This window comes from Pectinophora gossypiella, unplaced genomic scaffold (genome assembly GCF_024362695.1).
Source record: "Pectinophora gossypiella unplaced genomic scaffold, ilPecGoss1.1 Pgos_33, whole genome shotgun sequence".
Classification (NCBI taxonomy): Eukaryota; Metazoa; Arthropoda; class Insecta; order Lepidoptera; family Gelechiidae; genus Pectinophora; species Pectinophora gossypiella.
The window spans coordinates 923668-995756 of NW_026063243.1; the positions used below are offsets into that span (position 1 = coordinate 923668).

A 72089-nucleotide genomic window follows, 5' to 3' on the forward strand; every position below is an offset into this window, starting at 1 on the left:
AACCAAAATAAAATCTACCAAACCATAAATTCGCCGAATCAACGACAACAATCGATCGACTTGTTTGATCCCAAAATTTAAACAATATAATTATAATATATCAAAAATAAATGTTGCAGATAATTTAATATACCAAATTTTGAAGAAAATAAAATAATCAAAATATTCGGGCCCATCGATAACCCTGCAGCGCCATCTGTGATGTCCTGCGGGTAAAATATAAAAACAACGTTATATCGCAAGAAACCACAAGATGTCGCTACAAGGCTCGTTGGTCCGAAATGCTTCGTTACACTATGTCACGCTAAATGGTGTTCTTTGCATTTCTTCTTACAATACTTTTCAATAGAACATTGTTTCGCATGAGACGGTTCCTCAAAAAACATAATATCGTGTATGAGCTAAACAAAAACTTAGGTTTTATATGGTTTTATGTTTTCCAGTGGATCTGGTTAGAGCTATGTCACGCTAAATGGTGTTCTTTGCATTTCTTCTTACAAGACTTTTCAATAGAACACTGTTTCGCATGAGACGGTTCCTCAAAAAACATAATATCGTGTATGAGCTAAACAAAAACTTAGGTTTTATATGGTTTTATGTATTCCAGTGGATCTGGTTAGAGCTATGTCACGCTAAATGGTGTTCTTTGCATTTCTTCTTACAATACTTTTCAATAGAACACTGTTTCGCATGAGACGGTTCCTCAAAAAACATAATATCGTGTATGAGCTAAACAAAAACTTAGGTTTTATATGGTTTTATGTTTTCCAGTGGATCTGGTTAGAGCTATGTCACGCTAAATGGTGTTCTTTGCATTTCTTCTTACAATACTTTTCAATACAACACTGTTTCGCATGAAACGGTTCCTCAAAAAACATAATATCGTGTATGAGCTAAACTAAAACTTAGGGTTTTACATGGTTTTATGTTTTCCAGTGGATCTGGTTAGAGCTATGTCACGCTAAATGGTGTTCTTTGCATTTCTTCTTACAATACTTTTCAATAGAACACTGTTTCGCATGAGACGGTTCCTCAAAAAACATAATATCGTGTATGAGCTAAACTAAAACTTAGGGTTTTACATGGTTTTATGTTTTCCAGTGGATCTGGTTAGAGCTATGTCACGCTAAATGGTGTTCTTTGCATTTCTTCTTACAATACTTTTCAATAGAACATTGTTTCGCATGAGATGGTTCCTCAAAAAACATAATATCTTGTATGAGCTAAACAAAAACTTAGGTTTTATATGGTTTTATGTTTTCCAGTGGATCTGGTTAGAGCTATGTCACGCTAAATGGTGTTCTTTGCATTTCTTCTTACAATACTTTTCAATAGAACACTGTTTCGCATGAGACGGTTCCTCAAAAAACATAATATCGTGTATGAGCTAAACAAAAACTTAGGTTTTATATGGTTTTATGTTTTCCAGTGGATCTGGTTAGAGCTATGTCACGCTAAATAGTGTTCTTTGCATTTCTTCTTACAATACTTTTCAATAGAACACTGTTTCGCATGAGACGGTTCCTCAAAAAACATAATATCGTGTATGAGCTAAACAAAAACTTAGGTTTTATATGGTTTTATGTTTTCGAGTGGATCTGGTTAGAGCTATGTCACGCTAAATGGTGTTCTTTGCATTTCTTCTTACAATACTTTTCAATAGAACACTGTTTCGCATGAGACGGTTCCTCAAAAAACATATCGTGTATGAGCTAAACTAAAACTTAGGGTTTTACATGGTTTTATGTTTTCCAGTGGATCTGGTTAGAGCTATGTCACGCTAAATGGTGTTCTTTGCATTTCTTCTTACAATACTTTTCAATAGAACACTGTTTCGCATGAGACGGTTCCTCAAAAAACATAATATCGTGGATGAGCTAAACAAAAACTTAGGTTTTATATGGTTTTATGTTTTCCAGTGGATCTGGTTAGAGCTATGTCACGCTAAATGGTGTTCTTTGCATTTCTTCTTACAATACTTTTCAATAGAACACTGTTTCGCATGAGACGGTTCCTCAAAAAACATAATATCGTGTATGAGCTAAACAAAAACTTAGGTTTTATATGGTTTTATGTTTTCCAGTGGATCTGGTTAGAGCTATGTCACGCTAAATGGTGTTTTTTGCATTTCTTCTTACAATACTTTTCAATACAACACTGTTTCGCATGAAACGGTTCCTCAAAAAACATAATATCGTGTATGAGCTAAACTAAAACTTAGGGTTTTACATGGTTTTATGTTTTCCAGTGGATCTGGTTAGAGCTATGTCACGCTAAATGGTGTTCTTTGTATTTCTTCTTACAATACTTTTCAATAGAACACTGTTTCGCATGAGACGGTTCCTCAAAAAACATAATATCGTGTATGAGCTAAACTAAAACTTAGGGTTTTACATGGTTTTATGTTTTCCAGTGGATCTGGTTAGAGCTATGTCACGCTAAATGGTGTTCTTTGCATTTCTTCTTACAATACTTTTCAATAGAACATTGTTTCGCATGAGATGGTTCCTCAAAAAACATAATATCGTGTATGAGCTAAACAAAAACTTAGGTTTTATATGGTTTTATGTTTTCCAGTGGATCTGGTTAGAGCTATGTCACGCTAAATGGTGTTCTTTGCATTTCTTCTTACAATACTTTTCAATAGAACACTGTTTCGCATGAGACGGTTCCTCAAAAAACATAATATCGTGTATGAGCTAAACAAAAACTTAGGTTTTATATGGTTTTATGTTTTCCAGTGGATCTGGTTAGAGCTATGTCACGCTAAATGGTGTTCTTTGCATTTCTTCTTACAATACTTTTCAATAGAACACTGTTTCGCATGAGACGGTTCCTCAAAAAACATAATATCGTGTATGAGCTAAACAAAAACTTAGGTTTTATATGGTTTTATGTTTTCCAGTGGATCTGGTTAGAGCTATGTCACGCTAAATGGTGTTCTTTGCATTTCTTCTTACAATACTTTTCAATAGAACACTGTTTCGCATGAGACGGTTCCTCAAAAAACATAATATCGTGTATGAGCTAAACTAAAACTTAGGGTTTTACATGGTTTTATGTTTTCCAGTGGATCTGGTTAGAGCTATGTCACGCTAAATGGTGTTCTTTGCATTTCTTCTTACAATACTTTTCAATAGAACACTGTTTCGCATGAGACGGTTCCTCAAAAAACATAATATCGTGTATGAGCTAAACAAAAACTTAGGTTTTATATGGTTTTATGTTTTCCAGTGGATCTGGTTAGAGCTATGTCACGCTAAATGGTGTTCTTTGCATTTCTTCTTACAATACTTTTCAATAGAACACTGTTTCGCATGAGACGGTTCCTCAAAAAACATAATATCGTGTATGAGCTAAACAAAAACTTAGGTTTTATATGGTTTTATGTTTTCCAGTGGATCTGGTTAGAGCTATGTCACGCTAAATGGTGTTCTTTGCATTTCTTCTTACAATACTTTTCAATAGAACACTGTTTCGCATGATACGGTTCCTCAAAAAACATAATATCGTGTATGAGCTAAACAAAAACTTAGGTTTTATATGGTTTTATGTTTTCCAGTGGATCTGGTTAGAGCTATGTCACGCTAAATGGTGTTCTTTGCATTTCTTCTTACAATACTTTTCAATAGAACACTGTTTCGCATGAGACGGTTCCTCAAAAAACATAATATCGTGTATGAGCTAAACAAAAACTTAGGTTTTATATGGTTTTATGTTTTCCAGTGGATCTGGTTAGAGCTATGTCACGCTAAATGGTGTTCTTTGCATTTCTTCTTACAATATTTTTCAATAGAACACTGTTTCGCATGACACGGTTCCTCAAAAAACATAATATCGTGTATGAGCTAAACTAAAACTTAGGTTTTATATTGTTTTATGTTTTCCAGTGGATCTGGTTAGAGCCATGTCACGCTAAATAGCATTCTTGTCATTTCTTCTTTCCATCCTTTATATTATTTTAAATAATATTTCATATGGTATTATTTCGTTCTTTAATTTGATGTGTTTTTAATGCTTCTGAATGTGATTTTGTTTTAAATACTTAGCTTATTAGCATTCATCAGTATCCAAAAATTCATCATACCACTGCTAATCAATAAACAAACAACGGTCTTAGCGTTTAAACACCGAAAAAACACCTGCCTGTTCATTTATTACTTGTTTTATTAAACAGGAATTTGCATATCGATCGTTTTCAATTAACTTCGAACAGTTACAACTACACGTAAACTGAGCATGTAGTCTATCTACAGCAAGATCGTGACCGCTGACTGCAGCTCTCCTTCTCCCTCCATTTCACTCCCAATCGACATTTTCACCTTTGCTGATATGATTACTCCACAGGATACCTCCATCCCCTGCATACCTGGTCGCTAGATTCGGCTGGCACGTCATATCGGTTTGACAGCCAACTCACGTAACTATTGTTGATCGATCCACAGTCCACTGAAGTGCCTACGATGAAGGGAACAACATGGACAGTTCTACTCCGAATTACTCCAACCCATGCGATGTTCATCCATGCGACAACCCACCTGATCTGAGTGGAACTTAACTGAAGCAAGAGAGTGATGCCTAATTCCATCTGCCAACTAGCTCCACTTCTCTCCCGTGCACCAGTCGCACCCACACCGACGTGTTCATCTTGCCAGTTTTCCTCACACCCGTCCACTTGTCTCTTGAAGATTGGCGTCCACAACACCAACGGTTGGTTAGGTCATGCAAGCATTGTTACAATTGATAAAAACACATATTTTCATTTAGTGAATGTGATAACCTGTACTAATAATTTGGTCAACTTAGCGATGATAACTCAATGTAAGTATTAACAAACTCGGTACGTGTTTGTTATTGTCAATAATATCTTTAAATTATACAACTCGCTTATGTTTGACAATTACTGAGTAATTGCTTTGCTTATTGCATGCTAATTGCTGAAAATTGCTTTTTATTTTAAATTCCTTAGCTAAAAATTGCTTTTTCTTTCACATTTCTCTGCTTATTGAATGACTATTGCTAACTCATTAGATAGAACTTACTTCTCATATAAGTAGGTGGATGCGGCCTCGATTAGCGGGGGAACCACATGAAAAAAAGCGAGCTACTGGGTGTACCTCCTGGGTAGTTTGGAAATCACCTAATATATATATGTATATATTTATAAATAAAAGTTAATATAATTATATAAATTAACATTATTATTTTTTTTAACAGGAAATGCACAATGCTAAAAACTGCGTAGGAGATTTTAATACAATAGTACTACCAAGCCTGATGTTGGCCGCTATTTCAATGAATGCAGCAGTGTGACAGCTAGCAATCAAAAGTAACAAGATATCGAGGTACGTTAAATGACGATCACGACCACTTTGGCAAAAACGTATCGCTATAGACTAAGGAAAAAAAATTAATATATATTTTATTTACAGGAAATGCAGATGGCAATAAACTGTGTAGGAGTTCATGATGGCAATAGAATAAAATCGACCATGCCTGAAGTCAGCAGCCCCTTCAATGAATGCAGCAGTGTGACAGCCAGCAATCAAAAGTTACAACATATCGAGGTACGTTTCAGGGCGACCACGACTATTTTGGCAAAAACGTATCGCTATAGACTAAGGAAAAAAAAATATATATATTTTATTTACAGGAAATGCAGATGGCAATAAACTGTGTAGGAGTTCATGATTGCAATAGAATAAAATCGACCAAGCCTGAAGTCAGCAGCCCCTTCAATGAATGCAGCAGTGTGACAGCCAACAACCAAAAGTTACAAGAAGATATCGAGGTACGTTTCATGACGACCACGACTATTTTAGCAAAAACGTATCGCTATCGACTAAGGAAAATAAATTATGTATTTTATTTATAGGAAATGCAGAAGGCAAAAAACTGCGTAGGAGATCATTAATACAAAAGTATTATATAAACCAAACCTGATGTTGCCAGCTCCTTCAATGAATGCAGCAGTGTGACAGCCAGCAATCAAAAGTAACAAGATATCGAGGTACGTTACATGACGACCACAACTATTTTGGCAAAAACGTATCGCTATAGACTAAGGAAAAAAAATGTAATATATATTTTATTCACAGGAAATGCAGAGTGTAATAAACTGTGTAGGAGATTATGATTGCAATAGAATAAAATCGACCAAGCCTGAAGTCCTTCAATGCACGCAGCAGTGTGACAGCCAGCAATCAAAAGTTACAAGATATCGAGGTACGTTACATGACGACCACGACCACTTTGGCAAAAACGTATCGCTATCGACTAAGAAAAGGATATTATATCTATACGTTATTATAAATAAATTAATATTATTTTATTTTTAACAGGAAATACAGAAGGCAAAGAAGCAGATGTCATCAAAGAAGATCTTTGTTCCTGCAATGTTTCCGCAGACGATACATCCAACAGAGCGAAGTGGAAGGAAAAGACTCGGAAAAAAGACCCCACCACCATATGGGAACAATGCAAGGGAGAGAGAGAGAATATAATGTTATATTTTTATTTTTTGATAAATAACATAAAATAAACCAACAATATCCTACACATTTTTTTTATTTCTTTTTGTGTCTGTCTTAATAGTTATTACAAATCTGTGATGCGAAACAAACTATACGAAAACGTCAATCCACATACAACGCCCGCGAAGCTGCTTTAGCAGCGAGCGCACTTAGCACCATCTAGTTATTATCCATACTAATATTATAAATGCGAAAGTAACTCTGTCTGTCTGTCTGTCTGTCTGTCTGTCTGTCTGTCTGTCTGTCTGTTACTCTTTCACGCCTAAACGGCTCAACGGATTTTGATGAAATTTGGTATGGTGATAGATGATAACCTAGAAATGGTCATAGGCTATAAATAATCACGCCATCGTTCTTACGGGGTAGGCAGTTGGCAGATAACTAAATTGATTTAGTGATTTGTAGTCGTTTTTGTTGGGACTTTTGCTCTTTCACGTCTAAACGGCTGAACGGATTTTAATGAAATTTAGTAAGGTAATAGTTGGTTATCTAAAAACGGTTGTACGATCAAATTGATCACGTCATCGTACTTAGGGGGTAGGAAGTAGGCAGAAAACTGAATTGAGTTAGTGATTTTTTTATGGTTTTTGCTGGGAGTTTTGTCTATCATGCCTAAACGGCTCAACGGATTTTGATGAAATTTAGTTAGCTGATAGATAGTAATCTAGAAAAGGATATGGCCTATTAATATTTATGCTATCGTACTTAAGGCGTAGGCAGTAGACAGAAAACTAATTAGATTAGTGATTTTTAATTGTTTGTTTTAAAAGTTTGCCTCATTCACGCCTTAACGTCTGAACGGAATTTTATAAGACTTGGTTAATTTAAAGATAGGATCTTAGGCACGGACACAGGCTACTTTTTATGGCGGGAAAATACCTCATTCCCGCGGAAATCTAGATTTCGTGATCGTGTCAAGAAGCGCATGACGCCATAGCTACTGGAATGATTTCGATGTTTTTTTTTAAACTGAGTGACTTCAAGTTAGTATTTGATCACTTTTCTAACTTAGAGGGTAGGTAGGCGCCATAATTTAGGGAATTTATGATAAAATTTTGATGCAACTGTCTTTATTAAACAGTTATATCTCATTCCTACAGGAACCTACACATAGCTATAGCTAGCTATCTATTAACATTAAAACTCTTTCTAGAATCACATTACGCCAATTAATTGATCTGATTTGTATAAGTTTTTTTATTCAACTGACTGTTACATTACATACAGATAAAATCTAATTACTTACACCACATAATTAATATAGTACTACATGACTAGCTACGCTTTAAACTTGAGGAGGTAATTCGATAGACATTTATACGAACTTTAAGCCCAGTAATCAATCATAGTAATAAGGTAATACTCATTTTAGACAAAGAAACGGATAGGTAATCAGTTCGTCAACGAAATTATAACACCTACACTTAGTTTGTTTACTATTTAACGAGGGAAAATAATCCTTACTAATATTATAAATGCGAAAGTAACTCTGTCCTGTCTGTCTGTTTCGCTTTCCCGCTTAAACCTCTCAACCGATTTTGATTAAATTTAGCACAGACAATCTTTAGACCCTGAGAAAGAAAATAGGATACCTTTTATTGCGAAAAGAAGGGACGAAGAGATTGAAATAGGGGTTGAAAGTTTGTATGGGATATTTTAATCTATACTTATAATAAATCTGTAGAGAGGTCAATTCTGTACATTAAATATTTTTTCAAAATAACTATCAGGGGGTGATAAGTGGTCGATACTGATGCCAAAAATGCAATCAGTAAAATTTTTGTCTGTCTGTCTGTCTGTCTGTCTGTCTGTCTGTATGTTCCTTATAGAAACAAAACCTACTGGACGGATTTTAATGAAACTTGGTACAATTATTCTTCACACTCCTGGACAGGTTATAGTTTACTTTTCATCACGCTACAATCAATAGGAGCAGAGTAGTGAAGGGAAATTCTTTTGTATGAAAAATCTAAACCACTCAAGTTAGACGTTTGAAATTTGGCATGCAGGTACCTTAGATACCGTAGAGGTGTACTAAGAAAGGAATTCCCGAAATTCCCACGGGAACGGGAATTAGCGGGAAAATCCTTTTGTATGAAAAATCTAAACCACTCAAGTTAGACAATTGAAATTTGGCATGCAGGTACCTTAGATACCGTAGAGGTGTACTAAGAAAGGAATTCCCGAAATTCCCACGGGAACGGGAATTAGCGGGAAAATCCTTTTGTATGAAAAATCTAAACCACTCAAGTTAGACGTTTGAAATTTGGCATGCAGATACCTTGAGTACCGTAGAGGTGCACTAAGAAAGGAATTCCCGAAATTCCCACGAGAACGGGAATTAGCGGGAAAATCCTTCTGTATGAAAAATCTAAACCACTCAAGTTAGACCTTTGAAATTTGTCATGCAGGTACCTTAGGTACCGTGGAGGTGCACTAAGAAAGGAATTCCCGAAATTCCCACGGGAACGCGAATTAACGGGAAAATCCTTTTGTATGAAAAATCTAAACCACTCAAGTTAGACGTTTGAAATTTGGCATGCAGGTACTTTAGTAAACTTAAAGCTTAGTTGCAACAGGATATTACAAAATTCCCACGGGAACGGTAGTTAGCGGGAAAATCCTTTTGTATGAAAAATCTAAACCACTCCAGTTAGACAATTGAAATTTGGCATGCAAGTACCTTAAGTACCGTAGAGGTGCACTAAGAAAGGAATTCCCAAAATTCTCACGGGAACGGGAATTAGCGGGAAAATCCTTTTGTATGAAAAATCTAAACCACTCAAGTTAGACGTTTGAAATTTGGCATGCAGATACCTTAAGTACCGTAGTGGTGCACTAAGAAAGGAATTCCCGAAATTCCCACGAGAACGGGAATTAGCGGGAAAATCCTTTTGTATGAAAAATCTAAACCACTCAAGTTAGACGTTTGAAATTTGGCATGCAGGTACTGTAGTAAACTTAAAGCTTAGTTGCAACTGGATATTACAAAATTCCCACGGGAACGGTAGTTAGCGGGAAAAAACATTTGTATGAAAAAATCAAATCTAAATAAAAGGAGAAACTGACTGACTCAGTGACTGACATATATCAACGCATAGCCTGAACGGCTAAACGTAGGCATTTGAAATTTGGAAGGGACATAGCTTAGGTACCGTAGAGGTGCACTAAGAAAGGAATTCTCAAAATTCTCACGGGAACGGGAATTAGCGGGAAAATCCTTTTGTATGAAAAATCTAAACTACTCAAGTTAGACGTTTGAAATTTGGCATGCAGATACCTTAAGTACCGTAGTGGTGCACTAAGAAAGGAATTCCCGAAATTCCTACGAGAACGGGAATTAGCGGGAAAATCCTTTTGTATGAAAAATCTAAACCACTCAAGTTAGACCTTTGAAATTTGTCATGCAGGTACCTTAGGTACCGTGGAGGTGCACTAAGAAAGGAATTCACAAATTCCCACGGGAACGCGAATTAACGGGAAAATCCTTTTGTATGAAAAATCTAAACCACTCAAGTTAGACGTTTGAAATTTGGCATGCAGGTACTTTAGTAAACTTAAAGCTTAGTTGCAACAGGATATTACAAAATTCCCACGGGAACGGTAGTTAGCGGGAAAAAACATTTGTATGAAAAAATCAAATCTAAATAAAAAAGAGAAACTGACTGACTCAGTGACTGACATATATCAACGCATAGCCTGAACGGCTAAACGTAGGCATTTGAAATTTGGAAGGGACATAGCTTAGGTACCGTAGAGGTGCACTAAGAAAGGAATTCCCGGAATTCCCACGGCAACGGAAATTAGCGGGAAAATCTTTTTGTATGAAAAATCTAAACCGCTTAAGTTAGACGCTTGAAATTTGGCATGCAGGTACCTTAGTTAACTTAAAGCTTAGTTGCAACAGGATATTGCAAAATTCCCACGGAAACGGGAGTTAGTGGGAAAAAAACATTTGTATGAAAAAATCGAAACCGCGTAAGATAGATATTTTCAATTCAATTAAATTATTTATTGCATTCCATGTAGTACAATAGGGTGTTACATAGGCATAGGAACTAAAACATGGACCCTATAGGGCACAGCAACGTTGAAGGGAAGAGAGGAAGTGTGTATTAAAATTAAAACTCAATGAACAATCAATTAAAAAAAAAACAATTCAATCAATTGATTCAATCTAGCACGCATGCATACCTTAGTAAATATAAAGTTTATTTTTGGCTGTATTTTGAAAAATGGGAGTTATTGGGAAAAAAAAATGTACTTATGAAAAAATCTAAACTGCATAAGTATGCACTCCCACACACACAAAGATCTCTCTCTTATATAACACGCCACGCGGACGAAGTCGCGGGCAAAAGCTAGTACTATATATAGCTACAAACCCATGTATTGACTGACTGACTCACTCACTGACAGAGTTGTTCTCCCAGAAGGAGTGTCGGGGGGTAAAAATAATGTATGGGGGGTGTGATCAAGATCTTCCGATGAGTATGGGAAAACTTCCAGATCTTGGAAAACTGCTCCGCATCAGGGAGACACCCTACGGCCTGGCGCAACTATTATATCTGGATCATTTTTTTTTTCGCAAAACCTATTTAAATCTTGGTCAAATTCAATTTCTGGTGGAAAAAAAATCAAAATGGCGGAAAAACAAGATGGCCGCCATACAAAATTTTGTTTTTTCAAAAAATGTCTCGAGGGTAAAAACTGTGAATGGGTGTGTAATCGGAAGGTATTGTTGAGTATGGAAATATTGCTCGATCTTGAAAATCTGCTCCGCATCAGGGAGACACCCTACGGCCTGGCAAAACTATCGCACCTGGAACTTTTCTGTTTTCACGAAACCTATTTAAATCTTGGTCAAATCCAATCCCCGCTGAAAAAAAAACAAAATGGCGAAAAAACAAGATGGCCGCCATACAAAATTTTCGTTTTTCCAGAAAATGCCTCGGGGGTAAAAATGATGTATGGGAGTGTAATCGGAGTGTCTTGTCGAGTACGGAAAATGTTCTCAATCTTTGAAAACTGCTCCGCATCAGGGCGGCACCCTACGGCCTGGCAAAACTATCGCACGTGGAACTTTTTTGTTTTCACGAAACCTATTTAAATCTTGGTCAAATTCTATCGTGAGTGAAAAAAAATCAAAATGGCGGAAAAACAAGATGGCCGCCATACAAAATTTTGTTTTTCCAGAAAATGTCTCGGAGGTAAAAATGATGTATGGGGGTGTAATCGGAAGGTCATGTGAAGTACGCAAATGCTTCTTGATCTTCAAAACTGCTCCGCATTAGGGAGACACCCTACGGCCTGGTGAAACTATCGCACGTGGAACTTTTTAGTTTTCACGATACCTATTTAAATCTTGATCAAATTTAATCGCCGGTGAAAAAAAAACAAAATGGCGGAAAAACAAGATGGCTGCCATACAAAATTTTGTTTTTCTAGAAAATGTCTCAGGGGAAATAACTGTGTATAGGGTTGTAATCGGAACGTCTTGTGGAGTATGGAAATACTTCTCGATCTTTGAAAGCTGCTCCGCATCAGGGCGACACCCTACGGCCTGGCGAAACTATCGCATCTGGACCTTTTTTGTTTTCACAAAACCTATTTGAATCTTGGTCGAATTCAATCACAGGCAGAAAAAAAACAAAATGGCGGAAAAACAAGATGGCCGCCATACAAAATTTTCGTTTTTCCCGAAAATGCCTCGGGGGTAAAAATGATGTATAGGAATGTGATCGGAACGTCATGTCAAGTATGAAAATACATCTGGGTTTTCGATAGCTGCTCCGCATCAGGGAGACACCCTACGACCTGGCAAAACTATCGCACGTGGAACTTTTTTGTTTTCACGAAACCTATTTAAATCTTGGTCAAATTCTATCGTGAGTGAAAAAAAATCAAAATGGCGGAAAAACAAGATGGCCGCCATACAAAATTTTGTTTTTCCAGAAAATGTCTCGGAGGTAAAAATGATGTATGGGGGTGTAATCGGAAGGTCATGTGAAGTACGCAAATGCTTCTTGATCTTCAAAACTGCTCCGCATTAGGGAGACACCCTACGGCCTGGTGAAACTATCGCACGTGGAACTTTTTAGTTTTCACGATACCTATTTAAATCTTGATCAAATTTAATCGCCGGTGAAAAAAAAACAAAATGGCGGAAAAACAAGATGGCTGCCATACAAAATTTTGTTTTTCTAGAAAATGTCTCAGGGGAAATAACTGTGTATAGGGTTGTAATCGGAACGTCTTGTGGAGTATGGAAATACTTCTCGATCTTTGAAAGCTGCTCCGCATCAGGGCGACACCCTACGGCCTGGCGAAACTATCGCATCTGGACCTTTTTTGTTTTCACAAAACCTATTTGAATCTTGGTCGAATTCAATCACAGGCAGAAAAAAAACAAAATGGCGGAAAAACAAGATGGCCGCCATACAAAATTTTCGTTTTTCCCGAAAATGCCTCGGGGGTAAAAATGATGTATGAGGAATGTGATCGAAACATCATGTTGAGTATGGGTTTGTATTTTGACGAAGCTTGTGCGGATTTTATTATGTATGAATTGAATTTGCTTTCCCTTATTTAATTTTTTTAATATGAATGTTGGTACTGACGAAGCCTGTGGTGGATTTACGTTCTGTTTTTTTTTATTATTAATGAATAAATTTAATTAATCTTAAATAAGTATGGAAATACTTTTCGATCTTCAAAAGCTGCTCCGCATCAGGGAGACACCCTACAGCCTGGCGAAACTATCGCACCTGGAACTTTTTTGTTTTCGCGAAGCCTATTAAAGTCTTGGTCAAATTTTATAGCCAGTGAAAAAAAAAAAAAACAAAATGGCCGAAAAACAAGATGGCCGCCATACAAAATTTTCGTTTTTCCTGAAAATGTCTCGGGGGTAAAAATTGTGTATGGGGTTGTAATCGGAACGTATTGTTGAGTATGAGAAAACTTCTCGATCTTTAAAATCTGCTCCGCATCAGGGAGACACCCTATGGCCTGGCTAAACTATCAAATATAGAACATTTTTTTTCCACTAAACCTATTTAATTCTTGGTCAAATTCAATCACTGGTGATAAAAAATCAAAATGGCGGAAAAACAAGATGGCCGCCGTACAAAAAAATGTTTTTCCAGAAAATGCTTCGGGGGTAAAATCTGTGTATAGGAGTGTAATCAGAGTGTTTTGTCGAATACGGAAAATGTTCTCAATCTTCGAAAGCTGCTCCGCATCAGGGAGACACCCTACGGCCTGGCAAAACTATAAAACCTGGAGCAATTTTTCTTTCGCGAAACATATTTAAATCTTGGTCAAATCCAATCCCCGCTGAAAAAAAACCAAAATGGCGGAAAAACAAAATGGCCGCCATACAAAATTTTCGTTTTTCCCGAAAATGCCTCGGGGGTAAAAATTGTGTGTGAGGGATTTGATCGGATCGTCATGTTGAGTATTGAAATACTGCTCGATCTTCGAAAACTGCTCCGCATCAGGGAGACACCCTACGGCCTGGCGAAACTATCGCACCTGGAACTTTTTTGTTTTCACGAAGCCTATTAAAGTCTTGGTCAAATTTTATCGCCAGTGAAAAAAAAACAAAATGGCCGAAAAACAAGATGGCCGCCTTACAATTTTTTGTTTTTCCAGAAAATGTCTCAGAGGTAAAAATGATGTATTGGGGTGTGATCGGAACGTCATCTTGGAAAACTGCTCCGCATCAGGGGTCACCCTACGGCCACGCAAAACTATAGCACCTAGAACTTTTTTGATTTCACGAGATCTATTTTAGTCTTGGTCAAATTCTATCGCGGTAAAAAAATGGCGGGAAAACAAGACACGCGAGCAGCTTGCTGCGAGCGAACCACGCGACATCTAGTTATATTATATATAGCTACAAACCCACTGACTGACTGACTGACTCACACACTGACATAATTGTTCTCCCAGAAGGAGGGTCGGGGGGTGAAAATGATGTATGGGGGGTGTGATCGGGACCTCCCGGTGAGTATGGGAAAACTTCCAGATCTTGGAAAACTGCTCCGCATCAGGGAGACACCCTACCGTCTGGCAAAACTATCGCACCTGGAACGATTCTTTTTTCACAAAACCTATTTAATTCTTGGTCAAATTCTATTGTGGGTGAAAAAAAATCAAAATGGCGGAAAAACAAGATGGCCGCCATACAAAATTTTCGTTTTTCCAGAAAATGCCTCGGAGGAAAAAATTATGTATAGAAATGTGATTGAAACGTCATGTCGAGTATGAAAATACGTCTAGGTTTTCGATAGCTGCTCCGCATCAGGGAGACATCATACGGCCTGGCGAAACTATCGCCCCTGGAACTTTTTTGTTTTCACGTAACCTATTTTAATCTTGGTCAAATTTTATCGCCGGTGAAAAAAAAACAAAATGGCCGAAAAACAAGATGGCCGCCATATAAATTTTTGTTTTTCCAGAAAATGTCTCAGAGGTAAAATTGATGTATATGGGTGTGATCGGAACGTCATCTTGGAAAACTGCTCCGCATCAGGGAGACACCCTACGGCCTGGCGAAACTATCACATCTAGACCATTTTTGTTTTCACGAAACCTATTTAATTCTTGGTCAAATTTGATCCCTGGTGAAAAAAAAACAAAATGGCCGATAAACAAGATGGCCGCCATACAAATTTTTGTTTTTCCAGAAAATGTCTCAGAGGTAAAATTGATGATCAGAACGTCATCTTGGAAAACTGCTCCGCATCAGGGAGACACCCTACGGGCTGGCAAAACTATAGCACCTAGAACTTTTTTGATTTCACGAGACCTATTTTAGTCTTGATCAAATTCTATCGTGGTAAAAAATGGCGGGAAAAAGCTTCGAACTAATACAGGACACGCGAGCAGCTTGCTGCGAGCGAACCACGCGACATCTAGTTATTATATTATATATAGCTGCAAACCCACTGACTGACTGACTGACTCACTGACTCACTGACAGGGTTGTTCTCCCAGAAGGAGTGTCGGGGGGTGAAAATGATGTATGGGGGGTGTGATCGGGACCTTCCGGTGAGTATGGGAAAACTTCCAGATCCTGGAAAACTGCTCCGCATCAGGGAGACACCCTACGGCCTGGCAAAACTATCTTACCTGGAACGATTATTTTTTTACAGAACCTATTTAAATCTTGGTCAAATTCTATCGTGAGTGAAAAAAAATCAAAATGGCGGAAAAGCAAGATGGCCGCCATACAAAATTTTGTTTTTCCGGAAAATGTCTCAGGGGTAAAAATTGTGTATGGGAGTGTAATCGGAGTGTCTTGTTGAGTATGGAGACACTTCTCTATCTTCAAATCTGCTCCGCATCAGGGAGACACCCTACGGCCTGGCCAAACTATCGCACCTAGAACATCATTTTTTCCACCAAGCCTTTTAAAATCTTGGTCAAATTTAATTGCCGTTGAAAAAAAATCAAAATGGCGGAAATTCAAGATGGCCGCCATATAAATTTTTCGTTTTTCCTGAAAATGCCTCAAGGGTAAAAATGATGTATAGGGATGTAATCGGATCGTCATGTTGAGTATTTCAATACTGCTCGATCTTGAAAAACTGCTCCGCATCAGGGAGACACCCTACGGCCTGGCAAAACTATAAAACCTGGAGCAATATTTTTTTCACAAAACCTATTTAAATCTTGGTCAAATTTTATCGCCGGTAAAAAAAAAACAAAATGGTGGAAAATTAAGATGGCCGCCATACAAAATTTTCGTTTTTCTCGAAAATGCCTCGGGGGTGAATATGATGTATGAGGGATGTGATCAAAATGTCATGTTAAGTATGGAAATACTTCCCGACCTTCAAAAACTGCTCCGCATCAGGGAGACAACCTACGGCCTGGCAAAACTATCGCTCTCGGAACATTTTTTTTCAACTTTACCTACGTAAATCTTGATCAAATTTAATCGCCGGTGAAAAAAAACAAAATGGCGGAAAATCAAGATGGCCGCCATACAAATTTTTCGTTTTTCCTGAAAATGCCTCGGGGGTAAAAATGATGTATAGGGATGTGATCGGATCGTCATGTTGAGTATTTCAATACTGCTCGATCTTGAAAAATTGCTCCGCATAAGGGAGACACCCTACGGCCTGGCAAAACTATAAAACCTGGAACAATTTTTATTTCGCATAACATATTTAAATCTTGGTCAAATTCAATCGCTGGTGACAAAAATCAAATTGGCGGAAAAACAAGATGGCCGCCATACAAAATTTCCCTTATATAGAAAATGCCTCGGGGCTAAATATGATGTATGGGAGGTGTGATCGGAACGTCTGTAGAGTATGGAAATACTTCCCGGTCTTCGAAAACTGCTCCTCATCACGAAGACACACTACGCTCCGGCAAAACTATCGCATCTGAAACTATTCTTTTTTCACGGGACCTATTTAAATCTTGGTCTAATTCTATCGCCGGTGACATGTGTGCTGTCAACTTTTGCTGGGGTTTTTTAATTTCTGCCTAAAATTCTTGTGAACCTATTCCATAAATTTTAAGCCTGTCGTTTACCCGTCAGCTGATAATATAATGACAGGTACTTCAAATAAACTTAGTGTGTACTGGAATCATCACCAATAACACACATTACTCTTATTTTATGAAAAAGCTAATGGAGGACTTTCCAGGCTAGGTTCTCAAAAAAAATACAGATGGCGCTGTCCAGATTAAACATGATTAATACCTATTTTCTCATTGCTCGCGTAAATAAATATTATTCAAATGTAATGGCAAGGGTATATAGGCATATTTAAACGATCGCACATCTGCGCCATCTATTTTTTTTGGGGACGTAGCCTGGAAAATCCCTCATTGGTACATTTAGATCTTGTAATTATATTTGTCTTGCATTTAGACCAATAAAGACCACCAAATGATGTTTGATGTGAAAATCTGGTCCCAAGAGGTCATAAATTAAATGCCAGTAGGTAAATACAACTAACAATTTTGATACCACAAAAAACATTGATTGTGAGATCCTATCAGTTGAAATGGTGCTAAACGACGTGATTACTATTTTTATTTTTCAAAATAATTTTAAAAAGAAACAATTTTATTAAAAACAATGAAAGATATATTTTTAGAAATAATTTGTTTTATTATATAATTCATACTCATACAAAATATTCCTACATTTAATTAAATAGTTGAAATAAAACAGCAACTTAACCATGTACTCTTGGCCTATGTGGTCCAGTGGCTGACATTCCAGAGGTCCCAGGTTCAAGTCCCGGTGGGAACAAAACACAAAAATTTCTTTGTGATCCCTGGTTCAGTTAGGACATGGCTGGCTGATCAAACGACATTGGCGGCTCAGCAATAATCCTGGTTGATGAGGTTGGTCATCCACTTCACAACCCACATGATAGAAGAAGAACAAATACCTATTTATGATTTTTGAACAGACTTAATATGGTAACATAAGGTAAGTAGGTAGAGAATAAACTTAACAATAACATTAAAATATACACAGTTAGGTTTTTATCTATTTAATGATTTAATTATAATTATAAAGTGATATAAACTCATTGTTAGTACTCAATTATTATGAAAAAAGGTGAAAAAATTAAAAACCCTATAAAAAGTAAAAAATAACTTATCCCACATACCTATACTTGCAAGCAAACTGAGTGTGTAACATTCCTATCACACTTAACAAACATCATGATGACCTTGAAGACCTGAACCGATTTCTACTAAACATAGCTAAGAACACTCTCGACTAATATAACTTACAAACAAAAAAAAACCGTATTAAAATTGCATCATCCGTTTGGGAGCTACGATGCCACAGACAGACACATACACATTTACACACATACAGACACGTCAAACTTATAACACCCCGTTGTTTTTGCGTCGGGGGTTAATAAATAGAACTATATACATTGCAACAACACACCTAACACAGCTTTTATGTTCACTAGATATTAATGCTTTTGAGGTGAGCTCATCGTGCAAACAACACATACATGGGCAACCATCAGGCATCTGAAAGCAAACATGAATGTTTTTAATAGTATATTGCACAATATGCCCGATTGTATCAATATTATTTAATGTGTAGGAATGGAATTGAAACATTGCCAACAATAAATTAAAATTAGAACAATGTTTTAATAATTATTAAGGATTGCCTTATAACAATTATGATTGAAACACATATTTTTTTTATGTACAACATAAATTAAAATACTTAATACTTTAATACCTATCTCGGAGATTGTTTTTCTATATAATAGCACTCTTCACTTCTTTCCATAAGCCCGTGGCCTGTGATTTTATCTTCGTGAGTGCCTTTCCAAAGATATTCCACAACTTATACAGACATAATTGTTTCCAACTGTACGACTGGAACATTCTTCAGGAAACTTGTTATTGTTGCTTGCATCTCTTAGTATGATTATGAGTTAGTATGACAAAGTCGATCAGCATTAACACCTATAAATAAATAAGTATTATAATAACAGTGTCATATATAATAACAGTGCACATTTGTTTGTATGTTACTTACATTGCAATTTATCAACGAACATTATCCACAAACTTTTTATCATATCGGCTCTATCCAAAACACACAATGGCTCTGGAAGTTTTTACAGTAGAATGTCGACGCTCTCGCACTACTCGATGAACTTGTAAGCTACAAATTCTAACAAAGTAGGTAGCAGAAATTATCAAGAGAACTTCTCGGCAACGAGACCATAAGACCATGTTTAGTTTTTTTTGTTATTTTGTCCATAGGACAGGCAAAGGAAACATAACCCATACAGCCAAATACTATATTAGGTACATTAAATTCGTTAAAAATTGGTTAAAAACAATAAACGTATTTTCATATTTTCAAATCGGTAGGCAATGGAATCCACAGGTTACACACAAATGTATTGGTGCTAATTCCGGTATACACCATCTAATTTTATTTTAAGTTATATCTGTCATTTTCTTATCCGTCGAAAAGGAAAGGGACGGGTAATCGACAAGCATAAAATTTATGGAACACACATCAATTTTAAGCACAAATCAAAAACAACCCTATAAAAATTTTGCATTGACTAATAACCCGACAGAATTAAGTTGACAGCACACGTCAAACGGTTTGCATACCAGGAAGATACCTTTTTGATTCGCCCGCGTCATTCATTCATTTACTCATTCTTCCTTAAATTAAGAGCTGAAAATTATCCGTCCCTTTCCTTTTTGGCGGATAAGAAAATGACAGGTATAACTTAAAGTAAAATTAGGAGGTGTCTGCAGGAATCGGGGCCATTATGTCATAATTATAGCCTCATCTTTTTTTCTTTTTGGAAATTTTTGGCCTGGTTACATAGACCTTTAGGTTTGTGATACGAATTAACTCTTTACTCTAGCCATAGAGGCAGCCAATCAGCTCGCGACACCAAACACTTCAGGACCCCGATACCGACCCCGCCATCATGGTCGACGATTTCCCTCATTCAGCGCTTATCGCTATCGACCCACTAGGGTCGATTAATTCTTTCAAATATTTTTCCTCTCAGACGACGCCCTGAGCCGAGGTTCGCGCCCAACTGTGCACCCTCAGGCCTGTTGTCTTAAACGTTGTATCGGGTGAGAGCCTTCAGCGCTCCCCATTTGTCCGGCCAAGTAGTTAATGCCATCTGCGGCAAATCTACAATAAGTAACGTCAAAAAAAAAAGATACGAATTAACTCAAAAAAGTCCGCATAAATTTTCAAGTTATGAAGCGGCTTCTTGGGACGTGAAGTGAAAATAGATAGTACCACTTTGTTTCATAGAGATAGGAAATTCTATGTCTATGCTTTGTTTATTGAATGTTTATTTATATTTTATATTTATATATTTTTTCCGATATGATAACACTTAAATGAATATTTTTCGATTACTTCTTCATTTTGTATTAAATGTATTAAGCAACTTTCCCGCCAAAAACCCACGGAAAAATGAATGAAAATACTCAATCTTTGTTGCTTATTTAAAAAAGTAAAATGGTACTGAAGTGACAAAAAGCAATTAGATTTTATATTGCTTATTTATTAATTCTATTGACATGTATGCGACCAAGTGAAGTAAATAAGTACCTCAATATTTTTCGATATTGGCTGTTTGATTCTGCTTTGCCAAAATTTCTTTGTTAGCAGTGCTGCCAGATTAGGCGATTTTTCGCCATTTAGGCTACTTCGAAGGGTGTCGGGGGACTAAAAATTTTAAATGGCGACCGGTCGCCAATTAGGCTACTTTGGAAAAAAAATGGCTATGTTAGGCTATTTTCACCTACGCTGAAATAATCGCATCGCACACGAAGACATTTGACATATCAAAAATGTTTTTAGCGGGAAATTTACCTTACATCAATGTATTGTATGATTAGAGAAAGGCTTTTGTAATTATTATTTTCTGTAACTCTGGTTCATAAATATATTGTCAATGGATACCGTATCGGGTATTAATTCTTCTCTCTCTGTTATTCCTGTTTATTTTTCTCTAAGGCTTGACCTTTAGCATTGCAGGATTGGCTACTTGACAACTAAGTAGTCAAATGAGATACCTTTTCCGAACTTTCAAACCGAACGTTTTCTTTGGAGTTTCTTTGGAAATGGAAATACAAACTGTAACGTCATTAATAAAAGCGGTCAAACTTAGTAGGTACTCATGAATAAAAATCGATAATAAGTCAAAAATTAAATGAGATTGATCGTCTTAGACTGGCGTTTATTTGTAGATTAGAATTTACAATTTATCTTTAACCAAGTAAAGTACCCAATTTCTATTAAAAAAAAAGAAACATCAGGCTATATTTGATATCTGAATCAGATACGTGTAAAAATGATATTGCTTCTCTTTATTTTGATCAGAATAATAATGGATAGAAGATGTGGTGTGCCTGGGTGTAATAATAACAACAAGGGTCATTATTTATACATAAAAACAAAGATAAAAGAAACATTATGTCTGTTATTCATGAAATTAGAAGGTAACCGAAGGGAAATCTGTACAGCGCCATCCGTATTCATATTGGGGAAGGGGGTTGCGTGGAAAGTCCCTCATAATTACGTTGGAGTTTGACAACGCCATCTATATTTTTTTGGGAACGTGACCTGAAAGGTCCTTCATTGAAAAATAAATTGAAAATAATCACAGTTTTAGACCACCTTTATTTTCTTTAGGCGATTTTGGGCTACATCACAAAAAAAACTTAGGCGAATTTAGGCTACTTTACGACAAATTTTCGGCGATTTGGAAGGGCCTGGACATGGCAACACTGTTTGTTAGTCTCATGAAAAAAAAAGTAAATTCGTACCCAAACCGTTGGCGCGAAAAAGTGACAAGCGTTGCGTTTTTTCACTTGTATTTCAAGATTTCCAAAGGTAAGTCGATTTTGTTATTAATAATTTAACAATTATTTATAAATATTTAGGTATATGATAAGGTTAGTACCTTATCGTAAAAAAGTTAGCCATATAAACATAATTATTACAATTGTAATATCTTTAACTTTCTGTACCGATTTTCTCTTTTTCACATAATGAAAGTGAAAAAAATTAAAGGTAAGTAACCAACCTACCTATTTAAAAGCTATAATTCTTATTTTATTATCTATTAGATAAACACAAATAGTACAGAAGTGGTTTGTTTACAGATGAAGCGTTCAAGCGTCGAAATTCCATCGTGCTCTACAATGCGTCGCCGTCGCGTCGACGACGAGCCTGCTGCAACCTGCATCGGTGCCGGTAAGTATTTAGATTTTAACGAGCTCAATTCCAGTTTACCAAACGATCGAGTGATTTTATGATGATAAAATAGCCGCTTGACATCAGTCATGGAAAAAACTTTACTTAATAACAGGCATTAGGTACCTACCTACTTAAATCAATTGCATTGTCCCTACTTATGCTGTGTGACTAGAATAGGCGATAATTAATTACTATTAATATTTTTTTAGATTATGTAAGTATGTTGGTAGGTATATGAAATAAGTTAGTTAACCTATGATAAATTTAGATGAGATCATAACACTATAGATAATAATAATACGATTGAATCCTTTTTGAATTATAACAATCTGAGTGTGATTCTGGTTTGACAGCAACCCATGTTGTAGCATAACAGTAACATCACTCATTAAATGACCCGTAATAAGTAGGTCTGTAACAAATTACCTATAATACACACAAAAGTTAACCTATGACCATAGTATTATTACTTATTCTATGCTATACTAATACCACTTAATATTCTGTGTGAAAAGTTAAACCTTTCTCTAAAATCGTGAAAAAGCCAACTAAATAAGTAGGTATGTCTGTTTTATGTGTAGAAGAAGTAGCATATTTTATCAAAAATGTCAAGTTACTACAGATAGTTAAATAAAACTATAACCAATCTTATAATAATATTATAAGATATTAACTATCTAACTAAGAATTATAGAAATAAGTAACTAGGTAACAAAATTATTATAAAGTTACCTACTTAATTATATACTAATACAGCTATTTATAATAACAAAATTATATCAAACAAGTTATTAAGTAAGTATATAGATATAGAGATATCGAAGCTTTGAAGTATTTAGTTTATCTGAAAAAAAAAAAGTTTGAATGCTATAATAACATTTGTCTACAATAAACTTATTTAAATTACTATCAAAGGGTGTATGTAGGTTTGTTTATATTTTGAATATGGTTAGGAATATGGTTATATATCTTGATGACCATGTGGTGGGGACTGAAGGAAACTAATCTAATTCAACCGACTTCAAAAAAAAGATTATCAATTTGACCCATATGTTGTAATGTGTGTTAATCCATATATATGCCTGTATGTTTGTCTATGCATTTCGTAGAAACTACAAATCAAATTGCAATGTTTGTTTATTAAGTATCGTCCAACATAGGAAAGAATGCAAGTTTCATCAAAATTAGGCTTAGTAATTTCCAACTTATTGTTGAAAAACAGTTAAAAATTAGGAACCTTGTGTTTCGACTATACTAATAGAGGCTTAGAGCATAAGTAAGTATGGATACCTACTAATGGTTTGAGAGTAAATTAAAGAAAATTGGAAAACGGTCAAGGGTGTGTCGGACACTACATACATTAAACAAATTATAAAACATTTTATAATATTTCAGTGTTTTGGTAATGATGGTCACTGGGGTATTATTAGGGACACTCGAGTTTATACAAATAAAAAGTAATTTCAAAATTTAGATTCTAATGTATTCAACTAAATATTATTTCTTACTTTTTATTTGACAGATTTTGAAGTCCGTTTTATTTTTGAAATTACTTTTTGTGACAGCTATAAAGTAATAAGCAAAATAAAGTAACAACTTTATAATTATTTTGTTTATTACTTTACAGCTATCTAAAGATATGGAAAACGCCGAATACAATGAGTGTCTAAAAAATACCATACCTCCACAACCCTGATACAGTAAAAATATAATGTAGGTAGGTATATATACTATGTTATACGATATTTTATGTGTATATGTACCTAAAGTTCCGTCCACAGAAAAGGTTAGTAAAGGAAAAATCTGTGTATGTAAGTATGTATACGTATCATACGTAGATACACGTCTAACGCATAAGTACGAGCGAGACAGACCATTCTAACGTAGTATTATTCTTTATTTGATGCCTATAGCTTAAGTGAAGTTCAACTCGATCGTCTTATATCTAGATACTTGAATTTCGCCATCAGAATTTTCTTTTACTAACCTTTTCTGCGGACGGAACCTTCGGTGCGCGAGTCCAAATCGCACTTGCCTGGTTTTTTTTAAATTTTTGACAAATATACATACCTACTTCACGTGTATTAGTCTGAAATAATCTCACACTATGATGCAACAAGATCAAAAGAAGAACAAAAACTGGTATTACGTTTTCCTGTTATTTTATATTAAATTTTCGAAATATTCCGTCTATAGAGTGCTGCATTGCGTACATACATAATATCTCGCCTATTTTCCATTGGGGTAGGCAGAGAACAGACTGTATAATCCTTTATTTAAGTAAAGTGCAGTGTAATAAATCGACATGTCTTCTAAATATTTTATAACGAGGGTTTGCGTTGCGTTACATCAATTGAGTTGAATGTTTGTATACCCGTACGTCACCCTCTCGATGTCATTGGTCTTAGTCATTTTATTAGGTAGGTACCTGAATTAAATATTTATGTTATAATGATGTAATTAATTGCTTAATATTTTATTAAAACTGTCAAAAGGTTACTAATGAGAACGTTGAGGAGTATATGTGGGATAACTTTGAATCATAACATAGTGTGTTAAGGGACTGTTGTAAAAGAAAATGTAGTGAAGAGAATTGCCAAAAGGACCCTTAGATAGGTTGGACAAGGCCAAGATTTATTATACGGATGTAAGTGGTAAAATCCGAAGTGGATGGCCTAGGTGGTACATACCTCGATTAATTTCAGGATGTTTAAAGAAAAGCCACGGTCAAGAGTACTGGGAACCGGCGAGCATGCATAAATGAGTGTACTTTGATAAGAGTGGTAGAAGCGAAAGTGATGTGTCAGGATCGTGGTAAGTGGAATTGCGTGGCCGATCCCAACGGAAAATAGGCGTAATCTTAAGTATGTGTTTTTTCGAGAAAGTTGCTTAGCCATTTTCTATATTGTAAAGTCGGCGCCTCGTATTTTTTTCACTTCAGCCACAGCTACGATGGCAATGTTGTCGACTTAATTCATCGACCTTTGATGTTCAACCACAATGTGTGCTCTACATGACCGTAGCGACTGAAATGATTATCGGCGGCGTCTTTGTGCGGCACGAGCTGGCGGCACTGTGTGAAAGTGCTTAAACGAATGCCATTTTAACTACTTATTAAAAAAAATACCTACCTAGGTTTATTGATCCGATTGAAATTTTATATGTATGCGTAGTTTTTTTTTATATTAGGTAGGTAACTTAATTCTCATATAATAATTATTGCATTCCCTATAATAATATAGGTGAATAATTGTTTCATTAAAAAATAGATTGTTGGAGAATGATAATATTAATAATTGATATTTTAATTTAAGTACTTATGTAGGGTAAACTGCCTAATTATTAGAACCTTAAATGATTGGTACGGTCTAATCATTTTTCGGCACCGAATATATCAAAATGCAAGGAATATATCAAAATGTTCTTATTTTTTTTTCTTAATAGTCAGTAGGTGTGTCAATAATAGGGTGTATTACCTTATCTATTAAATAAATTAATATCTAAAATTTACTGAATCCTTAGGTCTAACACACCAAGGCTCCGATATGTATGAAGGTAATAATTCGCAATGTACGGTTATCTCAGCATGCGCTTCAATTTATTCTGTGTTCCATAATCGCGCATCTTTCACTACTGCCGAAATTGATAAAATTTTAAAAATGGGGGATACACTTTACATGCAGTTAAAATATCTACTTCAGAGGGGTGTCAGTTATTTTATGCCAGATGAATTACCCAATGAGCTTCGCGTCGGGGATAACGTCGCACGTATAGTTAGTATGGAGGACAACTGGATCATTTCTAATACGTATCCTACAACTCCCGCGAATAAAGACATAGGTTTATTAACGTTAAAGAATATACTGGACAATAGAGTGTTTTTTAATACTAATGACTATACTGTCGATTCGCAATTCGCGTATAATGTGAACAATTCAAATCACAACGACAGTACCGATAGCATATTGTTTACGGGTCAGGGTTATACTTTTAGTTTTTGGCGGTTTAATGGTGAATATTATTTCTTTAACAGCCATGCAGTTAACAGCAACAACATTAATATAGGAACGGGTAAGCCAGAGGATGGTCCTTACGTAGCACGTTTTTTTAAATGTAATTCAACCGAAGCGCTAGCCAAACTTTTGCTCGCGAATGAAGTTTACGACGGATCCGAATACTCATTAACTCGATTAAGAGTATTAAATGACGACCTTATATGGCAAAACGAAACGCAGGTTAGTTCCGAAACGTCACAATCCATTTTAGTAGATTTAATATCATCACCATTACTGAATGAGAATCAAACTTTAGATTCGATTTTGATGAACTATCAATCAACCCTGGCCCCGCTTAAAACCTCTGTGCAAAATTTTGATATTAGTAAATTGGAAGTTGATTCATATCCGGTAGATGTATATGACACTACAAGTGATATAAAACTGACAATTTTAAAACCAGTTGTCCTATTAGAAAGAATCAGTAATCAAGACGAAAGCCAATGCGTTAAAAATAAAGGTGGCCGACCCAAAAAACAGAAACGCGGACCGAAACCAAGTAAAGAAAACGCGCATCGCGAAGCTGTCAGGAAATACACAACGAAAAACCCCGCTGTTAATCGCAAGGCAGTTCAACAGTATAGCGAACGCAATCCAGATATTCACCGCGAGGCCGTTCAACGGTACAACGAACGTAATCCAGACATTAACCGCGAGGCCGTTCAACGTTATAACGAGAACAACCCAGACGTTCATCGCGCGGCCGTTCAACGTTATAACGAGAACAACCCAGACGTTCATCGCGCGGCCGTTCAACGTTATAACGAGAACAACCCAGACGTTCATCGCGCGGCTGTTCAACGTTATAACGAGAACAACCCAGACATTCATCGCGCGGCCGTTCAACGTTATTACGAGCTCCACCCCGAAATTAACAAAAAAGCAGCACAAAGATATACAGAAAATAGTCGTAACATAGAAACACCGCTGAGATATTCAAAAAATTTAATAGGTGAAAAACAGGGGCATGAACTCGGTACTATTCGATTATATAATTTAAAAAATACGTCGCTTCTGTCTGAGCTAACATATAGATGTCCAAGATGTAATGCTCCATTGTTCGAAGAAGAGAAATCTCGTCGGCAATGGTGTTGTCATTCAGGAGAATATAACGTTCAGAATTTTCTCCCATTAAACGAAGAATTTTATACAAATCCTGCTTTTATAAATAGACCACGCGCTTACAATAATATTTTTGCATTTTCGGCATTAGGTGTTTCCCACGGTTACCATCATCCAGAAGGTATATCTTTTCTAAAAATTCAAGGACGTATTTACCACCGTATCTTTGATTTGTCTTACAATGAAAGTCCTAATAATATTAATTTTTACATAAATGACAGTAGCGAGAGAGAGAGTTTAGCTGGCGAATTAAATTTAGATAAGACGGTAGTTCGAATGATTACAGGGTTCATGCACACAGTTAATCCATACATAAAATGTTTTAAAAGGTTAAGTTTAGAGGTATCATCAGAAGCTTTCTTGAAGTTTGAAAAAACTACTCGTGCGACTCACGGTAACATCCTCGGAGATCAACCTATTGGTCAAGAAATTGCCGCAATTATTAGTACAGACCGCGAAGAATTTACTCGACGCTGTATTGTAGTTAAAAAGATAGCAGACGGTAGGCCTCGAACAATAGATATAATGGATTCCTTATATGAGACTTTCCAGTATCCTCTCTTATATCCTCATGGAAATACGGGTTGGCATCCTGATATGAGAGGTAATAACGGCAATAAGCTTAATCAGGTTAAATATGTCCGTTGTTTACTTTTATCAGAATCGCGATTTAGCATATTTGGTCGTTTATCTGAAGAGTGGTTAGTCGATATGTTTTGTAGAGTTTTAGAAGAACGCTTGCGGTTTTTGAAAAATAGCCAAACAAAACAACAAAACAGGCTAAGAGTAGCTCCACTCCAAGAATTAATTAATGACGAGTTTATTTTAGAGAAGGTGGAGTAGAACCTGGTAAAATTTATTTACCTAGCTCATTCACAGGGGGTCCACGATACATGAAAAAGAAATACCTGGATGCTATAGCAATGGTAAACAGGTTAGGTCCACCATCATATTTTTTAACTTTAACTTGTAACCCCAACTGGCCTGAAATAAAAAATTCAACATTATCAGGTCGATCAAAAGACCCCCTTACATGTGCTCGAGTTTTCAACTTAAAACTCGGAGAGTTATTAAAAGATTTAAAATCGGGTAAATGGTTCGGAAAAATTGTTTATATAATGCATGTTATAGAGTTCCAAAAAAGAGGACTACCACACGCGCATATTGCTTTTAGAGTGGAAGGTGGTGGACCAGTAGAAAGTCTGGATATTGATAAGTTTGTTCGAGCTACCATACCCGATCCAGCACAAACTTTATTATACAAAGTTGTCATGGATCACATGATACACGGTCCATGCGGCCCTCCTTACCGAACTAATTTGCCGTGTTGGAATAGTGAGAAAAAAAACTGTTTAAAATATTTTCCAAAAAAAGAAACACCAGTCACCTTCAGTGACGATAGAGGTTTTATACATTTACGTCGCAATAGTAAAAATCAGGCGATTATTAAATATCGCGGCAGAGACGTAATAGTTAATGATTTGTGGGTCGTTCCTTATAATCCTGCTCTTCTCCTAAAATATGATGCTCACATAAATTTAGAAGTGTCCACACAGCGTGCTATAATTAAGTATTTATTTAAATATATGACAAAAGGACCTGATGAAGCCCGTATTGCCGTTGTTGATGAAGAACATCGTGAGGATGAAATCGAACAATATGTCACTAAGCGATATATTAGTTCTAGCGAAGCAGCGTGGCGTGTTCTCGAATTTGATATTGTAGCTAGGAACCCTACGGTAAAAATGTTAACAGTACATTTGCCCGATCAAAATTCGGTATTTTTTAAGCCTGGCCACGCGAACGAGGCAGTTAATAATGCAGGTTCAGATCTTTTAGACTATTTCAGTAGGCCTTTAACTGAGGAGTTTGATCGGGTATCCTACTTAGACTTTTTTGAAAATTATAACATTCATGCGAAAGATCCATGTTTAAAGACAGTTCAGGCGGTGCAAATGCAAAACGGCAAATTTATAACGCGGAGAATGCGGGGTGAGCTCGTCGCGCGTCTATTTTGGGTCGCGCCGAACAGAGGTGAACAGTTCTTTTTAAGACTTCTTTTAAGTGTTTACCCTTGTCGTAGTTTCGCGGATTTACTTCAAATTGGAGGTCCAAATTGCACAACTTTTCAAGAAGCTGCCAAATTCGTAGGACTTGCGGACGACTCAGTCGAATATGAACGGGCTATGGAAGAAGCTTCCACTTTTTTAACCGGACCACGACTTCGTAGCTTTTTTGTAACGTTGGCTGTTACTGGTGCCTCAGTGGCGTCACTGTGGAACACGTATAAACGTCAATTGGCCGAAGATTTCCTTTACAGGGTGCCAGATGACGAAGAAAACGCGTTTAACATGTGCCTCATTCAAATAGATAGAATGCTACGTAGACACGGAACTTCTTTAGTAGAACAAGGTTTGCCAGAAGTAATTTACAGGTCAACGGAATTGGATAGGGAACGCACTGAATATGATTTAGATAGTTTGAAATCATACGTAGAAGAGTGGTTGCCACAGTTATCCCCCGATCAACGTGCCGTATTCGATTACGTGGAAAAGCTTTGCGTAGATAGTGTTTACCGAGAATCCAACAACTGTGCGATTTTTATCGATGGCCCCGCCGGCACCGGAAAAACGCTTTTATTGAAGGTCATAACTGCATATATCCGCGGTAACCTTAAAGGTATAGTTTTAACCTGTGCATCGTCTGCAATTGCTGCTCAGAATTACACAAACGGAATGACGGCTCATTCCTTGTTTAGATTTCCTTTACATCTATTAGATGATAGCGGATACTGGAACATCTCAAATGGTACTCAAAGAGCTGAATTGATTTACAATTCTAATCTCATTGTGTATGATGAAGCGCCGATGGCTCATAAATACCTTATAAATTTATTAAATAGATCATTGCAGGATTTGATGAGGTCAGACAAAATTTTTGGTTCTAAAATAATTATTTTTGCAGGAGATTTTCGTCAAATTCCTCCTGTAGTCCCAGAAGCACGAACGAATTTTGATATTTTAAACGCGTCACTAAAAACTTCTCCTATTTGGAAACAATTGAAAAAATTTAGTTTGGTAACTTCACAGAGATGTAAGGATGACGCACAGTATGCAGAATTTCTTTTAAAACTGGGTTCAAATTTATTACCTACTCTAAGGTTAGAAACAAATAATAATGATTTGCAATTAGTTCAACTTGAATCTATTGATTATGTTACTGAATTAGAAGATTTAATTGATTTTGTATTCCCAGAAGTTACTCTTACTGAGCCAGGCGTATGCTCCTTCAGAGCAATTCTATGCACTCGTAACGATGCAGTTAGAGAAATTAATGCCGTTATTTTAGATAAACTACCAGGTGAAGTATTACATTTTTATGCCATAGACAAAATTTTAAGCGACAACGCTGATCAAGTATATTTTAGTCCCGAATTTTTACATACACTTCGACCACAAGGTGTTCCAGATTTCGACTTACAGTTAAAATTAGAATGTGTTTGTGTAATCACGCGTAATCTTAGTTTCGCGGACGGCTTAGTAAATGGCACCAAAGTAATAGTTGTTGAGACATCTCCATATATTATTAAAGTTCGGAAACAAGGTGAACTAGGAGATTATTTGATCCCTCGAATTCTTTTTAAAGCGCCTATAGAACATAACAGCCCTTACGAGATGTGTCGCCGTCAATTCCCATTGCAGGTGTGTTATGCAATGACAATTCACAAGAGCCAGGGTCAAACGATTAGTCGCGTTGGGGTCGATCTTAGATCTGACATGTTTAGTCACGGTCAACTGTATGTAGCTTTAGGTCGCGTTCGCGAAAGACGTGACATAAAAGTACTACTACCCAGGCACCGAATCGAAAATGACCAACCTTTCTCGAATAACGTTATCATATCAGAACTTTTAAGTTTAACATAACTTTATTTAGGGTGGCACTTCTTGAAAAGACTGAACAGTTCATCTCTGTTATTAAGCTTATTGGGTTTTTTTAGATCGGTTAAATCATGTGCTGAAATTATCGTATATTGCGAATTATTTATTATTATTTATATTCATTCTATCTTGTTTTTTCTTCTTTTCGTATAATTTAACGATAGAACTGACTTTAACAAGCTTGCACTCGATTTGATGATGGTTACATTGAATTTCAAAGCTAGGTTTACTATTTTATTAGTCACAATCACTGAATTAAAATGTGTGTTAATCAATTGGCAATGTGTACATGCCCTTCCCAGCCGTTAACGCTGTGGAGGCTCATCTTTAGGGGACGAGAGAACGGGCGTGAAGGGAACTGGCAGGATGAACACTTGGCTGCGGGTGCGACCGGTGCATGGGAGTGAAGTGGAGCTGGCTGGAAGATGGAGGCAGGTATCACTCGATTGCTTTAGCTGAGTTCCACTCAGATCAAGTAAGCTGTCATATGGATGAATGTCGCAGGTTGGAATGATCCGGAGTAGAACTGTCGGTGTCGTTCCCATCGTCGTAGGCATTTTCGGTGGATTTTGTAGGTCGATCAACAATGGTTGCGTGAGTTTTAGCTGTCAAGCTGCTATGCCGTACTAGCCGATTCTTGCGATCTGGGATACAAGGGATGGACGTATCCTGTGGAATGATCGTGTCAGTGAAGGTTTGAATGTCGCTTAGGACTGGAAAGGAGGGAGTACGGAAACTGTAATCAGTATTCAGGATCTCGCTGTACATGGACAATGTTTAGTTTAGGTGTATTAAAGTGGTAATTGTTCGAAGTTATTTGAAAAGAATTCTGTTTCAGTGTTTAAGCGCTAAAACTGTTTGTTTTTTGTAAGCAAACGTATGATTTATTGATGTTCATTTTTTACTTTATAACGCTAACGCTTTACAAATAATATTGTTACCAAATTTAAGTGCGTATATAAACAATACATTAATACTAAAATATTTCGATGAAGACACCAATGTTGTTTATTGATACATTTTTCTCTTAAGTGCTACTTTCTCAACTTAAAGCAATAAGTTATGCAGTAATTATACTTCTACGAGTATATTTAAACAAATCATCATTAAAAAGCATTTTACTCAATACCTAACTTACATTAAGTAAAATTTATCTTTGTCATTTTAGTCACTTATTTTTTTATCATTCACTAAGCAGTAAGCAAAATATATTTACTAAAATAATAAAAAAAATACGATATTCATGGTAAGTTGGATTAGCTATTTTATAACACAAACGACTTGATATTTTCATGCATTAATTCAGGAAAATAAATGTATAATGAATAATAAGTTTTTATAACCGATTAAATTTGTATAATGTGTAGTGTATACATTTTAATGTCTTTAACATTTGCAAATTATATTGATTTGTAAAATAAATATAAGTTCCATTAAAATTGTACTAAAGAATTTTTTATACTAGCGTATATTAGTAACTTAAGTTACAATTAAGTAAACAAACAAAAAAATATACGCCTTAAATAATAAATATAAGGAAGAAAGCCTGTTTACCCGGATGCCTGTTTACTCATCATCAAGGAAACTTTAAGAAATAACATTACTACAAATGACTGCTCGAAGAAAGATTCAAAAACTTAAACAAATGCTAAGCTGGAAATCGATTAATGAGTACACATAAACGCTACATAATACAACTCGCGTGTCCTGTAATGGAACGGACAGAATAAAGAATATGTGTTATGGTACGTCGAATCAGTACAGTATAATATTATACATTAGCATTCAATGGTGTATGAATCGTCATCGTCATTGTGTCAGCAAAGACGCGTCATCAATTGCACAGATTTGTGTGTACAAATATATAAATGAAAAGTGTTATTTAGAACATTATTTATTGTGTTGTGGAATAAAATAGGTCAATAATTACCTGTATCCGGCAGTGACGAACAATTTTTTCATTCATAAACATGGGTAAATACGACGACTGTCAGATGGGCTAAACATGAAAAAAGTCCTTAAACCAAATCCCATTGTTTCGCTATTGTGTTTGAAAACCTAAGCCGCAGGAGGATATTAAGTACGACCATGCTTTACCTTTAATGGTGTATGTAAAAATAATTAAGCCTAAAATCAACAATGAATGTTCTATACCATTCTAAGCAAATTCAAAAACAAATTTGATCATGTCAATTTCTGGCCTCCCACAAGCGGGTCTCACCAGTATTGACAGAAGAATGATCACTCATCGATACAAAAACATACATAAAGTAATTAATACATGTATACAGGCTAAATAAAGTGAAATTGCTAGAAAATACCTACTACTTGGAAAAACAATAATTGGAGAAGAAAGCACTACCTAACAACGTGAAACTTTGATATTCAAATTTTCAAATCAAATATGGCTAAAACAAAAAAAATTACTTAAAAATTGAAAGGTAAAAGAAAACACCTTTAGTTAAAAAAATAGAAATCGAGTCATATTTTATATATTCTGGTAAAATTGTTTAGTTTTAAATGTTACCAAATACACCAAATGTTATTAGAAATGAAAGTAACTGCATATAGTTTAATTCATATGTGTTCAGTCAACACATATGAATTAAACTACCTACGTTTTATTTTTTAAGTCTACATTCGTTATTTATTTACTTATAATGACGCAAATAACAAACAACTATGCTTGTTATTAATTTGCATACACCTACAGTAAATCCAACTTACCATGAATATAACAATGATAATATAATATAAATAGTAAGTGCAGAATAAAAACTTAGGGATTACATGGTTTTATGTTTTCCAGTGGATCTGGTTAGAGCTATGTCACGCTAAATTGTGTTCTTTGCATTTCTTCTTACAATACTTTTCAATAGAACACTGTTTCGCATGAGACGGTTCCTCAAAAAACATAATATCGTGTATGAGCTAAACTAAAACTTAGGTTTTATATGGTTTTATGTTTTCCAGTGGATCTGGTTAGAGCTATGTCACGCTAAATGGTGTTCTTTGCATTTCTTCTTACAATACTTTTCAATAGAACACTGTTTCGCATGAAACGGTTCCTCAAAAAACATAATATCGTGTATGAGCTAAACTAAAACTTAGGGTTTTACATGGTTTTATGTTTTCCAGTGGATCTGGTTAGAGCTATGTCACGCTAAATGGTGTTCTTTGCATTTCTTCTTACAATACTTTTCAATAGAACACTGTTTCGCATGAGACGGTTCCTCAAAAAACATAATATCGTGTATGAGCTAAACTAAAACTTAGGGTTTTACATGGTTTTATGTTTTCCAGTGGATCTGGTTAGAGCTATGTCACGCTAAATGGTGTTCTTTGCATTTCTTCTTACAATACTTTTCAATAGAACACTGTTTCGCATGAGACGGTTCCTCAAAAAACATAATATCGTGTATGAGCTAAACAAAAACTTAGGTTTTATATGGTTTTATGTTTTCCAGTGGATCTGGTTAGAGCTATGTCACGCTAAATGGTGTTCTTTGCATTTCTTCTTACAATACTTTTCAATGGAACATTGTTTCGCATGAGACGGTTCCTCAAAAAACATAATATCGTGTATGAGCTAAACAAATACTTAGGTTTTATATGGTTTTATGTTTTCCAGTGGATCTGGTTAGAGCTATGTCACGCTAAATGGTGTTCTTTGCATTTCTTCTTACAATACTTTTCAATAGAACATTGTTTCGCATGAGACGGTTCCTCAAAAAATATAATATCGTGTATGAGCTAAACAAATACTTAGGTTTTATATGGTTTTATGTTTTCCAGTGGATCTGGTTAGAGCTATGTCACGCTAAATGGTGTTCTTTGCATTTCTTCTTACAATACTTTTCAATAGAACATTGTTTCGCATGAGACGGTTCCTCAAAAAACATAATATCGTGTATGAGCTAAACAAAAACTTAGGTTTTATATGGTTTTATGTTTTCCAGTGGATCTGGTTAGAGCTATGTCACGCTAAATGGTGTTCTTTGCATTTCTTCTTACAATACTTTTCAATAGAACACTGTTTCGCATGAAACGGTTCCTCAAAAAACATAATATCGTGTATGAGCTAAACTAAAACTTAGGGTTTTACATGGTTTTATGTTTTCCAGTGGATCTGGTTAGAGCTATGTCACGCTAAATGGTGTTCTTTGCATTTCTTCTTACAATACTTTTCAATAGAACACTGTTTCGCATGAGACGGTTCCTCAAAAAACATAATATCGTGTATGAGCTAAACTAAAACTTAGGGTTTTACATGGTTTTATGTTTTCCAGTGGATCTGGTTAGAGCTATGTCACGCTAAATGGTGTTCTTTGCATTTCTTCTTACAATACTTTTCAATGGAACATTGTTTCGCATGAGACGGTTCCTCAAAAAACATAATATCGTGTATGAGCTAAACAAATACTTAGGTTTTATATGGTTTTATGTTTTCCAGTGGATCTGGTTAGAGCTATGTCACGCTAAATGGTGTTCTTTGCATTTCTTCTTACAATACTTTTCAATAGAACATTGTTTCGCATGAGACGGTTCCTCAAAAAACATAATATCGTGTATGAGCTAAACAAATACTTAGGTTTTATATGGTTTTATGTTTTCCAGTGGATCTGGTTAGAGCTATGTCACGCTAAATGGTGTTCTTTGCATTTCTTCTTACAATACTTTTCAATAGAACATTGTTTCGCATGAGACGGTTCCTCAAAAAACATAATATCGTGTATGAGCTAAACAAAAACTTAGGTTTTATATGGTTTTATGTTTTCCAGTGGATCTGGTTAGAGCTATGTCACGCTAAATGGTGTTCTTTGCATTTCTTCTTACAATACTTTTCAATAGAACACTGTTTCGCATGAGACGGTTCCTCAAAAAACATAATATCGTGTATGAGCTAAACTAAAACATAGGGTTTTACATGGTTTTATGTTTTCCAGTGGATCTGGTTAGAGCTATGTCACGCTAAATGGTGTTCTTTGCATTTCTTCTTACAATACTTTTCAATAGAACATTGTTTCGCATGAGACGGTTCCTCAAAAAACATAATATCGTGTATGAGCTAAACAAAAACTTAGGTTTTATATGGTTTTATGTTTTCCAGTGGATCTGGTTAGAGCTATGTCACGCTAAATGGTGTTCTTTGCATTTCTTCTTACAATACTTTTCAATAGAACACTGTTTCGCATGAGACGGTTCCTCAAAAAACATAATATCGTGTATGAGCTAAACTAAAACTTAGGTTTTATATGGTGTTATGTTTTCCAGTGGATCTGGTTAGAGCTATGTCACGCTAAATGGTGTTCTTTGCATTTCTTCTTACAATACTTTTCAATAGAACACTGTTTCGCATGAAACGGTTCCTCAAAAAACATAATATCGTGTATGAGCTAAACTAAAACTTAGGGTTTTACATGGTTTTATGTTTTCCAGTGGATCTGGTTAGAGCTATGTCACGCTAAATGGTGTTCTTTGCATTTCTTCTTACAATACTTTTCAATAGAACACTGTTTCGCATGAGACGGTTCCTCAAAAAACATAATATCGTGTATGAGCTAAACTAAAACTTAGGGTTTTACATGGTTTTATGTTTTCCAGTGGATCTGGTTAGAGCTATGTCACGCTAAATGGTGTTCTTTGCATTTCTTCTTACAATACTTTTCAATAGAACACTGTTTCGCATGAGACGGTTCCTCAAAAAACATAATATTGTGTATGAGCTAAACTAAAACTTAGGTTTTATATTGTTTTATGTTTTCCAGTGGATGTGGTTAGAGCCATGTCACGCTAAATAGCATTCTTGTCATTTCTTCTTTCCATCCTTTATATTATATTAAATAATATTTCATATGGTATTATTTCGTTCTTTAATTTAATGTGTTTTTAATGCTTCTGAATGTGATTTTGTTTTAAATACTTAACTTATTAGCATTCATCAGTATCCAAGAATTCATCATACCACTGCTAATCAATAAATACCGAAAAAACACCTGCCTGTTCATTTATTACTTGTTTCATTAAACAGGAATTTGCATATCGATCGTTTTCAATTAACTTCGAACAGTTACAACTACACGTAAACTGAGCATGTAGTCTATCTACAGCAAGATCGTGACCGCTGACTGCAGCTCTCCTTCTCCCTCCATTTCACTCCCAATCGACATTTTCACCTTTGCTGATATGATTACTCCACAGGATACCTCCATCCCCTGCATACCTGGTCGCTAGATTCGGCTGGCACGTCATATCGGTTTGACAGCCAACTCACGTAACTATTGTTGATCGATCCACAGTCCACTGAAGTGCCTACGATGAAGGGAACAACATGGACAGTTCTACTCCGAATTACTCCAACCCATGCGATGTTCATCCATGCGACAACCCACCTGATCTGAGTGGAACTTAACTGAAGCAAGAGAGTGATGCCTAATTCCATCTGCCAACTAGCTCCACTTCTCTCTCGTGCACCAGTCGCACCCACACCGACGTGTTCATCTTGCCAGTTTTCCTCACACCCGTCCACTTGTCTCTTGAAGATTGGCGTCCACAACACCAACGGTTGGTTAGGTCATGCAAGCATTGTTACAATTGATAAAAACACATATTTTCATTTAGTGAATGTGATAACCTGTACTAATAATTTGGTCAACTTAGCGATGATAACTCAATGTAAGTATTAACAAACTCGGTACGTGTTTGTTATTGTCAATAATATCTTTAAATTATACAACTCGCTTATGTTTGACAATTACTGAGTAATTGCTTTGCTTATTGCATGCTAATTGCTGAAAATTGCTTTTTATTTTAAATTCCTTAGTTAAAAATTGCTTTTTCTTTCACATTTCTCTGCTTATTGAATGACTATTGCTAACTCATTAGATAGAACCTACTTCTCATATAAGTAGGTGGATGCGGCCTCGATTAGCGGGGGAACCACATGAAAAAAAGCGAGCTACTGGGTGTACCTCCTGGGTAGTTTGGAAATCACCTAATATATATATGTATATATTTATAAATAAAAGTGAATATAATTATATAAATTAACATTATTATTTTTTTTAACAGGAAATGCACAATGCTAAAAACTGCGTAGGAGATTTTAATACAATAGTACTACCAAGCCTGATGTTGGCCGCTATTTCAATGAATGCAGCAGTGTGACAGCTAGCAATCAAAAGTAACAAGATATCGAGGTACGTTAAATGACGATCACGACCACTTTGGCAAAAACGTATCGCTATAGACTAAGGAAAATAAATTATATATTTTATTTACAGGAAATGCAGAAGGCAAAAAACTGTGTAGGAGTTCATGATGGCAATAGAATAAAATCGACCAAGCCTGAAGTCAGCAGCCCCTTCAATGAATGCAGCAGTGTGACAGCCAGCAATCAAAAGTTACAACATATCGAGGTACGTTTCAGGACGACCACGACTATTTTGGCAAAAACGTATCGCTATAGACTAAGGAAATATATATATATATATATATATTTTATTTACAGGAAATGCAGATGGCAATAAACTGTGTAGGAGTTCATGATTGCAATAGAATAAAATCGACCAAGCCTGAAGTCAGCAGCCCCTTCAATGAATGCAGCAGTGTGACAGCCAACAATCAAAAGTTACAAGAAGATATCGAGGTACGTTTCATGACGACCACGACTATTTTAGCAAAAACGTATCGCTATCGACTAAGGAAAATAAATTATATATTTTATTTACAGGAAATGCAGAAGGCAAAAAACTGCGTAGGAGATCATTAATACAAAAGTATTATATAAACCAAACCTGATGTTGCCAGCTCCTTCAATGAATGTAGCAGTGTGACAGCCAGCAATCAAAAGTAACAAGATATCGAGCTACGTTTCATGACGACCACGACTATTTTAGCAAAAACGTATCGCTATCGACTAAGGAAAATAAATTATATATTTTATTTACAGGAAATGCAGAAGGCAAAAAACTGCATAGGAGATCATTAATACAATAGTATTATATAAACCAAGCCTGATGTTGGCCGCTCATTCAAAGAATGCAGCAGTGTGACAGCCAGCAATCAAAAGTAACAAGATGTCGAGGTACGTTACATGACGATCACGACCACTTTGGCATAAACGTATCGCTATAGACTAAGGAAAAAAAATGTAATATATATTTTATTCACAGGAAATGCAGAGTGTAATAAACTGTGTAGGAGATTATGATTGCAATGGAATAAAATCGACCAAGCCTGAAGTCCTTCAATGCACGCAGCAGTGTGACAGCCAGCAATCAAAAGTTACAAGATATCGAGGTACGTTACATGACGACCACGACTATTTTGGCAAAGACGTATCGCTATCGACCAAGGAAAAGAAATTATTATATAATATTTAATATATATTTTATTTATAGGAAATGCAGAAGGCAAAGAACTGCGTAGGAGATTATTAATACAATAGTATTATATCAACCAAGCCTGATGTCGGTAGCTTCTTCAATGAATGCAGCAGTGTGACAGCCAGCAATCAATAGTGACAAGAATTTAGGTACGTTACATGACGACCACGACCACTTTGGCAAAAACGTATCGCTATCGACTAAGAAAAGGATATTATATCTATACGTTATTATAAATAAATTAATATTATTTTATTTTTAACAGGAAATACAGAAGGCAAAGAAGCAGATGTCATCAAAGAAGATCTTTGTTCCTGCAATGTTTCCGCAGACGATACATCCAACAGAGCGAAGTGGAAGGAAAAGACTCGGAAAAAAGACCCCACCACCATATGGGAACAATGCAAGGGAGAGAGAGAGAATATAATTTTATATTTTTATTTTTTGATAACATAAAATAAACCAACAATATCCTACACATTTTTTTTATTTCTTTTTGTGTCTGTCTTAATAGTTATTACAAATCTGTGATGCGAAACAAACTATACGAAAACGTCAATCCACGTACAACGCCCGCGAAGCTGCTTTAGCAGCGAGCGCACTTAGCACCATCTAGTTATATTATATAAAGCTACAAACCCATGTACTGACTGACTGACTGACTGACTCACTGACAGGGTTGTTCTCCCAGAAGGAGCGTCGGGGGGTAAAAATGATGTATGGGGGGTGTGATCAAGATCTTCCGGTGAGTATGGGAAAACTTCCAGATCTTGGAAAACTGCTCCGCATCAGGGAGAGACCCTACGGCCTGGCGCAACTATCGCACCTGGAACGATTCTTTTTTCACGAAACCTATTTAAATCTTGGTCAAATTCTATTGTGGGTGAAAAAAAATCTAAATGGCGGAAAAACAAGATGGCCGCCATACAAAATATTGTTTTCCCAGAAAATGTCTCGTGGGTAAAAACTGTGTATGGGGGTGTAATCGGAAGGTCACGTGAAGTACGAAAATGCTTCTTCATCTTCAAAAACTGCTCCGCATCAGGGAGACACCCTACGGCCTGGTGAAACTATCGCACGTGGTACTTTTTAGTTTTCACCATACCTATTTAAATCTTGGTCAAATTTAACTGCCGGTGAAAAAAAATCAAAATGGCGAACAATCAAGATGGCCGCCATACAAATTTTTCTTTTTTCCTAAAAATGCCTCGGGGGTAAAAATGATGTATGGGAATGTAATCGAAGTGTCTTTTCAAGTATGGAAATACTTCTTGATCTTCAGAAACTTCTCCGCATCAGGGAGACACCCTACGGCCTGGCAAACCTATCGCACTTGGAACTTTTTTGTTTTCACGAAATCTACTTAAATCTTAGTCAAATTCAATCATCATCATCAATCATCAATTTAAGAGCCACGCTCTTGTCGGTTGTTGTGTCAAATTCAATCACTGTTGAAAAAAAATCAAAATGGCGGAAAAACAAGATGGCCGCCATTCAAAAATTTTCGTTTTTCCCGAAAATGCATCGGGGGTAAATATGATGTATAGGAAGTGTGATCAAAACGTCAAGTTGAATATGGAAATACTTCCAGGTTTTCGAAAACTGCTCCGCATTAGGGAGACACCCTACGGCCTGGCGAAACAATCGCACCTGGAACTTTTTTGTTTTCACGAAACCTATTTAAATCTTGGTCAAATTTTATTGCCAGTGAAAAAAAAAAACAAATTGGCCGAAAAACAAGATGGCCGCCATATAAATTTTTATTTTTTCAGAAAATTATATTATATAAAGCTACAAACCCATGTACTGACTGACTGACTGACTGACTGACTGACTCACTGACAGAGTTGTTCTCCCAGAAGGAGCCTCGGGGGGTAAAAATGATGTATGGGGGGTGTAATCAAGATCTTCCGGTGTGTATGGGAAAACTTCCAGATCTTGGAAAACTGCTCCGTATCAGGGAGACACCCTACAGTCTGGCGCAACTATTAGACCTGGATCAATTTTTTTTTCGCAAAACCTATTTAAATCTTGGTCAAATCCAATCGCCGGTGAAAAAAAAACAAAATGGCGGTAAAACAAGATGGCCGCCATACAAAATGTTATTTTTTCAAAAAATGCTTCGGGGGTAAAAACTGTGTATGGGGTTGTAATCGGAACGTCTTGTTGAAAATGGAAATACTTCTCGATCTTTGAAAACTGCTCCGCATCAGGGCGGCACCCTACAGCCTGGCAAAACTATAAAACCTGGAGCAATTTTTTTTTCGCATTACATATTTAAATCTTGGTCGAATCCAATCGCCGGTGAAAAAAAATCAAAATGGCGGAAAAACAAGATGGCCGCCATACAAAATTTTCGTTTTTCCCGAAAATGCCTCGCAGGTAAAAAATATGTATAAGGATGTGATCGGATCGTCATGTTGAGTATTTCGATTTTGCTCGATCTTGAAAAACTGCTCCGCATCAGGGAGACACCCTACGGCCTGGCAAAACCATAAAACCTGGAACAATTCTTTTTTCACGAAACCTATTTAAATTTTGGTCAAATACAATCGCCGGTGAAAAAAAAACAAAATGGCGGAAAAACAAGATGGCCGCCATACAAAATTTTCGTTTTTCCCGGAAATGAATCGAAGGTAAAAATTATGTACAGAGATGTGATCGGAATGTCATGTAGAGTACGGGTATACTTCCAGGTTTTCGAGAACTGCTCCGCATCAGGGAGACACCCTACGGCCTGGCGAAACTATCGCACCTGGAACTTTTTTGTTTTCACGAAGCCTATTAAAGTCTTGGTCAAATTTTATTGCCAGTGAAAAAAAAAACAAAATGGGCGAAAAACAAGATGGCCGCCATACAAATTTTTGTTTTTCCAGAAAATGTCTCAGAGGTAAAAATGATGTATTGGGGTGTGATCGGAACGTCATCTTGGAAAACTGCTCCGCATCAGGGGTCACCCTACGGCCTGGCAAAACCATAGCACCTAGAACTTTTTTGATTTCACGAGACCAATTCAAGTCTTGGTCAAATTCTATCGCGGTAAAAAAATGGCGGGAAAACAAGACACGCGAGCAGCTTGCTGCGAGCGAACCACGCGACATCTAGTTATATTATATAAAGCTACAAACCCATGTACTGACTGACTGACTGACTGACTGACTGACTCACTGACAGGGTTGTTCTCCCAGAAGGAGCGTCAGGGGGTGAAAATGATGTATGGGGGGTGTGATCGGAATCTCCCGGTGAGCTGAAAAAATTGGCAAGCTCGGCTCACAAAAGCGACGAAAAAATCAAAGTCTTGGAGACAGAAATACAAACAATAAAGTCCAACTCATCTGAAACTAAAAATCTCTCCTATGATGAAATAGCAACCGAGCTTGCCGAACGCACCTGGAGAAGCAAAAACATAATTATTAGTGGTATCCCGGAACCTAACAATTTGGACCCAAAAGAATGGCAAACTGTAGACAAAAATGAGGTAATAAAAATTATAAAACAAATATCTTCAAATTGCCCAGACCCTGTTATAACTAAGCGTCTTGGTAAATATAAGAACGATACAAATAGACCAATAAAGGTGACCTTCCAGGCATCAGAAATAGCTCAAGATATACTCAGAAACAAGACTAAATTGCAAGATGACAACTTAAAAATATTTTATGACCAAACCCCTCACCAGCAAATGCTTTTTAAAAACCTTAAGGCCGAACTGGAACGTCGAATTACAGATGGAGAGAGTCATCTACGTATAAAATATGTCAAGGGCATCCCTCGTATTATCAAAGAGGCTCCAAAAAACTTTCAAGAATAGCTATTGATAACCTATCCTCCGAAGACATTACTTATCAAGTTTCCACCAGATACGATAACATTTCAACCAACAGAAAAGCCTTAAAAATATTCTATGCTAATGCCCGAAGCATTGTTAAGCCAGGAAAATTCGACGAACTTCAATGTGTACTGAAATCATTCTCGCCTACAATACATATAGTTATACTTACAGAAACTTGGTTTAAGTCCGATGATGAGGCTGAAAGATTTCAACTACCAGGATTCACTCATTATTACCACCATCGATTTAATGTAGGAGGAGGAGTGTCCATCTTTGCTCACAATAATATAAAACATTATGAAACGGAAAAACTATACCAAAATGACAACCATTATTTATGGATACACTTAGAAAAGTTTGCATTAGACATAGGTGCCGTTTATAAACCAGGACGGACAAGTAAGAGGGAATTCCTGGAAACTTTTTCTAAACAACTGGCCAGACGGAACAGAGGCATGGCATTTGGTGACTTTAATTATGACCTACTGGACGCCGAAGATAAAGATGTAACTGATTACAAGGACACATTGCTAGAAAACGGATATCGAATCATCAACAAAATTGACCCTGCATACTGTACACGCAAAACCTCAACAACAAAAACCATAATTGACCATGTTATTACGAATCTCACCCAACATCAATTTCACCATGCCCTCATAGAATCCACGATGTCAGATCACAGACAAATATACTTCGAAATAAAAACATGCCAACCCAAATCTATAATCAGAACCGAATATGACGCTATAGACTATGACAAACTATATATAAATATGGCTGAAACACAGAGTAATGGAAAAGACATCGATTATAATATTTTGGAAGCTAATATAACTGAAAATATAGGTAAAAGCAAAGGTAAAAAGACCAAAATTTTAAACCCCCCTAAACAAGACTGGATCAACAAGCACATAATTAACAAAATAAATGGTAGAAACACCTTATGGCATCAATATAAATGCAACCCGAATGACAAAAGTATTGAAACTAATTTCTTAAAAGAGAGGAACACGGTAGCTAAAGATATACAAAGAATGAAAAGCCAATACTACCGCCAGAAGTTTTTTAACTGTAAACACAAACCTATGAAGATGTGGCAACTTATTAATAGCTTATCCTGCAATAAAATCAAGAACAACGCAGTACCAGCCAAGCTACAAATTGGAAACGACGCTCCCGTGACTGATGTAAAAGAAATATGTGAAGTCTTCAACAGCTTCTTCTCGTCGGTGGGATCAACATTAGCTCAAGCGATACCTGCTAAATTTCACAACAATAAGACCTTTACGAATGCGGCTAGAAATACTGATCAGATTGTGTCTGAACTGTCTACTTTTAATCCAACATCTATAGAAGAGGTACAGAAAATTATTACGAGCTTGGACGTAAATACTAGCACTGGTTTCGATGGCATTAACACTAAGTCTATAAAATGCATACAAAACTTAATTGCAGAAGAACTAACCCAATGTATTAACAAATCTTTAGAACAAGGCATTTTCCCCACTAATCTCAAGATTGCCAAAGTGACCCCTGTTTTTAAAGCTGGTAGCAGATTAGATCCGGGTAACTACCGTCCTATTTCTGTTCTTCCGGTTTTGTCAAAAGTTTACGAAAAAATTATCTACACTCGTTTAGAGAAACACCTTAATAACATCAACTATCTTTGTAAAAATCAGTATGGTTTCAGACCCAAAGCAAACACATTATCAGCTACTATCGATTTAGTTACTGAAATAAAAAATAATATCGACAAGAAAAACATTGCTTTGGGAATCTTTATCGATTTAAAGAAGGCGTTTGACACCGTCAGCCATGAAATATTATTAAACAAATTAAATGAAATTGGCATTACCGGCAACGCTCATAAAATTCTAAGATCTTACCTCTCTGAACGATACCAAGTAGTTAAATTAGCAGCACACCAAAGTTCTTTAAAACCTATTACGTACGGAGTCCCACAGGGCTCAATCCTGGGCCCTCTCCTTTTCTTAATCTATATTAATAACATATCTGACCTAAATCTAAAAGGAAAATTATCTTTATACGCAGATGATACCAGCTTATTTTATTTCGGCAGCAGGATTGACTCTATTATCGATGACGCACAGCATGACCTCTATCTACTTAACTTATGGTTTCAATGTAATTTACTTACCCTCAATATTTCAAAAACCCATTACGTAATATTTAGAGCCAAAAATAAAAAAATTGCTGACTTTTACCCGCTCAAAATTAATAACCAAATCATAACAAGAACAGACAACGAAAAATATCTAGGACTAATCTTAGACAACCAACTAACTTGGTTACCACACATCAAAAAACTTAAGGCCAAAATAACTTCTTTGACTGGAGCTCTGCGTAAAATAGCCGCTGCCTGCCCCTAAATGTACGATATACAATTTATAATTCACTTGTAAAACCCCATATAGACTACCTCATAGAAATTTGGGGCTCCGCGGCTAAAACCAACTTAAACATTATACAAATAGCACAAAACAAATTAATAAAAGCATTATTTAAATTTGACTACCTAACACCCAGTAACATCATCTATAAAAAAACTAAAATAATGACCACAGCACAATCATACCACTATAATACCTGTATACTAATACGCAAAATACTAACTAAGGACATACACACAAATATTTCTTTTAGCAAAAGGAAGCATATACAAACGAGGCACGTATTAAGATCGGCAAATGACTTAATACTATCAACGTCACGCACTAACTATGGAAAAAGGGCCATAACATTTGAAGGGGCGCAGTTATATAATAAACTACCTAAAGATATAAAAGAATCAAAAAAAATACAAACATTTAAGAAATTATTAAAATATCACATAACCCAAACAAAGCCTTAAGCATTTTTATCGGATCTGTTATTGAAATCTATAATTGAAAATACCGAAACCCATAATGTCAAAACGAATAAAAAAAAAAAAAATAAAAAAAAAATAATAACCTGATATTTGAATAATGGAAATAACTAACCTAACCTACAGTTTTCGATTTTTGCGGTTTGTGTAGTTGTACGCTTTCACGATTATGGCAAGAAATGGTGTAGGTATATGCTTTCATATTATACTTACTAATCATAAATTCAAATTACTAATACAAATTCTTAATCATGACGTGAATTAAAGGTATAGCAAGTCGGATATGGATTTTAATAATAGATGTTTTATATGTTTTATTTGTATACAAGTTAAAAGAGTCTCCCATTTTTATCACAATCTTTACACAAATACAACATAATACAGTTAAAAATAAAATAAATATTTAAATATAGCATCAAAGTAATCAACATTATACAATACATATACATAACAATAATAAAAAAAGCATCTATAAATATTATGGTTACTCAAATAAATTAATAAAATAACTACCAAAACTCGATTGCCATACCATATCTAGTCAACGCAGATCTGTGTATTTTTGCCGCATCGTAAACTAGCTAAGTATTCATAAGTTATGTTATGATCGAGAACTACCTTCCTTTAAAATAATAATCGTCCGCTTGTATTCTCTTCGCAATATTTTTGTACGTGTAACCTAAGTTCTCATATAAGTGAATTGTAAAATTCTTATGGGAAATAAATATCTTAAACCAGAGTATGGGAAAACTTCCAGATCTTGGAAAACTGCTCCGCATCAGGGAGACACCCTACGGCCTGGCAAAACTATAAAACCTGGAGCAATTTTTCTTTCGCGAAACATATTTAAATCTTGGTCAAATCCAATCCCCGGTGAAAAAAAACCAAAATGGCGGAAAAACAAGATGGCCGCCATACAAATTTTTGTTTTTCCAGAAAATGTCTCGAGAGGTAAAAATGATGTATAGGGGTGTTATCGGAACGTCATCTTGGAAAACTGCTCCGCATCAGGGAGACACCCTACGGCCTGGCAAAACTATAGCACCTAGAACTTTTTTGATTTCACGACACCTATTTAAGTCTTGGTCAAATTCTATACAAAGCTTCGAACTAATACAGGACACGCGAGCAGCTTGCTGCGAGCGAACCACGCGACATCTAGTTATTATATTATACTATATATAGCTACAAACCCATTGACTCACTGACTCACTGACTCACTGACATAATTGTTCTCCCAGAAGGAGCGTCGGGGGGTAAAAATAATGTATGAGAAAAGTGATCGGGACCTCCCGGTGAGTATGGGAAAACTTCCAGATCTTGGAAAACTGCTCCGCATCAGGGAGACACCCTACGGCCTGGCGCAACTATCGCACCTGGAACAAATTTTTTTTCGCAAAACCTTTTTAAATCTTGGTCAAATTCTATTGTGGGTGAAAAAAAATCAAAATGGCGGAAAAACAAGATGGCCGCCATACAAAATTTTGTTTTTCCAGAAAATGTCTTGGAGGTAAAAACTGTGTATGGGGTTGTAATCGGAACGTCTTGTTGACTATGGAAATACTTCTCGATCTTTAAAAACTGCTCCGCATCAGGGCAGCACCCCACGGCCTGGCAAAACTATTGCTCCTGGAACGATTCTTTTTTCACGAAACCTATTTAAATCTTGGTCAAATTCAATCGCCCGTGAAAAAAAATCAAAATGGCGGAAAAACAAGATGGCCGCCATACAAATTTTTCGTTTTTCCTGAAAATGCCTTAGGAGTAAAAACTGTGTATGGGGATGTGATCGGAACGTCTTGTGGATTATGAAAACACTTCTCGGTTTTCGATAACTGCTCTGCATCAGGGAGACACCCTACGGCCTGGCCAAACTATCGCATCTAGAACATTATTTTTTCCACCAAGCCTATTAAAACCTTAGTCAAATTCAGTCGCCGGTGAAAAAAAATCAAAATGGCGGAAAAACAAGATGGCCGCCATACAAAATTTTGTTTTTCCAGAAAATGTCTCGGGGGTAAAAACGATGCATGGGGATGTAATCGGAAGATAATGTTGAGAATTTAAATACTGCTTAACCTTCAAAAACTGCTCCTCATCAGGGAGGCACCCTACGGCCTGGCGAAACTATCGGACCTGGATCAATTCTGTTTCCGCACAACGTATTTAAACCTCGGTCAAATTTTATCGCTGGTGAAAAAAATCAAAATGGCGGAAAATCAAGATGGCCGCTATACAAATTTTTCGTTTTTCCTCAAAATGCCTTGTGGGTAAAAATAATGTAAAGGGGTGTGATCGAAACGTCATGTCGAGTATGGAAATACGTCTGAGTATCCGATGTCTGCTTCGCATCAGGGAAACACCCTACTGCCTGGCGAAACTATCGCACCTGGAACTTTTTTGTTTTCACGAAACCTATTTAAATCTTGGTCAAGTTTTATCGCCGGTGAAAAAAAAAAAACAAAATGGCCGAAAGACAAGATGGCCGCCATATAAATTTTTGTTTTTCCAGAAAATGTCTCGGGTGTAAAAATTATGTATAGGGGTGTGATCGGAACGTTATCTTGGAAAACTGCTCCGCATTAGGGAGACACCCTACGGCCTGGCAAACCTATCGCACTTGGAACTTTTTTGTTTTCACGAAACCTATTTAAATCTTGGTCAAATTTTATCGCCGGTGAAAAAAAAAAACAAAATGGCCGAAAGACAAGATGGCCGCCATATAAATTTTTGTTTTTCCAGAAAATGTCTCGGGTGTAAAAATTATGTATAGGGGTGTGATCGGAACGTCATCTTGGAAAACTGCTCCGCATAAGGGAGACACCCTACGGCCTGGCGAAATTATCGCACCTGGAACTTTTTTGTTTTCACGAAACCTATTTAAATCTTGGTCAAATTTTATCGACGGTGAAAAAACAACAAAATGGCCGAAAAACAAGATGGCCGCCATATAAATATTTGTTTTTCCAGAAAATGTCTCGGGTGTAAAAATTATGTATAGGGGTGTGATCAGAACGTCATCTTGGAAAACTGCTCCGCATCAGAGAGACACCCTACGGCCTGGCAAAACTATAGCACCTAGAACTTTTGTGATTTCACGACACCTATTTAAGTCTTGGTCAAATTCTATCGCGATAAAAAAATTGTGGGAAAACAAGACGCGCGAGCAGCTTGCTGCGAGCGAACCACGCGACATCTAGTTATACTATATATAGCTACAAACCCATGTACCTATTGACTGACTGACTGACTGACATAGTTGTTCTCCCAGAAGGAGCGTCGGGGGGTAAAAATGATGTATGGGGGATGTGATCCAAATGTTCCGGTGAGTATGGGAAAACTTCCAGATCTTGGAAAACTGCTCCGCATCAGGGAGACACCCTACGGCCTGGCGCAACTATTATACCTGGATCAAATTTTTTTTCGCAAAACCTATTTAAATCTTGGTCAAATTCTATCGTGAGTGAAAAAAAATCAAAATGGCCGAAAAACAAGATGGCCGCCATACAAAAAATTGTTTTTCCAGAAAATGTCTCGTTGGTAAAAACTGTGTATGGGGTTGTAATCGGAACATCCCGTTTTATATGGAAATTTTTCTTGATCTTGAAAAACTGCTCCGCATCAGGGAGACACCCTACGGCCTGGCAAAACTATAAAACCTGGAACAATTTTTCTTTCGCGAAACATATTTAAATCTTGGTCAAATCCAATCCCCGCTGAAAAAAAACCAAAATGGCGGAAAAACAAGATGGCCGCCATACAAAATTTTCGTTTTTCCCGAAAATGCCTCGGGGGTAAAAATGATGTATGAGGAATGTGATCGAAACATCATGTTGAGTATGGAAATACTTTTCGATCTTCGAAAGCTGCTCCGCATCAGGGAGACACCCTACAGCCTGGCGAAACTATCGCACCTGGAACTTTTTTGTTTTCACGAAGCCTATTAAAGTCTTGGTCAAATTTTATCGCCAGTGAAAAAAAAACAAAATGGCTGAAAAACAAGATGGCCGCCATACAAAATTTTGTTGTGGTCAAATTCTATCGCGGTAAAAAATGGCGGGAAAAAGCTTCGAACTAATACAAGACACGCGAGCAGCTTGCTGCGCGCGAACCACGCGACATCTAGTTATACTATATATAGCTACAAACCTGGCGAAACTATCGCATCTGGACCTTTTTTGTTTTCGTGAAACCTATTTAATTCTTGGTCAAATTTTATTCTCGGTGAAAAAAAAAACAAAATGGCCGAAAAACAAGATGGCCGCCATACAAATTTTTGTTTTTCCAGAAAATGTCTCAGAGGTAAAATTGATGATCGGAACGTCATCTTGGAAAACCGCTCCGCATCAGGGAGACACCCTACGGCCTGGCAAAACTATAGCACCTAGAACTTTTTTGATTCCACGAGACCTATTTAAGTCTTGGTCAAATTCTATCGCGGTAAAAAAAAATGGCGGAAAAACAAGATGGCCGCCATACATAGCTTCGAACTAATACAGGACACGCGAGCAGCTTGCTGCGAGCGAACCACGCGAAATCTAGTTATACTATATAAAGCTACAAACCCATGTACTGACTGACTGACTGACTGACTGACTCACTGACTGACTCACTGACAGGGTTGTTCTCCCAGAAGGAGCGTCGGGGGGTAAAAGTGATGTATGGGAGATGTCATCAAAAACTTCCGATGAGTATGGGAAAACTTCCAGATCTTGGAAAACTGCTCCGCATCAGGGAGACACCCTACAGTCTGGCAAAACTATCGCACCTGGAACGATTCTTTTTTAACGAAACCTATTTAATTCCTGGTCAAATTCAATCACTGGTGAAAAAAAAACAAAATGGCGGAAAAACAAGATGGCCGCCATACAAAATTTCGTTTTTCCAGAAAATGTCTCGGAGGTAAAAATGATGTATGGGAGGTGTGATCGAAACGTCAAGCTGAGTATGGAAAAACTGTTCGATCTTAAAAAACTGCTCCGCATCAGGGAGACACCCTACGGCCTGGTGAAACTATCGCACTTGGAACTTTTTAGTTTTCACGATACCTATTTAAATCTTGGTCCAATCCAATCTCCCGTGACAAAAAATCAAAATGGCGGAAAATAAGATGGCCGCCATACAAAATTTTTGTTTTACCAGAAAATGTCTCGGGGGTAAAAATAATGTATAGGTGTGTGATCGGGACGTCAAGATGTTTATGGAAATGCTACTTGATCTCGGAAAAATGCTCCGCATCACGGCAGCACTCTACGGCCTGGCAAAACTATCGCACTTGTGGCATTTTTTTTTCCTTTATACGTACTTAAATCTTGGTCAAATCCAATCACCGTTGAAAATAAATCAAAATGGCGGAAAAACAAGATGGCCGCCATACAAAATTTTAGTTTTTCCCGATAATGCTTCGGGGGTAAAAATGATGTATGAGGGTTTTGTTTGGAACATCATGAAAAGTACGGATATACTTTCAGGTTTTCAAAAACTGCTCCGCATCAGGGAGATACCCCACGGCCTGGCAAAACTATAAAATCTGGATCAATTATTTTTCGCAAGACGTATTTAAATCTTGGTCAAAATTAATCTTGGTAAAAAATACAGATGGAGCTGTCCAGATTTAACTTGATAAATGCGTAATTCGCAAGACGTATTTAAATCTAGGTCAAAATTAATCTTGGTAAAAAATACAGATGGAGCTGTCCAGATTTAACTTGATAAATGCGTAAATACCTATTTTCTCATTACTCGAATAAATAATTATTCAAATAGATTATAATGCAATGGCAGTATATAAATTATCCGTAAAATTAGAAGGTTAAACGATCGCACATTTGTACAGAGCCATCTATCTTTGTTTGGGAAAAGTAGTCTGGAAAGTCCGTCATTGGTACCTATAGATTTTGTAATAATATTTGTCTTGTATTTAAGCCAATAAAGACTACCAAAGGATGTTTGATGTGGAAATCTGGTCTCAAAAGGTCATAAGTTCACTGTGAGTAGGTAGGTACCTACATTAAAATGCAAGTAACAATTTTGATACAACAAAAAACACTGATTGTGAGATCTTATTAGTTGAGGGGGTGGTAAACGACGTGGTTACTATTTATATTTTTCAAAATAATTTTAAAATGAAACAATTTTATTAAAAGACAATGAAAGATATATTTTTAGAAATAAGTTGTTTTATTATATATTTAAAATATCATAAGTAGGTGCAACCACACAAAATATTTCTACATTTAATTAAATAGATGAAATAAAACAGCAACTTAACCAAGTCCTCTCGGCCTCCGTGGTCCAGTGGCTGACTGCTGGGCTCACATCTGGAGGTCCTAGGTTCAAATCCACAAAAATTACTTTGTGATCCCCAGTTTGGTTAGGAGATGGGTGGCTGATCAACCGATTGCCTGAATTAAGATAATTAAGATAATCTATGCTTCGAATGACATGTTAAGCTGCTGGTCCCAGTTACTACTTACTGATGTTAGTACATAGTCATTAGATAAATCATGTCAGGGGACTCAATATGGTAACATATTAGTAAGTAGGAATAGAGTAAACTTGACAGTAACATTAAAATATATGGGTTATGTGCCTAACTAGCTTATTTAACTATTTAATGGTGCTAATTCCTGTAAATACCATCTAATTTTATTTTAAGTTATATCTGTCATTTTCTTATCCGCCGAAAAGGAAAGGGACGGGTAATCGACAAGCATAAAATTTATGGAACACACGTCAATTTTAAGCACAAATCTAAAACAACCGTCTAAAAATTTTACATCAGTCAATAACCCGACACAGTTAGTAGACAGCATGTCAAACGGATTGCATACCAGTGACGTACCTTTTTGATTCGCCCGGGTTATTCATTCATTTACTCATTCTTCCTAAAATTAAGAGCTGTGAATCATCCGTCCCTTTCCTTTTCGACGGATATGAAACTGACGGATATAACTTAAAATAAAATTAGGCGGTGTCTACAGGAATCGGGGCCAATGATATGATAATATAAATTATAATATAAATTATAAAGTGATTTTTTAATAGCACATAGTTTAACAACATTTATGAACATAAATAGCTACTAACTACATACAATGCAATGGAACGGCACACTTAACACAGCTCTTATGTTCACTAGATAATATTAATACTTTTGAGGTGAGCTCATCCTGCAAACAACGCATACATGAGCATCCATCAGGAATCTGAAAGCAAATATGAATGTTCTTCAAAAAATAATTGTAAAAATATGCCAACATTAGATTGAAATTAAAACAATATTTTAATCATAATTAAGTTGCCTTACAACAATGAGGGTCTTTCTAATTGACATTCCCCAAACACATGATAGATGGCGTTGTTCACTTTTAACGTGATAATTACCTATTTTCTCATTACGGGGGTACATAAATGGGGGTAAAATGTAATGTAATGATGGAATCATCATATAATATAAACTAATTGTTTCTTGATATTCGGATCACATTATGTATAGAATGACATTGCTACCTACATTGCTTCTCTTTATTTTGATCAGAATAATAATAGGTGGAAGTTGTATCATCATAATATACCAGCATCATTTATACCCAAAAACAAAGATAAAAGATGCATATGTCTATTATCCATGAAGTTAGAAGTTTAAACGAAGAAAAAACTTAACAATACCATCTATTGTGTTTTTGGGGAACACCAAAACGTCCCTCATTATGATTGAAACACATAAAACCTTTTAAATGGGTCTTACACAATGTAAATTATAATCCTTAATACTTTATTGGGTGAATATCAAAATGTGCCAAGTTTGGTGGTGAACTTTCACGAAAAACAAAATATGAAAGTTCGCCACCAAACATGGCACATTTTGATATTCACCCTATTACCTGTCTCGGAGATATTTTTGTTTTTCTATATAATGTCACTCTTCATTTCTTTCCATAAGCTTATGGCCTGTGATTTTGTCTTCTTGTATGCCTTCCCAAAGATATTCCACAACTTATACAGACGCATTGTTTCCAACTCTCGGACTGGAACATTCATCGGGAGACTTGTTATTGTTGCTTGCATCTTATTGTTGCTTGCATCTCTTAGTATGAGTATGAGTTACACACAAAGTCGATCAACATCTAACACCTGTAAATAAATAACTTTATAATAACAGTGTCATTCGATTATATATTACTTACATTGCAATTTATCAACGAACATTATCCACAAACTTTTTATCATTTTGGCTCTATCCAAAACACATAATGGTTCTGGAAGTTTTACCAGTAGAATATCGACGCAAAATGGTGAAGTAGGGCTCGAATCGATGAACTTGTAAGTTACAAATTCTAACAAAGTAGGTAGGAAAAAAGTAGCACAGAAAATTATCAATACAATAGAACTTCACCATTTTTTTTTTGTTTTCCCCGAAGGGTAAGGCAAAGGAAACTATGCCCATACAGCCATGTCTTACATTTTTTTTTGATGATTAATGAAATGATAAAAGGTGATGACGATGAAAAATGAAACCTAAGCCCCCACTCTCGGAGCAGACTCCTACTCAGGAACCCTAAACGAATTAACTCAAAAGTCCGCATAAACTTTGGGGTTATGAAGCGGCTTGTTGGCACGAAGCGAAAATAGATAGATACACTTTGTTTATTGAATATTCCGATATAATAACACTGTCGCGAATGTTTTCTGACTAACTTAATGCGGTCATTAACCACAAAACACCACTTCGTATTAATTATTTAGATTTAAAATTATTCAATGAAGAAAACAATTGTCCCGTTCCAGCCAAAAAGTCTAAAAAAATTAAATATACAAACTTTTTTTTTGGTTATTTTGTCCATAGTAGGACAGGCAAAGGGAACATAACCCATACAGCCAAATGTATGAAGCGGCTTAATGGCTCCAAACGGAAATAGATCCACCACCACTTTGTTTATTGAATATTTATTTATACTTTATATTTATATATTTTTCCGATATAATAACACTAAAGCGAATGTTTTTGATTAGGCACTTGTTCACTTCGTATTAAATATTTAGACTATTCAAAACACCCGACTGATGAAATGAAGAAACAGTAGCCCTCAGACCTCATGGCCTCGTGGCTTATGGTTCTCGGACCAATTGCAAGTGGTGACAAAATAAGAAAAAAAAAAAGATTATTCAATGAAGAAAGCAACTTTCCCGCCAAAAACCCACGGAAAAATGAATGAAAATACTCAATCATTGTCGCTTATTTAAAAAAAGTTAAATGGTACTGATGTGACAAAAAGCAATCAGATTTTATATTGCTTATTTATTAATTCCATCGATGTCTATGCGACGAAGTGACGTAAAAAAGTACTTCAATATTTTTCGATATTGGCTGTTTGAATCTGTTTTGGCAGAATTTCTTTGTTAGTCTCATGGAAAAAAAAAAAGTAAATTCGTTCGTACCTAGTGTTGGGTTCTTACCCGGAAAATTCCCGCGTTTTGGGAATTTTCCCAATTCTGAGGGAAAAAACCCGAAAAATTCCCATTTCAAGGGAAAATATTTTTTTATCGCATATATTTGTATTAAAAGTAAGGATTTCCAACAAAGACCATTTAAATATAATGTATGCCTACTTATGCCCAATTTATTTTCTGTCGTAGTGTCGTATGAACTCTTAAAAAACTTAAAGGAGATCATCGGATTTCGGCCCAGAAGTCAAAGTGCCGGCCAAAAAATAATTTTGCTATATTCCGTTAGATCTTATCCGTATGAGCATTTATTACTATGGCACCAAAGCTATAGGGTCAATATCTTCGGTTTTATTCGATTTTAAAAAACTGTATTTTTCATACATTTTTGGTGAAAATGTAAAGTGCCGGCCAAGTAACAATAATGGTATTATCCTTAGAACTTATCCGTCTGAGCATTTATTACTATGGCACCAAAGCTGTAGGGTCAATATTTTCGGTTTTATTCTAATTAAAAAAAAAACTGAATTTTCATACATTTTTGGTGAAAATGTGAAGTGCCGGCCATGGAACAATATTTGTATATCCCGTTAGAACTTATCCATTTGACCATTAATTATTAGGGCACCAAACGTCTATGACCATTATTTTGACTTTTGTTGGACTTTACGTTATAGTTTCTGTGTGAAAAGTGCCGGTCAGCAAAAAACACATGTCAAAGCTATCGCGAAGATAAAATATAACAGGCGCGTTATTTAAAGGATCGTCAGAATGTTTATTATTATGGCATTAAACGACTATGACCAATATTTTGAACTTAATTCGATTTTTCAAAAATCAAAAAAAAGTTTTATCTAGTGATAATGGAACTATCTTGCTAAAGGCGTAATATGGTGGTCGTCTTTTGAAAAATAGGTTTGCGTTTGACCACTACCTTACCTGATGGTGATACACGCTTAAGAAGCTACTTTTTTTTAAAGAAAAGTGTATACAAGGAATAACCAGTGGGGTGATAGAGGTACTATGTTATCGGCCGAGTAGCACCAGGACATTGTGATAGGCATACTTGCAAAGTACAACTACCCGACTCCTGTTTTCCCTAACAGATACTTCAGACGTCATGCCAAAATACGAGTTTCGTCACTAGATGGCAAGCTTATCTTTGGGTGGTAACCATTTACGGTCAAGGTGAATCAATACCATAATTCAACCTAAACTTAGGCCGTAACGTTGAGTCGAATGCAAAAACTACAGCCAACGTCATATCTAAAATCAGATAGTATTAATATAGAAGTTCACCTAACAACACTCAAAACAAAAACACAAAGTATTTATCTGACTAATGACTAGTCATTGGGAAAGCTCTGCTTGTTGTCATTGTTAAAATGTATAGAAAAAAGCTTTTTTAAAAAGTCCAATAAAAGCCAAAGTCGACATTTGGTAGTATAGTAAAAATACGTTTCAAGTCGTTTACCAAAAGATTTGACTTATTTTGTTTCGCTGGCTGACATTTTCCCATTTGAACCAAAACGGAAAGAGAGACGAATAAAAAGTCAAGATAACGGTCAAAAATGTTTTGCGCCAGATTATTAAATGTTCTAAAGGTCCTTTGTAATCCGCCGTACCGCATTTTTTACCCAAAGCACTTTATTTTCATACAAAATAAATAAGAAATCAAGATTTTTAAAATACACTAAAAGCCAAACTAATGGTCATACAAGTTTGGCGCTATAGAAAAAAAAGTTAACAGGCATCTACTCGATACTCTCAACATGATATTTTTGCTGGTCGGCATTTTTCACATTTGAACTAAAACGTAAATTCCAATAAAAGTCAAAATAATGGTCATAGAAGTTTGGCGCTATACTAATAAATGTTCTAACGGTCCTTTGTAATACGCCTGTATACCTCTTTTTCCCAACGGACATAATATTATTTTTTACAAAATGTACGAAAAATCGAGATTTTTAAAATCCAATTAAAGCCAAACTAATGGTCATACACGTCTGGTGTCATAGTAAAAAATGTTCAGAACAATCTACTCGAAAAGTTTGACACATTTTTTTTCTCTGACCGGCACTTTCAAATTTGGGCCGGCCAAAGTATGTAAAGCCGATGATCTCCTTCGTAATATATTTTGAATGGAATGTTCGATTTTAATAATTCCATGCAAAGATATCTACATATTATAGGATATATAGGATGCTTTTGGCACGAGAGAATGTCATCATCGAGGAGCAACATGGTTTTGTGCAAGAAATTGGGAGGCACGAATACCTACAGATATTATTTACTTGGACTATGAACAAGCTTTTGATCGAGTTCCTGTCACACAATTGATTGCTAAATTAGAGCCCTTTGGAATCAGAGGCAATGTCGTGAAGTGGATTGAAGACTTCCTGTCAAATCGCACATTCTCTGTGCGCATCGGAGAATCATACTCTGTTCCCAGAAAAGTCCTCAGCGGTGTGCCGCAGGGATCGGTGTTAGGACCTATTTTATTCAGTATCTACCTTACAGATCTTAAACATGGTATCATGTCTGATATATCACTCTTTGCAGATGACACGAAAATAACGGGGAATCCACTTTTTAGCCATAATATAATCCAAAATGATCTTGATAGAGTAATTGATTGCACCCGAGATTGGCTAATCACATTAAACGTAGACAAATGCACTGTGTTGCATGTTGGCAGTAACCACCCCACGTTGAGTTACACCATTGACTCAAAACCTCTCGAGTGTGTTAAAAAACAAAAGGACCTTGGCATAACGATAACACATAATCTAAAGTGGGACGAACACATTATTGGAATCACTAAGAAGGATAACTCCCTCTTATACATAATTAGAAAAGCTTTTTATCATATAGATACGGAATTGTTTCTTAGGCTTTACAAAACTTACTTACGTCAGATGGCTGTTAGAACATGGGTTTCAAATATGGAGACTTTACTATAGGAAGGACATTGCACTACTAGAGAGAGTCCAAAGAAGAGCAACAAAGATGGTGACAGTACTGGCTGGCCGGAGTGGACCTTAGCGGGGGCCGCAGGACTCTCACCTCTGGCTTGCCTTTATTGGCCAGCCAGAGTGGGGCGTTAGAGCTATACGCTCGCAGGGTGGAAGTGAAAGATGCATAAGTCGCGAGTTGGTAAGGCGGGTAAACCGCCTCGCAGAAAGCGGTGTACACCTCTTGACACCCTGAGATGCTCACAACCATGTTGCTGCCTTGCCGTCCAGTCGCGTCGGCTAGATAGGTGGCCCAACCAGTGAGTGACGAGTCACCGCCTGCCCAATATATCTCTATTATTAACATTGGTCGAACAGGCGCCATAGTCCCCCATAGCCCCAGTATCCCGGTTCACTAACCCCCAACCCAATAGCCCAGTTCCTTTTGTTCCCATAATCTGTAATAGTCCTACACGAACCAGGGATTGTCTTTGGGTGCACTTCCATAGTGCATACAGGGATAATCGCCGGTTGGTGTCACAACACATCTAGAGTCAGGCCCCACGCACGCCTTCCAAAAGTCCGGTACTCCATGACAGACCCGACCCGAGATATGGAAACGAGATACAAATAATAATAAGATTAAAAATAATTAAATAAAAAATATTTTCCCATGATTCGGGAATTTTTCGGGTGTTTATTTTATTTTCCCATATTTTCCCGATATTTTTTCTTTCCCACCCAATTTTTTCTTTCCCTGCCCATCACTATTCGTACCCAAACCAACCGTTGGCGCGCATGACGCCAAAGAGAAAAAAAAAAAACCGTTGGCGCGAAAAAGTGACAAGCGTTTTTTCACTTGTATTTCAAGATTTCCAAAGGTAAGTCGATTTTGTTATTGATAATTTAACAATTATTTATAAATATTTTTAGGTATATAATCTTTAAAATCGTATAAAAGTTAGCCATATAAACAATTATAATTGTAAGATATTTAACTTTCTGTACTGATTTTCTCTTTTTCACATAATGAAAGTGAAAACATTAAAAGGTAAGTGCCTACCTACTTAAAAGCTATAAGGAATTCTTATTTTATTGTCTATTAGATAAACACATATAGTACAGAAGTGGTTTGTTTACAGATGAAGCGTTCAAGCGTTGAAATTCCATTGTGCTCTACAATGCTTCGCCGTCGCGTCGACGACGAGCAGCAGGCCCTCTACGAAGGGACTGCTGTTACCTGCATCGGTGCCGGTAAGTACCTATTTAAATTTTAAGGAGCTTAATGCTTAATGCACATTTTTTTTAATTCAAATCCATTTTAAGAAACGATCGATTGATTTTATGATGATTACAATGTCTAAAATAGCCACTTGATATCAGCCATGGAAAAAAACTTTACTTAATAACAGGCATTAGGTATCTATCTACTTAAATCAATTGTATTGCCCCTACCTATGCTGTGTGACTAGAATAGGCGATAGGTAGTTAATTACTATAAATATTTTTTTAGAATTAAGTAAGTAGGTTGGTAGGTAGGTATATCAAGGAAGTTAATTAACCTATGGTAAATTTAGATGGAGATCATACTTATGCTGTGTAACTAGAATAGGCGATAGGTAGTTAATAACTATTAATATTTTTTTGAATATTTAAATAAGTAGGTTGGTAGGTGTTTGAAGTACTAAGTTAGTTAACCTATGATAAATTTAGATGGAGATCATAACACTATAGGTAGATAATAATAATAAGATTGAATCCTTTTTGAATTATAACAATCCGAATGTAATTCTGGTTTGACAGCAACCCATGTTGTAGCACAACAGTAACATCACTCATTAGATGAAACGTAATAAGTAGGTCTGTAACAAATTATAATAAACATACAAGTTAACCTATGACCATAGTATTATTACTTATTCTATGCTATAGCAGTCACTATCTTAATATTCTGTGTGAAAAGTTAAGCCTTCCTCTAAAATCGTGTAAAAACCAACTAAGTATGTCTGTTTTATGCGTAGAAGAAGTAGTGTATTTTATCCAGTGACAAGTTACTACAGATGGTTAAATACAACTATAACCTATGTTATAATAATGTTATAATAATATTATAAAATATTTTATCTATCTAACTAAGAATTATAGAAATTAGTAAATAGGTAACAAAATTATTATAAAGTTATCTACTTAATTATATAACACAGCTATTTATAATTACAAAATTATATCAAACAAGTAAGTAAGTAAGTATAATATAGAGATAGAGATATCGAAGCTTTGAAGTATTTAGTTTATCTGAAAAAAAAGTTTGAATGCTATAATAACATTTGTCTACAAGAAACTTTTTTAAATTACTGTCAAACAGTGTGTGTAGGTTTGTCTATATTTTGAATATGGTTAGGGTTATGGTTATATTATCTTGATGACCATGTGGTGGGGCCTGAAGGAAACTAATCTAATTCCATTTTTAACCGACTTCAAAAAAAACGTTATCAATTTGACCCATATATTGTAATTTGTGCCAAATTCCGTATATATGCATGTATGTTTGTCCATGCATTTCTTAGCAACTACAAATCGTATTGCAATAATGCTTGTTTATGGGATTAAGTATCGTCCAACATAGGATAGAATGGAAGTCTCATCAAAATTGGTTTAGAAATTTCCAACTTATGGTTGAAAAACCGTTAAAAATTAGGGACCTTGTGTTCGGTCAAGGGTGTGTCGGACACTACATACATTAAACAAATTATAAGACATGTTATATTCCAGTGTTTTGTTAACGAAGGTACATGGTCGCTGGCGTATTAATATTATTAGTAACACTCGAGTTACAATTTCAAAATTTAGATTCTAATGTATTCAACTAAATATTATTTCTGACTTTTTATTTGATAGATTTTGAAGTCAGTAAAAATATAATGTAGTATAGTATAACATAGTATATTATACTACTATTATATTATTATATTACTATATTATTATGTGTATATGTACCTAAAGTTCCGTCCACGGAAAACGTTAGTAAAGGAAAATTCTGTGTATGTAAGTATGTACTATAAATACACGTCTAACGCATAAGTAGGAGCGAGACAGACCATTCTAACGTAGTATTATTCTTTATTTGATGCCTATAGCTTAAGTGATGTTCAACTCAATCGTCTTATATCTAGATACTTGGATTTCGCCATCAGAATTTTCTTTTACTGACCTTTTCTGTGGACGGAACCTTAGATGCGCAAGTCCAAATCGCACTTGCCTGGATTTTTTTTAAATTTTTGACAAATATACATACTTCACCTGTATTAGTCCGAAATAATCTCACACTATGATGCAACAAGATCAAGATAAGAACAAAAACTGTGGTATTACGTTTTACTGTTATTTTATATTAAATCTTCGAAATATTCCGTCAATAGAGTGCTGCATTGCATACCTACATAATATCTCGCCTATTTCCCATTGGGGTAGGCAGAGAACAGATTATGAGAGAGAATATGAATGAAATTGGACTTACATACATACACTCATAAACTCACGCCCGTAATCCCAAATGGGGTGAGCAGAGCCACAAGTAATCAAAGACAACTTGCAGCCACTGTTGATACGAAGTCCTAAGATGGATATGATGAACCTTATGGTGATAAGGGATCAGCCTATCGCCCATAACATTAGTCCATTATGTTAGAGGACGCAATCCCTCTGTCGGTTTTTACGACATGCCCGGGAAGACAAGCAGCTGAACGTGTTCTATGTTTTTTATTTGCTCCCAGAACAGTATAGAAGCAATTGGACTTAAAGTCAGTTTATTACCTGAATTAAATATTTATGTTACAATTATGTAATTAATTGCTTAATCTTTTATATATCTATTATATAATCATTTATATCTTTTATTAAAATTGTCAAAAGGTTATTAATGCGAACGTTGAGGAGTATGAGTGGCATGACTTTGAATGATAAAATAGTGTGCTAAGGGACCATTGTGAAAGAAGATGTGACATGAAGAGAAATGACAAAAGAATGCTTAGATAGTTTGGATATGGACAAGATTTATTATGCCGGTATAATTGGTAGAATCGGAAGAGGAAGGCCTAGGTAGTACATACCTCGATTAATTCCAGGATATTTAAAGAAAAGCCACAGTCAAGAATACTGGGAACCTGCGAGGGTGCATAAGAGTAGTAGTCGAAGCGAAAGTGATGTGTCAGGATCGTAGTAAGTGGAATTGCGTGGTCTCTGCCTATCCCAACGGGAAATATACGTAATTTTAAGTATGTATTTTTTTCGAGATACTTACATAGTTGCTAAGAATGATATTTGATAGTCTTAAACTCATAGTTTCAGTTTTCCATAAGTTTTTTATTGTATATACCATATCATTACTTACAGAACCGTTATGCCATTTTGTATATTGTAAAGTGGGCGCTTCTTTTTTTTTCACTTTAGCCACAGCTACGATGGCAATGTTGACGAATTTATTATATCGACTTTTGATATTCAAGTACAAAGTGTGCTTGCTCTACGTGACTGTCGCGACTGGCTGATGCTCAGCGGTTGCTTTGCTGCTTTGCTTTTGCTGCTTTGTGCGGCACGAGTTGGTGGCATTGTATAAAAGGGCTTAAACAAATGCCATTTTAATTATTAAAAAATCAAGACAACGACTACACACTACCTAGGTTTATTGATCCGACTGAAATTTTATGTGTGTAGTTTATTATTATTTTTTAATAATAGGTACCTATTATAATTTTCCTATACTAATTATTGCATTCCCTGTAATTATATCTGAATATTTTTATAAGAAAAAAATAGATTTTTAGAGAAAGATAATATTGATAATTTAAGTATATAGGGTAAACTGCCTAATTATTAGCACCTTAAATTATTGGTACGGTCTAATCATTTCTCAAATTTTAATGTTCACACTGAGGTTAAGAAGGTTAGAGTAGAATATTAATATTTGTTTATATAGCACGAAAATTTTCTTTTTTTTTCTAATAAATTTAGTAGTCAATAACAGGGTGTTACCTTATCTATTAAATAAATTCATATCTAACATTTACTGTTTCATTAGGTCTAACACACCAAGGCTCCGATATGTATGAAGGTAACAATTCGCAATGTACGGTTATCTCAGCTTGCGCTTCAATTTATTCTGTATTCCATAATCGCGCATCTTTCACTACTGCCGAAATTGATGAAATTTTAGAAATGGGGGATTCACTTTACCTGCAATTAAAATATTTACTTCAGAGGGGTGTCAGTTATTTTATGCCAGATGAATTACCCAATGAGCTTCGCGTCGGGAGTAACGTCGTACATATAGTTAGCATGGAGGACAACTGGATCATTTCTAATACGTATCCCACAACCCCCGCGAATAAAGACATAGGTTTATTAACGTTAAAGAATATATTGGACAACAGAGTGTTTTTTAATACAAATGACTATACTGTTGATTCGCAATTCGCTTATAACGTAAACAATTCAAATCACAACGACAGTACCGATAGCATATTGTTTACGGGTCAGGGTTATACTTTTAGTTTTTGGCGGTTTAATGGTGAATATTATTTCTTTAACAGCCATGCGGTTAACAGCAAAAACATTAACATAGGAAAGGGTAAACCAGAGGACGGTCCTTACGTAGCACGTTTATTTAAATGTAATTCAACCGAAGCGCTAGCAAAACTTTTGCTCGCGAATGTAATTTACGACGGATCCGAATACTCATTAACTCGATTAAGAGTATTAAATAACGATCTTATATGGCAAAATAAAACGCAGGTTAGTTCCGAAACGTCACAGTCCATTTTAGTAGATTTAATATCATCACCATTACTGAAAGTGAATCAAACTTTAGATTCGATTTTGTTAAACTATCAGTTAAAACTGGCCCCGCTTAAAACCTCTGTGCAAAATTTAGATAGTAAATTGAAAGTTGACTCAAATCCGATAGATGTTTATGACACTACAAATGATTTGAAATTGTCAATTTTAAAACCAGTTGTCCTATTAGAAAGAATTGGTAATCAAGACGAAAACCAATGCGTTAAAAATAAAGGCGGCCGACCCAAAAAGCAGAAACGCGGACCAAAACCGAGTAAGGAATACGCGCATCGCGAAGCTGTAAGGAAATATACAACGAAAAACCCTGCTGTTAATCGCAAGGCAGTTCAACGGTATAACGAACGCAATCCAGACATTCACCGCGAGGCCGTTCAACGGTATAACGAACGCAATCCAGACATTCACCGCGAAGCCGTTCAACGGTATAACGAACGCAATCCAGACGTTAACCGCGAAGCCGTTCAACGTTATAACGAGAACAATCCAGATGTTCATCGCGCGGCCGTTCAACGTTATAACGAGAACAACCCAAACGTTCATCGCGCGGCCGTTCAACGTTATAACGAGAACAACCCAGACGTTCATCGCGCGGCCGTTCAACGTTATAACGAGAACAACCCAGACGTTCATCGCGCGGCCGTTCAACGTTATAACGAGAACAACCCAGACGTTCATCGCGCGGCCGTTCAACGTTATAACGAGAACAACCCAGACGTTCATCGCGCGGCCGTTCAACGTTATAACGAGAACAACCCAGACGTTCATCGCGCGGCCGTTCAACGTTATAACGAGCTTCACCCCGAAATTATCAAAAAAGCAGGACAAAAATACACAGAAAACAGTCGTAACATTGAAACACCACTGAGATATTCAAAAAATTTAATAGGTGAAAAACAGGGGCATGAACTCAGCATTATTCGATTATATAATTTAAAAAATACGTCGCTTCTGTCTGAGCAAACATATAGATGTCCAAGATGTAATGCTCCATTGTTCGAAGAAGAGAAATCTCGTCGGCAATGGTGTTGTCATTCAGGAGACTATAACGTTCAGAATTTTCTTCCATTAAATGAAGAATTTTATTCAAATCCAGCTTTTTTAAATAGACCACGCGCTTACAATAATATTTTTGCATTTTCGGCATTAGGTGTTTCCCACGGTTACCATCATCCAGAAGGTATATCTTTTCTAAAAATTCAAGGACGTATTTACCACCGTATCTTTGATTTATCTTACAATGAGAGTCCTAATAATATTAATTTTTACATAAATGACAGTAGCGAAAGAGAGAGTTTAGCTGGCGAATTAAGTTTAGATAAAACGGTAGTTCGAATGATTACAGGGTTCATGCACACAGTTAATCCATACATAAAATGTTTTAAAAGGTTAAGTTTAGAGGTATCATCAGAAGCTTTCTTGAAGTTTGAAAAAACTACTCGTGCGACTCACGGTAACATCCTCGGAGATCAACCTATTGGTCAAGAAATTGCCGCAATTATTAGTACAGACCGCGAAGAATTTACTCGACGCTGTATTGTAGTTAAAAAGATAGCAGACGGTAGGCCTCGAACAATAGATATAATGGATTCCTTATATGAGACTTTCCAGTATCCTCTCTTATATCCTCATGGAAATACGGGTTGGCATCCTGATATGAGAGATAATAAGGGCAATAAGCTTAATCAGGTTAAATATGTCCGTTGTTTACTTTTATCAGAATCGCGATTTAGCATATTTGGTCGTTTATCTGAAGAGTGGTTAGTCGATATGTTTTGTAGAGTTTTAGAAGAACGCTTGCGGTTTTTGAAAAATAGCCAAACAAAACAACAAAACAGGCTAAGAGTAGCCCCACTCCAAGAATTAATTAATGACGAGTTTATTTTAGGAGAAGGTGGAGTAGAACCTGGTAAAATTTATTTACCTAGCTCATTCACAGGGGGTCCACGATACATGAAAAAGAAATACCTGGATGCTATAGCAATGGTAAACAGGTTAGGTCCACCATCATATTTTTTAACTTTAACTTGTAACCCCAACTGGCCTGAAATAAAAAATTCAACATTATCAGGTCGATCAAAAGACCCCCTTACATGTGCTCGAGTTTTCAACTTAAAACTCGGAGAGTTATTAAAAGATTTAAAATCGGGTAAATGGTTCGGAAAAATTGTTTATATAATGCATGTTATAGAGTTCCAAAAAAGAGGACTACCACATGCGCATATTGCTTTTAGAGTGGAAGGTGGTGGACCAGTAGAAAGTCTGGATATTGATAAGTTTGTTCGAGCTACCATACCCGATCCAGCACAAACTTTATTATACAAAGTTGTCATGGATCACATGATACACGGTCCATGCGGCCCTCCTTACCGAACTAATTTGCCGTGTTGGAATAGTGAGAAAAAAAACTGTTTAAAATATTTTCCAAAAAAAGAAACACCAGTCACCTTCAGTGACGATAGAGGTTTTATACATTTACGTCGCAATAGTAAAAATCAGGCGATTATTAAATATCGCGGCAGAGACGTAATAGTTAATGATTTGTGGGTCGTTCCTTATAATCCTGCTCTTCTCCTAAAATATGATGCTCACATAAATTTAGAAGTGTCCACACAGCGTGCTATAATTAAGTATTTATTTAAATATATGACAAAAGGACCTGATGAAGCCCGTATTGCCGTTGTTGATGAAGAACATCGTGAGGATGAAATCGAACAATATGTCACTAAGCGATATATTAGTTCTAGCGAAGCAGCGTGGCGTGTTCTCGAATTTGATATTGTAGCTAGGAACCCTACGGTAAAAATGTTAACAGTACATTTGCCCGATCAAAATTCGGTATTTTTTAAGCCTGGCCACGCGAACGAGGCAGTTAATAATGCAGGTTCAGATCTTTTAGACTATTTCAGTAGGCCTTTAACTGAGGAGTTTGATCGGGTATCCTACTTAGACTTTTTTGAAAATTATAACATTCATGCGAAAGATCCATGTTTAAAGACAGTTCAGGCGGTGCAAATGCAAAACGGCAAATTTCTTACGCGGAGAATGCGGGGTGAGCTCGTCGCGCGTCTATTTTGGGTCGCGCCGAACAGAGGTGAACAGTTCTTTTTAAGACTTCTTTTAAGTGTTTACCCTTGTCGTAGTTTCGCGGATTTACTGCAAATTGGAGGTCCAAATTGCACAACTTTTCAAGAAGCTGCCAAATTCGCAGGACTTGCGGACGACTCAGTCGAATATGAACGGGCTATGGAAGAAGCTTCCACTTTTTTAACCGGACCACGACTTCGTAGCTTTTTTGTGACGCTGGCTGTTAATGGTGCCTCAGTGGCGTCACTGTGGAACACGTATAAACGTCAATTGGCCGAAGATTTCCTTTATAGGGTGCCAGATGACGAAGAAAACGCGTTTAACATGTGCCTCATCCAAATAGATAGAATGCTACGCAGACACGGAACTTCGTTAATAGAACAAGGTTTGCCGGAAGTAATCTATAGGTCAACGGAGTTAGATAGGGAACGCACTGAATATGATTTAGATAGTTTGAAATCATACGTAGAAGAGTGGTTGCCACAGTTATCTCCCGATCAACGTGCCGTATTCGATTACGTGGAAAAGCTTTGCGTTGATAGTGTTTACCGAGAATCCAACAACTGTGCGATTTTTATCGATGGTCCGGCCGGCACCGGAAAAACGCTTTTATTGAAGGTCATAACTGCATATATCCGCGGTAACCTTAAAGGTATAGCTTTAACCTGTGCATCGTCTGCAATTGCTGCTCAAAATTACACAAACGGAATGACGGCTCATTCCTTGTTTAGATTTCCTTTACATCTATTAGATGATAGCGGATACTGGAACATCTCAAATGGTACTCAAAGAGCTGAATTGATTTATAATTCTAATCTCATTGTGTATGATGAAGCGCCGATGGCTCATAAATACCTTATAAATTTATTAAATAGATCATTGCAGGATTTGATGAGGTCAGACAAAATTTTTGGTTCTAAAATAATTATTTTTGCAGGAGATTTTCGTCAAATTCCTCCAGTAGTCCCAGAAGCACGAACGAATTTTGATATATTAAACGCGTCACTAAAAACTTCACCTATTTGGAAACAATTGAAAAAATTTAGTTTGGTAACTTCACAGAGATGTAAGGATGACGCACAGTATGCAGATTTTCTTTTAAAACTGGGTTCAAATTTATTACCTACTCTTAGATTAGAAACAAATAATAATGATTTGCAATTAGTCCAACTTGAATCCATTGATTATGTTACTGAATTAGAAGATTTAATTGATTTTGTATTCCCAGAAGTTACCCTTACTGAGCCAGGCGTATGCTCCTTCAGAGCGATTCTATGCACCCGTAACGATGCAGTTAGAGAAATTAATGCCGTTATTTTAGACAAACTACCAGGAGAAGTATTACATTTTTATGCCATAGACAAAATTTTAAGCGACAACGCTGATCAAGTATATTTTAGTCCCGAATTTTTACATACACTTCGACCACAAGGTGTTCCAGATTTCGATTTGCAATTAAAATTAGAATGTGTTTGTGTAATCACGCGTAATCTTAGTTTCGCGGACGGCTTAGTAAATGGCACCAAAGTAATAGTTGTTGAAACATCTCCATATATTATTAAAGTTCGGAAACAAGGTGAACTAGGAGATTATTTGATCCCTCGAATTCTTTTTAAAGCGCCTATAGAACATAACAGCCCTTACGAGATGTGTCGCCGTCAATTCCCATTGCAGGTGTGTTATGCAATGACTATTCACAAGAGCCAGGGTCAAACGATTAGTCGCGTTGGGGTCGATCTTAGATCTGATATGTTTAGTCACGGTCAACTGTATGTAGCTTTAGGTCGCGTTCGCGAAAGACGTGACATAAAAGTACTACTACCCAGGCACCGAATCGAAAATGACCAACCTTTCTCGAATAACGTTATCATATCAGAACTTTTAAGTTTAACGTAACTTTATTTAGGGTGGCACTTCTTGAAAAGACTGAACAGTTCATCTCTGTTATTAAGCTTATTGGGTTTTTTTTAGATCGGTTAAATCATGTGCTGAAATTATCGTATATTGCGAATTATTTATTATTATTTATATTCATTCTATCTTGTTTTTTCTTCTTTTCGTATAATTTAACGATAGAACTGACTTTAACAAGCTTGCACTCGATTTGATGATGGTTACATTGAATTTCAAAGCTAGGTTTACCATTTTATTAGTCACAATCACTGAATTAAAATGTGTGTTAATCAATTGGCAATGTGTGCATGCCCTTCCCAGCCGTTAACGCTGTGGAGGCTCATCTTTAGGGGACGAGAGAACGGGCGTGAAGGGAACTGGCAGGATGAACACTTGGCTGCGGGTGCGACCGGTGCATGGGAGTGAAGTGGAGCTGGCTGGAAGATGGAGGCAGGTATCACTCGATTGCTTTAGCTGAGTTCCACTCAGATCAAGTAAGCTGTCATATGGATGAATGTCGCAGGTTGGAATGATCCGGAGTAGAACTGTCGGTGTCGTTTCCATCGTCGTAGGCATTTTCGGTGGATTTTGTAGGTCGATCAACAATGGTTGCGTGAGTTTTAGCTGTCAAGCTGCTATGCCGTGCTAGCCGATTCTTGCGATCTGGGATACAAGGGATGGACGTATCCTGTGGAATGATCGTGTCAGTGAAGGTTTGAATGTCGCTTAGGACTGGAAAGGAGGGAGTACGGAAACTGTAATCAGTATTCAGGATCTCGCTGTACATGGACAATGTTTAGTTTAGGTGTATTAAAGTGGTAATTGTTCGAAGTTATTTGAAAAGAATTCTGTTTCAGTGTTTAAGCGCTAAAACTGTTTGTTTTTTGTAAGCAAACGTATGATTTATTAATGTTCATTTTTTACTTTATAACGCTAACGCCTTTCAAATAATATTGTTACCAAATTTAATTAAGTGCGTATATAAACAATAAATTAATATTAAATATTTCGATGAAGACACCAATAATGTTTATTGATACATTTTTCTCCTAAGTTCTACTTTCTCAACTTAAAACAATAAGTTATGCAGTAATTATACTTCTACGAGTATATTTAAACAAATCATCATTCAAAAGCATTTTACCCAATACCTAACTTACATTAAGTAAAATTAATCTTTGTCATTTTAGTCACTTATTTTTTTATCATTCACTAAGCAGTAAGCAAAATATATTTACTAAAATAATAAAAAAAAATACGATATTCATTGTAAGTTGGATTAGCTATTTTATAACACAAACGACTTGATATTTTCATGCATTAATTCAGGAAAATAAATGTATAATGGAAAATAAGTTTTTATAACCGATTAAATTTGTGTAATGTGTAGTGTATACATTTTAATGTATTTAACATTTGCAAATTATATTGATTTGTAAAAAATATAAGTTCCATTAAAATTGTACTAAAGAATATTTTATACTAGCGTATATTAGTAACTTAAGTTAGAATTAAGTAAATAAACAAAAAAATATACGCCTTAAATAATAAATATAAGGAAGAAAGTAAACTACCCGGATGCCTGTTTACTCGTCATCAAGGAAACTTTAAGAAATAACATTACTACAAATGTTTGCTCGAAGAAATATTCAAAAACTTAAACAAATGCCAAGCTGGAAATCGATTAACGAGTACACATAAGCGCTACATAGTGAAACTCGTGTGTCATGTAATGGAACGGACAGAATAAAGAATATGTGTTATGGTACGTTGAATCAGTACAGTAAAATATTATACATTAGCATTCAATGGTGTATGAATCGTCATCGTCATTATGTCAGCAAAGACGCTTCATCAATTGCACAGATTTGTGGCTACAAATATATAAATGAAAAGTATTATTTAGAACATTATTTATTGTGTTGTGGAATAAAATAGGTCAATAATTACCTGTATCCGGCAGTGACGAACAATTTCATTCATAAACATGGGTAAATATGACGACTGTCAGATGGGCTAAACATGAAAAAAGTCCTTAAACCAAATCCCATTGTTTCGCTATTGTATTTGAAAATCTAAGCCGCAGGAGGATATTAAGTACGACCATGCTTTACCTTTAATGGTGTATGTAAAAATAATAAAGCCTATAATCAACAATGAATGTTCTATACCATTCTAAGCAAATTCAAAAACAAATTTGATCATGTTAATTTCTGGCCTCCCACAAGCGGGTCTCACCAGTATTGACAGAAGAATGATCACTCATCGATACAAAAACATACATAAAGTAATTAATACATGTATACAGGCTAAATAAAGTGAAATTGCT

The 72089-nt window shown here is 36.1% G+C and overlaps 1 protein-coding gene and 2 long non-coding RNA genes across 8 annotated transcripts; 1 reads left to right on the forward strand and 2 right to left on the reverse strand.

Moving 5' to 3' along the window:
• Nucleotides 1-17649: 17649 nt before the first annotated feature.
• On the reverse strand, nt 17650-19299 carry LOC126380988 (uncharacterized). The gene is made up of 3 exons (XR_007568614.1): nt 19087-19299; nt 18784-19013; nt 17650-18563 (listed from the first exon to the last, which is right to left on the reverse strand). It is a non-coding gene; the product is annotated as an uncharacterized LOC126380988 (long non-coding RNA).
• Nucleotides 19300-19319: 20 nt separating this feature from the next.
• On the forward strand, nt 19320-40400 carry LOC126380984 (uncharacterized). 6 transcript variants are annotated; one of them, XR_007568609.1, is made up of 10 exons: nt 19347-19361; nt 25828-25860; nt 38492-38619; nt 38704-38838; nt 38931-39068; nt 39153-39271; nt 39372-39506; nt 39595-39721; nt 39823-39956; nt 40073-40400. XR_007568609.1 is itself a non-coding variant. In XM_050030560.1 (3 exons), exons 1-3 carry the CDS (start codon nt 38707-38709, stop codon nt 39189-39191), a joined length of 309 nt encoding a protein of 102 aa, XP_049886517.1. In that variant the 5' UTR covers nt 38704-38706; the 3' UTR covers nt 39192-39306. The 6 variants fall into 6 exon arrangements, 1 of the variants encoding a protein (XP_049886517.1); XR_007568610.1 differs by lacking the exon at nt 25828-25860 and having other exon boundaries at nt 19320-19361; nt 40073-40396; XR_007568608.1 differs by lacking the exons at nt 19347-19361; nt 25828-25860 and having other exon boundaries at nt 38446-38619; nt 40073-40387.
• Nucleotides 40401-53214: 12814 nt separating this feature from the next.
• On the reverse strand, nt 53215-54944 carry LOC126380993 (uncharacterized). Its single transcript, XR_007568619.1, has 3 exons — nt 54739-54944; nt 54416-54665; nt 53215-53737 (listed from the first exon to the last, which is right to left on the reverse strand). It is a non-coding gene; the product is annotated as an uncharacterized LOC126380993 (long non-coding RNA).
• Nucleotides 54945-72089: the final 17145 nt, after the last annotated feature.

What these genes read in the sequence shown, in the direction of transcription:
- LOC126380984 (XM_050030560.1), top strand. Translation starts at nt 38,707, where the DNA reads ATGCAGAAGGCAAAAAACTGTGTAGGAGTTCATGATGGCAATAGAATA. An exon ending in AAAAGTTACAACATATCGAG is followed by an intron (nt 38,839 to 38,930) that starts GTACGTTTCAGG and finishes TTTTATTTACAG; the next exon opens with GAAATGCAGATGGCAATAAA. An exon ending in AGTTACAAGAAGATATCGAG is followed by an intron (nt 39,069 to 39,152) that starts GTACGTTTCATG and finishes TTTTATTTACAG; the next exon opens with GAAATGCAGAAGGCAAAAAA.